This window comes from Bufo bufo, chromosome 7 (genome assembly GCF_905171765.1).
Source record: "Bufo bufo chromosome 7, aBufBuf1.1, whole genome shotgun sequence".
Lineage (NCBI taxonomy): Eukaryota > Metazoa > Chordata > Amphibia > Anura > Bufonidae > Bufo > Bufo bufo.
This window is the reverse complement of record NC_053395.1, coordinates 127,425,802-127,497,890: the sequence shown is the minus strand read 5'-3', so window position 1 is coordinate 127,497,890 and position 72,089 is coordinate 127,425,802. Positions and strand designations below refer to the sequence as shown.

The window sequence follows — 72,089 nt, the reverse complement described above, 5'->3', positions numbered from 1 at the left end:
CTACGGGATGAACGCCGTCATTCCACTAATTCATGTCCTAGAACAGATGTTGGTGAATATGGCTTGTCAGGGGACTGGAGATGTGGCGCCTAGATTTCACAACCACGTGAGCCCTGAAGAAGGAGCAGCAAGCTCCGAAACGCGTATGGGGTAATTTGAGGTAGCCATACTCATACCAAGCTAGCCAAAACCATAAGGATCCTAAAAACCTCAAGAGCTCCGGAGCATCCTTTACTCTACTTTTGAAAAGCCGCAGCCGTTCATTCCCGCCATCGGACACCACGTGCAACGCCGATGAGAATCGAGCGGGAGAGCCAGCGAGCGCAAGTGACGTCACCGGAAGTGACGAACAGCTACAGCACCAGACAGGCAGAGCATACAGCTCCGTAAGCGGGAACAGAGAGTTTGAGCGGGAACAACACACGTGGTCGCCACCCGCCCGCCAGGAGCCGCTCACCAGCCTACCTCTGATCTACAGGAGGGTAACGTACCTGCTAAAATAGCAGTACTTTATTATAATACTACTGTTGGATATCTGTGAAAACAAACTATTAATCGGAGGTGAATACTTTATCTATCTGAAACAAAGTGGGCATATTCAGATCGAACTGAACATTACCATCTCCCTCAAAAGGGGTGCCCCCACTTCTTACCTATATTTATTCTTCTTGTGACATCATTTGGACTTGATACCTGCACCTACCCCCAGTAGGTTTATCTGACTTTTATCATCACCACCTAATTGGATATTTTTAGCATTATTTTTCATTTTTACTTTTACTATTTATCTTTTATGCATTGATATTGTGTACATTTTATATTTCTAGGAGGACGCTAATTTAGACCTAGGATTTATATAAATATTACTGTATTTATGTTGTGTACATTTTATATTTCTAGGAGGACGCTATTTTAGACCTAGGATATATATCTGTATTACCACAATTATCAACTTATTTACTAATTTTATCTAGACAACTTTTATATTTGTATCCATTATAAGCAACCAGCTATTTATTAATAAAATACTCTTTTCCATGCACTACCTATGACCAGAGTGCCATCCCTATACTTCTTCTATAAATTCCCCACATACAAGCGTTGGGTACGCTTTGTTCGGATAGAGCACCTCATTCCATTTTTTGGGCTTTAGTGAGTCGCCCTATATTTATTCTTCTGTATAAGAAGACACTGGTATAATAGAAGGTGGGAGGGCTCTGTTATAGATTTTGCACTGGGGCCCAGAATCTTCAAGTTACACCTCTGGCTGGAGGGAAGGGGTTTGTTCAAGAATTTGGCATGGGGCGGGCCATTTCAGTTTTTGCCTCAGGCTGCAGGAGGGCTATGTGCTTCCCGGCCCCTGGCCACAAAGCACTGCGGAAACGGGAGCCCAAGCTGAACCCTTGCACCAGGGCCTATGAGCCTTTAGCTATGCCCCTGGGCATCCCCCAACATAGGCTGATATGTAACATTTCCACCCGTTGGAATTCCACCCCCCCATATGTTGGACTGACTGTACGAACAGAGAAAGGCCATCAACGATTTTTTGATGATCCAAGAGGATAGGAGTACTCCCTTTTGTAACTTCGATGTCAGCCAGTGGCAGCTCATGCGTGACACCTGCCGTTTGCTCAGGCCCTTTAAGGAGGCCACGTTATTTGTCACTCACCAGGACTACGGGATGAACGCCGTCATTCCACTAATTCATGTCCTGGAACAGATGCTGGTGAATATGGCTTGTCAGGGGACTGGAGATGTGGCGCCTAGATTTCACAACCACGTGAGCCCTGTGGGGGCTGAACTGGAAGAGGAGGAGCACATTGGAGCACAAGCAATATGTAGCCAATTGAGTGTTTTTTCTACTGCAGTGACAGGAGGGGAGGAGCAGGAGCAGCCGGAGGAGCAAGAGGGCGATCAGGAAGACGAGACAGAGGACCCAGACACACCGTGGCAGTATGCAGTGGAGATGGATGCAGAGAATCCCTCGGAGTCACTTGCACAAATGGCCCGCTGCATGCTCACCTGTTTGCGTTGCGACAGCAGAATTGTCACACTCGCTACCGTTCCAAAATGGGGCCTTTTTTAGACCAACTGAGAGGCAGGACAACCTGAAGTGCTACAGAGACATCCTATGTAGTCAGTTGGCCTCTGCTTATCTGCGCCATCGTCCATCCTCTTGCAGGTCTGACCTGTGGGGGCCCTCTGCGCTCACATTCCACTGCCATGGCTGCTGGGGAGGGGTGCGGTGGCAGGAACAGTAGCAGCTCCATCAGCAGCAGCCTGAGTCTAGAGTCCATGATGAGCAGCTTTCTTCACCCGTATAGTGAAGAAACTACTCACCAGCAGCAGGTAGACCTGAAGCAGGACCTGAACCAGCAGGTGGTGGCATACTTGGACAGCACCCTGCCACCCCACATTGAAGATCCGCTGGACTACTGGGCAGCCAAACTGGATTTGTGGCCGCAACTTGCAGAATTTGCCCTGGAAAAGCTGTTCTGCCCGGCCAGTAGTGTGGCATCAGAGCGAGTGTTTAGTGCGGCAGGGGCCATAGCTACCCCAAGAAGAACTAGCTTGTCCACCCAAAATGTGGAGAGACTTACTTTTGTCAAGATGAATCAGGCATGGACCGACAAGGATTTCCATGCACCGATGCCTGATGCAGCAGATTAGATCATCCATCTCAACACCATGTCTCAATGTCACTCTGTGTCCTCTTGATGCTTCCATCTCCACATGTCACCGTGCCACTCTGTGGCATCATGCTGCTGCTGTTGCTACCATCTCCACACTATGTCACCATACCACTATGTGGCCTCCTCATGCTGCCATCTCCACACATGTCACATTGCCACTAATTTTTATCATCATGCTGCTGCTGCAGCTGCTTATAAGGCCTTAGACGGATCACCCGCCCCAAAATCTTATTTAGGTTTTGGAACCGACAAACCCAACTTGCTTTTGAGGGCTGCATTAATCTGCAGGTTACCGTCATATAGCTCTACAGATAACTTTCCATCTGCATCTTTCTTAACAATCTGTGCCCTCAGTCTTTTATTCAGACTCTGTCATTGTGCCACTATGTGGCCTCCTCATACTGCCATCTCCACACTATGTCACCTTGCCACTAATTTTTATCATCATGCTGCTGCTGCTGCTTGAAGGTCTTGGACTAATCACCCGCCCCATGATCTAATTTAGGTTTTGGAACCGGCAAACCCAACTTGCTTTTGAGGGCTGCATTAATCTGCAGGTTACCGTCGTACAGCTCTACAGATAACTTTCCATCTGCATCATTCTCAACAATCTGTGCCCTCAGTCTTTTATCCAGACTCCGTCATTGTGTCACTATATGGCCTCCTCATGCTGTGGAGCACCAGATCACTGGTTCCTAGTAGAAGATCAAGGTAAAGGGACTACTAATGTAAATTAGTCCTCAACATAAACCCAAATTGATACCAGTAAATGTGCAAATGAATAAATTAAAAAATGTATATAAATATATAAAAATGCCACCCCGTGGGTGTATTAAATACAGTTCAAACAAGGATGGAACCAGTAATGCAGACCCAATTGGTAGTATGCGCCAATAAAATATGTACATAGGAATCAGAGCTTCGTCTCCATTCAATAATATAGGATTTAAATTAAAGATTAAGAGGATAAAAAGATTATGTACAGGCTCTATTGACTTACTTCACAAGGGGGGTGGTTACCTGGATAAACTCAAGACACCAAGGAACCACAACCCCCCCCAGCCTGGATCGCCTGTAGAGTATCAGAAGATGAAGGCAGACGATATCAATCTGGGCTTCTTTTCAAATTCTTTATTAGGGGTCAAACATCCGGCTCAACGCATTTCGGGACTATGCAGAGTCCCTTCCTCAGGAGCAGTACAAAAAAGTAGTATACAGACATAACATAAAGGTGTAACGGACCGTTTCAGCAGACAAGGGGTTAAAATCCGTTCAGGCGATAAGCCCCTTTCTGAGAGACAGGCACAGCTACTGCAGAACACCAAACTCCAGAACTGGATACAAAGTAGCACTCCAAACTGGAACCTCACGAATAGCTGCTAGCAGACGAACAGGAAAAGACTACAATCCTGGCAATCGGTCTTCTAACAGCATACAGTGAATCCCCCCAATAACGAGACAAGTCTCCGTGTTGAAGGTCAAGCAGTGGTCTGACTGTACTTGAAGTACAGCCTCTTTTATTCACAAAAAACAAACATAGTACTGCCCACAGGGGTTTGAAATACAACCAATCAGTAATTAACAACACATACAATGTAACTACAGCAACCAATCGTTCACGCCCCCAGAGGACCAGAATGAAGACTGGGACATAGGACAACATATCCCCACAATGCATCATGGTTTCCTCCTCTCTGTCCAGACAACCTGAAGAGCAATCCAATTATCTCTGAGGACAAAGGGAGATCGCCAATACACATGTGCAGACAACAGAACAGACATCACCCTTTAAACACACAATGGGACAATGGCACAATAGAAACACACCCAGCATATTCCCTCCCCTTATCCTGAGAGGAGACTCAATTATACATACAGTTAAGCATACTTTCTACCCAACTTTCATAACTCTAAAACCATACATCACATTCACATAAAAATTACATATTCGCAATCAATCCATTCAGGGGAACAACATATTAAAAAATGGCATGAATCAGACCAGGGGTTAAAAAGTTAGTATATGGCCCATAATCCAGGGGCAAGAGGCCAGCAGCCAGTCCTCTCCAAAGCCCAGTGGCGAGGTTGGTTTCGCCACAAAAGGTTTCTACCCGCCCGCCAGAAGGGGTGGGAGTGTGTTAGTCAGCATGCTAGGAACTCTGAACTACTGTGGTGCGCCTGTCCGACAATGCAGAGATCCAACAAGCGGAAGACCGATGCGTTCCACACTGGAGCGCATCGGAAGGAGCGCTTGTCTCTAATGTGCATGCAGATGTAATGCTCCCCTAGCGTGGAACGCACCAGAAGGCCCCCGCACCCCTGCGCATGTCCATGGAACAAGGGTGCGCTAATGGCTAGAGCGCATTCCTTGCTTACCAGCATCGCTGGTGGAGTGGTAACAGGGGGTTTGACTCTATTTGTCAGCTGGAAGTTTTTGCGGACAACTTTAGTTTTGGCTAGGTTGAATAATAGTTTTTGATCTAGGATATACAGTATATCTCTCTATTAGAGCCTAATAGACATAAGTCTATGTTGTCTATGTCGTCTGAAATCTAAGCTACGCACATATAAATATGTTTTACCATAAAAACATGTTTTACCATAAAAAAAATCAAAAAATCAGTTCATAATCATAACATGTATAAAAATATCTAAAAGATGATGAATGTTAATGGTGGGTGCTATAATAATTTTTTGGGGTAAAAAATACTGGTGGGTACAGATGCATAAGGGTTAGCAAAAAAAACTAAAACTAAAAGCAAAAGCAAATATGTGACCGTTACATCAGAATTAGTATTAAAATAATAATAATAGTAATAATACTACACACCCAATGGGAAGTTGGCTATACCATCTTTGAATACCATAAGTAATCCTCATATGAGTAATCCTCATTGATTAGCAATAAAAATGGGGAGATGAAACATAAGTGGTTATGCTGGGGTAACTTCCCGGGATAGTCAGGTGACGAAATGTGGGCGGTTGTACTGGGAGATATAGAATGTTCTGTGAGACGATAAAGTTGAAGCGCTTTTTGTCTCATTTTACTAATTATTTTGGAGTCACGGATTAACAGTAGTTTTACATACAAGGGAAAGGGGATAGTATATAGATCGTGTACAGCAGTATATCTGGACTTCAACGAGACAGGGCATGATATGGTTTTCTGGCAGGAGGTGTTAAACGATGATGGAATTTAATAATTAACATGTTCCAGTGTTTTATTAAGACCGTAGGGTGTCAGAGTGTTCATCTGATAGATCCAGAACATCTCTTTCCGACATAATTGCTGGAAGGAGAGTGAAATCTGTTCTAGGGGGACTACTTTGAGGCCTACCGGATTGCCATCATGTGTTAGAGTGAAGTGGCGTGACACGCTGTGGGTGATGACCTTTCTGTTAATGTTAGAGCGATGTTCGTTCATACGTTCCCTGAGCGTTTGTGTAGCGTGGCCCACATAGAAAAGATTGCAAGGGCATTGTAGTAGGTATACAAAATCGGTACTTCCACATGTCATATGGTGTTGGAACTGTATTTTGCCATTCGGATGCGGTAGTTGGACTTCTCCCTTAGCTGTGATAATCATTTCACAGCACTTGCACTTGCATGCTCCACATTTGAAGGAGCCCTTTATCTATGTTGTTTTTTTAGTGATTTGTTTTTGTGTTTGGAGATATTTTATCTTCGGACAAGATGGAGCTAACATATTTTTAAGAGTTTTGGCTTTACGAAAAGTAAGTTTGGGCTGTCTAGGTATATCTTTGCCTAAAATGGGGTCCTTCAACAGGACTGACCAGTGTTTAGTGAGAATGTGTCGAATCAGTTTGTGGTTACAGTTAAATCTCGTTATAAGGCCACGTCTATAAGGGTTTGGTAGAGTTTTTTTTGTTGGTTATCGGTTGGAGACTTTGTTTCTGACTTATTTGAAGAGTTCTGTTTTTTTATTCTTAGATGAGTTGTGGGGGATACCCTTTATCTCTAAACCTTGTACTAATGATATCTATCTGTTTTCTCATGGTATCATCATCTGTGCAATTGCGCCTGATCCTTTTCATTTGGCTGAATGGTACATTGGTTTTCCATTTGTGATAATGGCAACTTTTGAAATCCCAAAAACTGTTTGCGTCTACACTTTTGAAGTGTATGCTGGTGGAGATTGAATTGTTATTGCTATTAAGGTGAAGGTCTAAGAAAATCGCTTTCCTAGGGTGAGATTCTAGCGTAAAGTCCAATTATTGTTGTTAAATGTTTTGATGTACAATTCTAGTTCGTCAATACTCCCGTGCCAAATCAGAATTATTTCATCAATATACCTTTTATAAAAGACAATGTTTGGATGGGCGAGTAGACCAATGTATTTTTCAAATGCGGCCATTAGTAAATTTGCGTATGATGGAACAAATTTTGTGCCCATTGCTGTTCCCTTAGGGCTCTTTCACACTTGCGTTGTCCGGATCCGGCGTGTACTCCATTTGCCGGAATTACACGCCGGATCCGGAAATACGCAAGTGAACTGAAAGCATCTGAAAGCATTACTATGGCACCCAGGATGCTATTAAAGTCCTGGTTGCCATAGTAGTAGTGGGGAGCGGGGGAGCAGTATACTTACAGTCCGTGCGGCTCCCGGGGCGCTCCAGAATGACGTCAGAGCGCCCCATGCGCATGGATGACGTGTCCATGCGATCACGTCATCCATGCGTGTGGGGCACCCTGACGTCACTCTGGAGCGCCCGGGGAGCAGCACGGACGGTAAGTATACTGCTCCCCCGCTCCCCACTACACTTTACCATGGCTGCCAGGACTTTAGCGTCTTGGCAGCCATGGTAACCATTCAGAAAAAGCTAAACGTCGGATCCGGCAATGCGCTGAAACGACGTTTAGCTTAAGGCTGGATCCGGATTAATGCCTTTCAATGGGCATTAATTCCGGATCCGGCCTTGCGGCAAGTGTTCAGGATTTTTGGCCGGAGCAAAAAGCGCAGCATGCTGCGGTATTTTCTCCGGCCAAAAAACTTTCCGGTCCGGAACTGAAGACATCCTGATGCATCCTGAACGGATTTCTCTCCATTCAGAATGCATTAGGATAAAACTGATCAGGATTCTTCCGGCATAGAGCCCCGACGACGGAACTCTATGCCGGAAGAAAAGAACGCAAGTGTGAAAGAGCCCTTAACCTGGATATAAAATGTATCATTAAAAGAGAAATAATTATGTGTTAAAATGAAATCGATCGATGTCAGAAAAACATTAGCAGACATTCAGTGCGCACTGATAATCATAATGAGAGCTAGACATTAAAAACTGTGAGAAGTAAAATAGAAATTAAAAATACAAATATACTCACTTCACTAGGGAGGGATTCTGCAGGATAAAGCTCAAGATACCTACAGAACTACCTCCCCCGCCTGGGTCGCTTGTAGAATCTCAGGAAGAAACAGCAGCCTTAGAAAAGGTACTTCTAGTCAATTCCTTTATTGTAAACAACAGGTGTAGCTCAACGTGTTTCGGGGTCATCCAGAACCCCTTCCTCAGGAACAGTAGTAAGCAGTAATAAAACAACATTGATAAGCCAGGGTTTTTATACATAAGTCTTAATCAGGTGCCAGGGTTACCAAATAAGCGCCAGAGCTGGGATCCGTGGCATCACTTCCGGTACCGGAAGTGGTCCGTTCCACTGTGGAAAGCACTTGTTTTCCCTGAGATGGCCCCCACTGAGGTAGTGGCAAGTTTCCTAGATTACAAACTCTCCATACAAATACTCTTACATATCTCCAGACGTCGTAATGTTCAATGTAAAGGCAGGGAGGAAAGCGTCTATGTATAATCTTATGGCCGCAAACCGGAAGTCGGTCAACTTCCAGTCCATGGAGCGCTAGGTGGAACACACAAGGATTAGTGCGCATGCGCTTTGGATGGTGACAGAATGGGGGCATAATATGCAGATCAGGACCATCAGCCGGCATTCTCGTGCAGGTCTTCTCTTGTAGGTTTTAGCCCTACACTCATAGAGTGGGGGGCGGTGTCCGGCGGGTGGTGCACCACCCACCGGACCACCAGTGCAGGCTCTATACCAGTACAAGCGTGATTAATCTTTGATTGATGATAAGGCCCAGTAATCTACTCCTCCCCCTGGCCTATGTGCACCTTACACCACCCGCCGGACACCGCCCCCCACTCTATGAGTGTAGGGCTAAAACTAAAAAGACCCATGTATAAAAACCCTGGCTTATCAATATTGTTTTATTACTGCTTACTACTGCTCCTGAGGAAGGGGTTCTGGATGACCCCGAAATGCGTTGAGCTACACCTGTTGTTTGCAATAAAGAAATTGCTGCTGCTGTTTCTTCCTGAGATTCTACAAGCGACCCAGGCGGGGGAGGTAGTTCTGTAGGTGTCTTGAGCTTTTTCCTGCAGAACCCCTCCCTAGTGAAGTGAGTATATTTGTATTTTTAATTTCTATTTCACTTCTCACTGTTTTTAATTTTTAATGTCTAGCTCTCATTATGATAATCAGTGCGCACTGAATGTCTGCTAATGTTTTCCTAACACCCTAAAGGAAACCTTTTCATGGGTATATGCCTATGATTTTATTACTTTCTCTAATGTGGGACAATCCAGCTCCTACCAAGAATCTGTAGTATCCACCTGATACAATTTAACAGATTGGCACCAACCACTGGTTTACCATTTTAGGTATATGTGTATTTGTATATATATATACACTCACCTAAAGAATTATTAGGAGCACCATACTAATACGGTGTTGGACCCCCTTTTGCCTTCAGAACTGCCTTAATTCTACGTGGCATTGATTCAACAAGGTGCTGATAGCATTCTTTAGAAATGTTGGCCCATATTGATAGGATAGCATCTTGCAGGGATGCACATCCAGGGCACGAAGCTCCTGTTCCACCACATCCCAAAGATGCTCTATTGGGTTGAGATCTGGTGACTGTGGGGGCCATTTTAGTACAGTGAACTCATTATCATGTTCAAGAAACCAATTTGAAATGATTTGAGCTTTGTGACATGGTGCATTATCCTGCTGGAAGTAGCCATCAGAGGATGGGTACATGGTGGTCATGAAGGGATGGACATGGTCAGAAACAATGCTCAGGTAGCCCGTGGCATTTAAACGATGCCCAATTGGCACTAAGAGGCCTAAAGTGTGCCCAGAAAACATCCCCCACACCATTACACCACCACCACCAGCCTGCACAGTGGTAACAAGGCATGATGGATACATGTTTTCATTCTGTTTACGCCAAATTCGGACTCACCATTTCAATGTCTCAACAGAAATCGAGACTCATCAGACCAGGCAACATTTTTCCAGTCTTCAACAGTCCAATTTTGGTGAGCTCGTGCAAATTGTAGCCTCTTTTTCCTATTTGTAGTGGAGATGAGTGGTACCCGGTGGGGTCTTCTACTGTTGGAGCCCATCCGCCTCAAGGTTGTGTGTGTTGTGGCTTCACAAATGCTTTGCTGCATACCTCGGTTGTAACGAGTGGTTATTTCAGTCAACGTTGCTCTTCTATCAGCTTTAATCAGTCGGCCAATTCTCCTCTGACCTCTAGCATCCACAAGGCATTTTCGCCCACAGGACTGCCGCATACTGGATGTTTTTCTCTTTTCACACCATTCTTTGTAAACCCTAGAAATGGTTGCGCGTGAAAATCCCAGTAACTGAGCAGATTGTGAAATACTCAGACCGGCCCGTCTGGCACCAACAACCATGCCACGCTCAAAATTGCTTAAATCACCTTTCTTTCCCATTCTGACATTCAGTTTGGAGTTCAGGAGATTGTCTTGACCAGGACCACACCCCTAAATGCATTGAAGCAACTGCCATGTGATTGGTTGACTAGATAATTGCATTAATGAGAAATAGAACAGGTGTTCCTAATAATTCTTTAGGTGAGTATATATATACCGCACCTTTCTATTTCTCTTACCACGAATGTAGCGGGTCCCCCGCACATAGGTGACCACCACTGGCAGCCTCTCTGCACCCTAACACCATACTTTACTCCATTTTTTACAACAATTTTTTCTTCATTTTGTATTTAAACTTTTTCAAGATCCACCCTTTGGTGCCCCGCCAGTTACTCTCTGACTCCACCTGAATCCTATAACTCTTTGTGCAAACGGCATTGTTGTATCAGTGTCTAAAAATTATTGGGCGGCTTTCATACCCAGTGCATGTACTATGTTACTATATAATGATGTAACGTCCAAAGTTGCCCAGACGTAGTTATCTTGCCAAACTACATCCTCCAAATTTTGGATCAGATGTGCCGAGTCTCTTAGGTATGATGGTAATGTATTGACTTATCTCTGGAGAATACCATCGATGTATTCGGACAGATTTGAAGTCAGTGAGTCTATCCCTGAAATTATAGGTCGTCCAGGTGGGTTGACTAGGAACTTGTGTATTTTGGGGAGGAAAAAAAATCGTGCAATTGTGGGGTGTGGTACTTTGAGATAGTTTTTTTCTTTTTTGTCTAAGACCCCTGTAAGGGACCCATATTCTTTTAGTTCATGGAGTTGTTTCTTAAAAACCATGGTGAGGTCGTTGGTAAGTAGTCTGTAATAGTCAGTGTCAGAAAGGATTCTTAAAGCTTCAGTTTCATAATAACTGGCATCCATTATAACTATGCCACCTCCTTTGTCTGCATTTTTTATAACTATGCTTTTGTTTTGTTTGAGATTCTTTAATGCTTTTGTTAAGTTTAAATTAAGGTTATTGGGTTCAGGTTTGTATATTGTGGGTCTTTTGTTATTTGAGGAGGGGTTATCTTGATTTAGAGTGGAAAAGGCTTCTTCGAGGTCCCCCATTACCATAATATAGTAGATTTCTATATGGGGGGCCCCTACTTTCGAGTGGGTAGAAGGATGATTTATTTTTGATTGGAGGCTTTATGATACTAGATGTGTCTGTGATTTTTGGGTTGCTGGACATTTGTGTAGATGCGGTAAAGTTGGTGGGGACATCTGGTGAAAGGTTTTCGGATTGGGGGTTCTTGTTAGCCAGAAAATTCTTAATACTAAAATGGCGTTGTAGTGTAAGTCTTCTCATAAACTGGTTTAGATCTACAAAGAGCTCAAACAAATCTGGTTTATTGGTGGGGCAAAAGGATAGGCTCTTACTCAGTAGTTCTATCTCATTTTGCTTCAAGATATAGCTGGATAGATTGAATATGCCTTTCTCTCTTAATTTGTCAGTCTCAATTTCTGAAGTGGTGAAATCCTTGATTTGTGTTTTTTGTTTATTGGAGTTTCGTTTACGGCCTCCTCTACATCCTCAGTAGTGGGGTTTGCTCTTTTTTTCTTGTTTAGGATCGGACTGTAGAAATTGGTAATTTTTAGTGGTTGTATTGATTTTGGGGTGGTCAAGTGGATGGGTTCTGGTGTTGAGATTAATGTGTTGAGGATTTGTGTGCTAGAGAGATTTAAACAAGGTGGGGGTTGTGGATGTAAGGGTGAGATCCCCCGGTGTCCTAACTTGTTGAACGAGGAGATGTGTTCTAGAAGAGGACTTTCTGTTAGATTGAGGACACCGAATGTGTAGTAATATTTGATAGGGAGAATTCTTTGGGTGTGCCCTCTTTAGGGTTGGGTTCAGGGGATTCAATGATGTTGATTTGTTGTTCCTGCGGGGGTTTTGATGATGTAGGGACAACAATTGAGTAGGTTTACTCGCAGCTACAGTGATTCTCAGTTTGTTCGATGATACGGGTGTAGTGTAAATGGAAATGTCGGTCAAATTTGTCTTGCAATTTGAGTTTGGTTGGTACGAAGGGGATATGAGGGCCGGAATTGGGGGGTGTTTAGGTTGATAAGCATTTCGTTCAGGGGAACCTGTGGTCTTTTGTGTGTTGATGTAGGGAGTCCTCTTGGTTAGAGCGTGATTTACATTATATATACTGGTGGGCTTTTTGACAGTATAAAAGGTAGAAAACTTTATGTTATGTCTGTATACCATCTTTTTGTACTGCTCCTTAGGAAGGGACTCTAGTAGTCCCAAAACGCGTTGAGATGGATGTTTGACCCCTAATAAAGAATTTGAAAAGAAGCCCAGATTAATGTCGGCTGCCTTCATCTTCTGATACTCTACAGGCGATCCAGGCTTGGGGGTTTATGGTTCCCTGGTGTCTTGAATTTATCCAGGTTACCACCCCCCTTGTGAAGTAAGTCAATAGAGCCTGTACATAATCTTTTTATCCTCTTAATCTTTAATTTAAATCCTATATTATTGAATGGAGACGAAGCTCTGATTCCTATATACAAATTTTATTGGCGCATACTACCAATTGGGTCTGCCTTACTGGTTCCATCTTTGTTTGACCTGTATTTAATAAACCCACATTTTTATATATTTATATACATTTTTTCATTTATTCATTTGCACATTTACTGGTATCTATTTGGGTTTATGTTGAGGACTAATTTACATTAGTAGTCCCTTTACCGTGATCTTCTACTAGGAACCAGTGATCTGGCGCGCCACAGTGGGTTTGAACAAGTTGTACTCAGCGGGTTAAATCCCTAAGCCTGCTGGACCCAACCATTTTGTTCTTGTTCCTTTTCCAATACTTGCAGTAAATGCTGATTGACATCTGCTTGGTGTCAACCCACTAGCAGCCTGTTCACTCTTGCACCATATCTTATACTATCCTTCACACTAGCTTCTTATCCATTGGCACCTCTAGTTTGTTCTGATCCTCTGGATCTCTTTCTAGAAGATCCGACTAACCCTCATTCTCTTTCTTTTTTATTTATGCCTCCTCATGCTGCCATCTCCACACTATATCATGCAGGGCCGGCGCTATAATAAGGCAGACCAAGCGGCTGCCTTAGGGCGCAGAGACGGGGGGGGGGGGGGGGAGGGAATTTAACTTTGGGTCTTATGGGGCGAATACTAATGAAGCGCAGCCTTCACAGCTGACAACCGAGAACCAGGAAGAAGAGAGAGAGCGCTGGTGGTGAGGAGAGGTGGCGTCCAGGAGCAGGAGAGTTTAGTTATTTTATTTGTGCTAATGGCTGACATGGGGGCTTATGGCTGACATGGGGGGTTGGGAGGGGGTGCCAAAATGTAGCTTCGCTTGTGTTGACAAAAATCCTTGCACCGGCCCTGGTATCATGCTGCTGCTGCTTGAAGGTCTTGGACTGATCACCCGCCCCACAATCTAATTTAGGTTTTGGAACCGACAAACCCAACTTGCTTTTTAGGGCTGTATTAATCTGCAGGTTACCGTCATACAGCTCTAAAGATAACTTTCCATCTGCATCTTTCTCAACAATCTGTGCCCTCAGTCTTTTATCCAGACTCTGTCATTGTGCCACTCTGAGGCCTCCTCATGCTGCCGCCACCTCTTGAATCTCTGTCATTGAGCCACTCAGTAGCCTCCTGATGCTGTCACCAACTCCAGACTCTGTCATTGTGCCACTCTGGGGCCTTCTCATACTGCTGCAAACTTCACACTGTGTCATTGTGGTACTCTGTGGCCTCCTCATGCTGCCACCACTTCCAGACTCTGTCATTGTGCCACTCTGTATCCTTCTTGATGCTAAGACTGAGTTAATACTTGAGTTATTTGGTCAGTTTTGGACCTGTGACTGACCAAATAAGTGAAGTGTGCAGTGATTCTAATAGTGACGCCTGTCATCTGCATGTCATCCTCACTGACAGCATTATTTCACTAACCCAGCAGACTCCCTATGCGTGTTACTGCAAGGCACAGTGTTTTACATCCATATAAAGGCTCTCTGCAGCTTGGAAATAGCAATTTTTTAACGCGATTCGGCGCAAATAAATTCAGATCAAAGCAAATTTTTTCGGAGAATTTGGCGAACCACCCGAATCGAATATTTGAGAAATTCGCTCATCTTTAGATGCTGGGCCTGACTGATGCATTATTGAAGGCGAGCAGGTAAACAGTGAAGAGAATGCAGTGCTCACAGGATCACTGTGTTTTCTTCATACAGCTGATTGGGGGTGGTGCTGGGAGTCGGACCCCTGACGATCTGATATTGATAACCTGTCTTGAAGATGGGTCATCATTTTTGGAAACTGAACAGTCCCCTTAATTCAACAAAAAATATCATGGTTATAAGTTGAATAAGGGAAAAACCCCTTTGCAGAACAACTACCTAACCTTCACTTGTATACTGTTATGTTGCTGTGTTAGCAGCAACGTGTAAGGGTACTTTCACACTTGCGGCAGAGTGATCCGACAAGCAGTTCTGTCGCCGGCAATCTGCATGCAAACGAACAGCATTTGTAGACTGATCTGGATACAGATCCGTCTTACAAATGCATTGCAAGAATGGATCCATCTCTCCAGATGTTATCCGGAAAAACTGATCCGTTATATATTCTTTTCACATTTTTACCGGTCTACGCATGCACAGAGCGGAAGGACTGATCCAGCATTGCAGTATTTTTAATGCCGGATTCGTCACTTATACATTTCAATGTAAATTAATGCCGGATCCGGCATTCCGGCAACTGATCCAGAATTTTGGACGGAGATAATACCACAGCATGCCGCGTTATTTCCTCTGTCCAAAACACCATTCAGTGACTGAACTGAAGATATCCTGATGCATCCTGAACGGATTTCTCTCCATTCAGAAAGCATGGGGATAAAACTGATCAGTTCTTTTCCGGCATGAAGCCCTTTTGACGGAACTCAGTGCCGGAAAAGAAAAACTCTAGTGTGAAAGTAGCCTAAGAGACACTGCTGTAGAGAGAGCGCAAGTGTGGCACCTTGATGTTAAAAGGGATTCTGTCAGCATGAAGCTAAACTGACCTGTTGCATGTGCACGTGGCAGCTCAAGGCATCTGTGTTGGTGCCATGTTCATATGTGCCTGCATTGCTGAGAATTTTTTTTATTTTATTTATGGAAATGAGCCCCTAGGAGCAATGGGGCATTGCCATGACACCTAGAGGCTCTGCTCTCTCTGCAACTGCTGCGCCCTCTCCATTTCGATTGACAGGGCCAGGCATGATGACGTATTCACTGCCTTGTCAATTTTTTGTGACTGTGCAAAACGGGGACTGTAACTGTGCTTGCATTGTTGAGGAGATCCCGGAAAAGACTGTATCCGTTATCAGCTTGTTTTGGTTCCTTTATATATCTCATCTGTGCAAAGAGACTTTACTAAGTCATTTTACTGAACATAATTGCTGAGATAAGTTCTCCAGTAAAGACATCTGTTCTTCTGTACTCTGGTGTAGCCCAGATCTCTCTCTCCACATTTCATCACAGTGTCCCCTGGGTGGACAATATGGGGAGTACCACTGCACCCGAACAGGCCCAACACTGGACTATATACTTACCGTCCTGCTGCACTGGGTCCTGTGCTTGGAGCTAAACAAGAGTTGGGAGCAATGGAAGTAAGTGCTCATTTTGACGAGCAGTGTTCACATCTATTGCTGTCCGAGTGTAGAACAGCCAGCACACAGATTGAAAACTGACCCAACATAGTCAATAGGTGAATTCACATGTGCGATTTTCTGAATGGATCATTGGTTAGTGCAGCATGGATTATTGGTCAAATATTTGAGAAAGACTCCCCAATTCAAGTCAATGGGAATGTGAAAAGACATGACATCCATATGTGATTTGTTAAAAAAGTGGCTAGTACATGGATGAATTGAAATTTTTTCACTGTAACAGTTCTACATATACAGGTCATTTAATATTGGATTACATGAGCATGATCATTTTCTTCAGTTTGATATGTAAGGCATAATCTATACTGAACACCAGATCTTAACTAAAATGGAGTAACACCACCATCTAGTGGTAAAAATCAAGAATGTTTAAGCACTTGTGTCTACAGTATATCAAGTACAAAGCAACTTGTGTATTTTTATTCTCTAATTTCTTTTAAATAAAAAAAAATCTAAATCCTATTTTTGGAAGATACTCAAGACAGTCTCCCTGTTGATGAGTTGTTTGAGAACAATCAGCATTTGGACTGCCTTGAAGAGGAGTTTCAGGGAGAAGTGGGGCATCCCATACATCGCTGTGTTGGTGGTAGTGATAGTAGAAATGGCACTTGTAGCCACAGTGGTGGTAGTGGTAGGGGCGGAGGTATCCCAGGAGACAGTGGCATTTGGGGCAAATACAGAGCAGAGAATCGGGAAGGGGCCAAGTAGCCCATGATGACATATCACAGTATGATAAAAGTGGTGTGGAGGGTGAGAACGTGATGATGACTGTTTGTTGGACAGGACCTGGAAGCCAAATTGAGGTGATGAATAGTGATGAGCGGCAGGGGCAATATTCTAATTCGCGACATTTTGTGAATATTTGGGCAAATATTCGTCATAAATTCACAAATTTCTTGATTGCGAAAATCGTCAGTGTAATATGCGCGTATTGCGCGCACAATACAGGCGTGGGTCACTGTTGCTACATTTTTCAAGCTGCTAGAAGTTTCCTGAGAGTGGAGAAAATGGTTGGCACGGCAGAACATTACAATAGCTTTATATGCAGATAGAGTGCTCCAATATATTCGCGATTGCGCAAATCGGCAATTAATGATGCACATGCAACTTCACATTTTAGCAGGTCTGACTACATATTACTGAATGTTACACTAAGTATTGTTGTGAACTTGTGACATCACAGCACTATGCTGTAGCATGTATGTATGGAAAGCAGAACCTATCACACTGCCTAACACCCTGCACTGGAACCAGCTACACTATATCAGGATATAACCTACACGGACTATCTCCCACTATCTGTATTATATATATAAGCTAACTAACTAACTAATGTAATGACACAGAAAAGCACAGAGCACAGCAATGTCACTGCTGTCTCTCTCAGAGCTGCAAAATACTGCATACAAGGGATGCTGGGGAGGTTCTTATATAGTAAGGGGTAGGCAACTTTCCTATTGGTTGTTAGGGATGTTGCTAAGCTCAGACAAAGACATTGCAGCCTTCTCATTGGCCCACAAGCAAGAAGAAAGGAGGTTACTGATGAAAAAAAAAATAGAGAATATTAGCGAATACAAATATATAGCACTATATTATAAATCTTCGCAAATTCTCGAAGTACCGATATTCGCAATTAAAATTTGCAATTCGAATATTCACGCCCAACACTAGTGCTGAAGAGGAGGTGAAATCTGAGAAGATGGGTGGTGTTCATGGCAGCAATAAAGAAGCAAATTTTGGCTAGCATCTCTGCATCTGTTATGGTCAGCTTGAGAGCTGGTGATGCCACTGATACTGTGGGTGCAGGCTCAAAATGTGCCAGCCTTAAGCTTGGCTGCCTTTAGCTCTGTGCGAGTGCCTCCTATCTGGCATTATTTATCCAAAGCATTGGAGGACAATAGCATTTCTGTGTGCAAGATCTGCAGGATTAAAATATGCTGTGGGCGTTCAAACAGAAACATACAGATGTAGCCGAGCTAAACTTCATGGTTAATGCGTTAAGTAAAAATAGGCACAGAAAGGTTAACTAACTCTTTCAATGTATTTCAATGGCTTTTATCACAAGATGGCTTGAGATAACACTCAATTTAAGCTTGGCTACATCTGGTACCAGGGCTCTATTGCAGCATATGAGGCAGTATAACCAAATTCTGTGTAAAGATAGATCTGGCCAGTATTCCAGATCGGAACAAGCCTGATCTTCTCCCGGTCTTCTTTCTGGCAGCCAACCTACATCCTCCTCCTCCTTGTCTTCCGCTCCATTGTGAGACGTCCATATTGGAATGTGTGGCTATGAGAAATCTATTCGGAACCAGCAATTAGCTTGTGTGCACGCAAGACTCCCACCTGGCCAAGTTGCTGTGCAGTCTCTTTTGTACCACTTAGGCTACTTTCTCACTAGCGTTTAAGTTTTCCGGTATTGAGTTCCGTCATAGGGGCTCAATACCAGAAAAAACACTTCAGTTTTTTCTCCATTCATTATCAATGGGGAGAAAACTGAACTGAACAGAACGAAATGCTCCAAAATGCATTCCGTTCCGTTTAGTTGCGTTCCCACACCGGAGAGGACACCGCAATATGCTGCGGTTTGCTTTCCGTCCTGGGATGCGGAGCAAAACGAATCCGGCATGACCCAAGTCAATGGGGACGGATCCTTTTCTCTGTCACAATCTGACACAATAGAAAACGGATCCGTCACCCTTTGACTTTCAATGGAGTTCATGATGGATCCGTCTTGGCTATGTTAAAGATAATACAGCCGGATCCGTTCATAATGGATGCAGATGGTTGTATTCACAGTATACAGTGGGATGTGAAAGTTTGGGCAACCTTGTTAATCGTCATGATTTTCCTGTATAAATCGTTGGTTGTTACGATAAAAAATGTCAGTTAAATATATCATATAGGAGACACACACAGTGATATTTGAGAAGTGAAATAAAGTTTATTGGATTTACAGAAAGTGTGCTATAATTGTTTAAACAAAATTAGGCAGGTGCATAAATTTGGGCACCACAAAAAAGAAATTAAATAAATATTTAGTAGATCCTCCTTTTGCAGAAATTACAGCCTCTAAACGCTTCCTGTAGGTTCCAATGAGAGTCTGGATTCTGGTTGTAGGTATTTTGGACCATAGTTCATTCAGGTTTGATGGCTTCTGAGCATGGACAGCTCTCTTTAAGTCACACCACAGATTTTCAATTATATTCTGGTCTGGAGACTGAGATGGCCATTCCAGAACGTTGTACTTGTTCCTCTGCATAAATGCCTTAGTCGATTTTGAGCAGCGTTTAGGGTCGTTGTCTTGTTGAAAGATCCAGCCCCGGCGCAGCTTCAGCTTTGTCACTGATTCCTGGACATTGGTCTCCAGAATCTGCTGATACTGAGTGGAATCCATGCGTCCCTCAACTTTGACAAGATTCCCAGTTCCTGCACTGGCCACACAGCCCCACAGCATGATGGAACCACTACCATATTTTACTGTAGGTAGCAGGTGTTTTTCTTGGAATGCTGTGTTCTTTTTCCTCCATGCATAACGCCCCTTGTTATTGCCAAATAACTCAATTTTAGTTTCATTAGTCCACAGCACCTTATTCCAAAATGAAGCTGGCTTGTCCAAATGTGCTTTAGCCCACCTCAAGCGGCACTTTTTGTGCTGTGGGCGGAGAAAAGGCTTCCTCTGCATCACTCTCACATACAGCATCTCCTTGTGTAAAGTGCGCCAAATGGTTGAACGATGCACAGTGACTCCATCTGCAGCAAGATGATGTTGTAGGTCTTTGGTGCTGGTCTGTGGGTTGACTCTGACTGTTATCACCATTCGTCGCTTCTGTCTATCCGAGATTTTTCTTGGTCTGCCACTTCGAGCCTTAACTTGAACTGAGCCTGTGGTCTTCCATTTCCTCAATATGTTCCGGACTGTGAAAACAGACAGCTGAAATCTCTGAGACAGCTTTCTGTATCCTTCCCCTAAACCATGATGGTGAACAATCTTTGTCTTCAGGTCATTTGAGAGTTGTTTTGAGACCCCCATGTTGCTACTCTTCAGAGAAAATTAAAAGAGGAGGGAAACTTACAATTGACCCCCTTAAATACTCTCTCATAATTGGATTCACCTGTGTATGTAGGTCAGGGGGCACTGAGCTTACCAAGACAATTTGAGTTCCAATAATTAGTTCTAAAGGTTTTGGAATCAATAAAATGACAACAGTGCCCAAATTTATGCACCTGCCTAATTTTGTTTAAACAATTATAGCACACTCTGTAAATCCAATAAACTTCATTTCACTTCTCAAATATCACTGTGTGTGTCTCCTATATGATATATTTAACTGACATTTTTTATTGTAACAACCAACGATTTATACAGGAAAATCATGACGATTAACAAGGTTGCCCAAACTTTCGCATCCCACTGTATATATAAAGAAGGACGAATATATGTATGTATGTTCCGCAATTAGTGAGGATCGAGCATGATCAGCCGAACACCTGTTCGGCTCGAGCATCTCGATGCTCGGCACATGGTGGTACTCGGCCGAGTACCGCATGTGCTCGAGCACCATGCTCGAGTCTCCTACCCGCACGTTTTTTGCCTGCTACGCAGCCAATAAATGTGCAGGTAAGTACTGCCCTCACTGTAATGCCAGTAGCCATGTTGGCTACTGTCATTGCAGTGATTGGCTGGCCGGAACGTGTCATCGGGTGCTATATAGCACCCGATGACGCATGTTCGGCTCATTTGTAGTCATGGAGAGCTGAGCATAGGAAGGGACAGAGAGTGTAGGGAGTGTAATTGAATTGTTTTTGTACAAAAACGTTTCAGAGACCCCAAAGTCCTTGTAAGGACTATTGTGTATGACAGCAGCAATATATGTTTGTAGCGCAACCTGCGCTAAATTGCTCAGTGTTAGGGAGAGCTGTGCATAGGAAAGGACAACAGTGTAGGGAGTGTAATAGGAAGATTTTTATACCAAAAACTTTTCAGAGACCCAAAAGTCCTTTTAAGGACTATTGTGTGTTACAGCAGCAATATATATTTTTAGCGCATACTGCGCTAAATACCGTGTAATAGGCCGCTGCAGACATTTAAATTATCCGCGCCAGATTTCCTGTTTAAAGTGTGCGCATCCCTAAAATATCAGTGACATCCAGTGCACTTTTTCCGTAGACGTGTCCGCTGCGGACAGTTAAATTATCCACGCCACATCTCCTGTCTAAAGTGTGCGCATCCCTAAAATATCAGTGATATCCAGTGTACCTTTTTCTGTAGACACTGCGAACAGTGACATTTCCTGTGGTACCTGTCCTGTATAACATTTCCTAACCACAAATACCTTTGTAAATTTTTTTGCGCATACACTTCCAAATCCTATGCAACTGTACGTGTGACATACTTTCAAGCATATATCACATTGAAATGAAGAAGGTGAGCAGTAAGGGACAGGGAAGTGGCCGAGATGCTGATGGTGCATGCAGAGGCCATGGCCCTGGGAGCGGAGAAACTGTGCCTGCTGCCAGAGCACAAGAAAAACAATTATTCACGATACCTAGCTTCATGTCCCAGCTTGCAGGGTGGCACAGGACACCACTCTTGAAGTCAGACCAGTGCGACCAGTTGGTTGGTTGGATTGCAGCAGATAATGCTTCCAGTCGGTTAAGCACCACCCTGTCTTCCACCAAGTCCAGTCTCAGTAGCCAGGAGTCTGGTCAACACAATCCTCACCCTGATTCTCCTTCCTCCCACCATGTACAGTCTGGCCAAACAAGTGATCCCACACTCTGATATTCCAAGGACCTCTTTTTATGGCCATTACTTGATTTGGTCCTCTCGCCAAGCACGCTTGAAGAGAGACATGAGATCTTGTGCCCTGATTTCCAACCTCTTTAGCATCTACAGTCATAAGAACATGACAGTGGGGAACGGCAATTAGTGTTTAATGAGGTGGATGATGATGAGACACAGTTGCCAATCAGTCAACCACAATTACTGTCTCAAGAGGTTGATGAAGAGGATAAGACAGAGTTGTCAATCACTGAGGTTGTAGTTAGGTCAACAAATCAGGAGGATGATCAGAGTGAGGAAGTGGAAGAGGAGGTGGTGGACGATGAGGTCACTGACCCAACCTGGGAAGGTGGAAAGCCGAGCGAGGACAGCAGTACAGAGGGGGGAGGGATCTGCAGCACCGCAACAGGCTGGAAGAGGCAGTGGGGTGCCAAAAGGGAGAAGACGGGCCACACCAAACAGGCCCGCAACTGTTCCACGGAGCACCCCCTTGCCGAAATCTCACTTGCCAAAGATTAGATGTTTCGCAGTATGGCACTTTTTTGAGGAAAGTGCGGACTACAAAAGAATAGTAGTTTGCAACCTATGCCATACTAAAATGATCCGCCATATGGCATCCACGCACCGTAATAAGTGGAACGAACGCCTGGGTCCACAATCTGTGTCTGCGGGTCACATCACTGCCTCCTCTTCCCCTATGTTACATGCTCGCCAATCCCCTGTCGAAGGCACAGGCCCGGATGCCTCCCACCATGCACCTGGACCTTCGCAAGCACCATCAGCAACCACATCCACTTCCGTGTCCCAGCGCAGCATACAAATGTCCTTATCCCAGGGCTTTGAACTCAAGCGCAAATACCTAGCCACCTATCCACAGTCCATAGCACTAAATGCGTAGCTTTCCAAATTACTGGCCCTGGAAATGTTGCTATTTAGGCTTGTGGACACTGAGGCCTTCCGCAGCCTGATGTTGGCCGCCAATCCCGCATTACGCAGTTCCCAGCCGCCACAATTTTTCAAGGTGTGCCGTGCCCGCCTTACACCAACATGTGTCCCGTCACATCACACGTGCCCTGACCAACCCAGTTACTGGGAAGTTCCACTTAAGCACGGACACATGGACAAGTGCATTCGGCCAGGGTCGCTACATTTCCCTGATGGCACACTGGGTAAATGTTGTGGAGGCCGGGAGTGAGTCATACCCTGGGATGGCACAGGTGCTACCAACGCCAAGAATTGCGGGCCCTGCGTCGATCAGGGTTTCTGCCAGCACCTACGTTAGTGGCTCCAACCCCCACTTCTCCTCCTCCGCCTCCTCCTCCACTTCCATCTCAGATTTATCCAGTCAGTCATCAGTTGGTAGCTGAAAGCAATGTAGCACTGCAGTGGGGAAGCGGCAACAGGCCGTGCTGAAGCTGTTATGCTTAGGGGACAAACAGCACACCGCCGCAGAGCTGTGGCAGGGGATAAGATACAAGACTGAGATGTGGCTCTTGCCACTCAACCTACAACCAAGCATGGTTGTGTCTGATAATGGCCGTAACTTGGTGGCGGCTTTGGAGCTCAGCAAGCTCAGAAACATCGCATGCCTAGCCCACGTGTTCAACCTTGTGGTTCAATGGTTTCTCAAAACCTACCCCAATTTGCCTGAGCTACTGGTGAAGATGCTTCGCTTGTGTGCACATTTCCGCAAGTCATCAACAGCTTCAGCCGGTCTTTCAACGCTGCAGCAGTGCTTGAAATTGCCAGCTCATCAGCTGTTGTGCAACGTGAGCACATGCTGGAACTCCACGTTCCACATGTTGGCCATGCTTTGTGAGCAGCAGAGGGCAGTAGTGGAATACCAGCTGCAACATGGTAGTCGCCTTTCCAGTCAGCTTTCGCTATTCACAAGCGAGGAGTGGGCATAGATGTATGACCTCTGTGAGGTTTTAAGAAACTTTGAGGAATCAATACAGATGGTGAGCGGTGATAACGCTATTCTAAGCGTAACCATCCCACTTCTGTGTCTACTCAAATGCTCACTGCCCGCAATTAAGGATGACGCTTTGCATGTGGAAGAGGTGGAAATGGGGGAAGACATTACACAGGGTGGTAGCCAGACCACCCTCAGTTTGTTTTCTCAGCGTAAATTGGACAATGAGGAGGAGGAGGAGCAGGAGATGGCTGCCTCCGCTACAGAGGGTAGTACCCATGGAAGTTTAATTCCATCTGTTCAGCGAGGGTGGGCAGAAGAGGAGGAAGAGGATGAGGAAATTGAGAGTCATCCTGCTGATGATGACAGCGGAGTCTTGCCTGTTGGTACTCTGGCACACATGGCTGACTTCATGTTAGGCTGCCTTTCCCATGACCCGCGCGTTATACGCATTTTAGGCAACACGGATTACTGGTTGTTCACTCTTCTCGACCTCTGCTACAAAGAGAACTTCTCATCTCTCATTCCTCTGGTGAAGAGAACGAGTAAAATGGTGCAATACCAGAAGATCCTTGTTGAAAAATTGCTCCAAAACCTTCCATCTGACAACGCTGGCGGCAGAGTCCGTAGTTCCTTGGCCAGCTGAGGAGGGGAGACAAGGGGAACACACAGCAGTTCCAACAGAGGCAGGGCAACAGTCTCCAAAGCCTGGGACAGTTTCATGACACCCTGACAGCACCCTCACCCTGATGCGTGGCCTAGTGTCACAAGGAGGGACATTTTTTTGAAGATGGTGAAGGAGTACACAGCAGACCGTGTCAGGGTCCTCAATGATTCCTCAGTGCCTTACAACTACTGGGTGTCCAAGCTGGACACGTGGCACGAACTGGCACTGTACGCCTTGGATGTGCTGGACTGCCCTGCTGCCAGCGTTTTGTCTGAGTGGGTATTTAGTGCTGCTGGTGGCATTATAACAGATAAGCGTATCCACCTGTCAACTGAAAATGCTGACAGGTTGACTCTTATAAAAATGAACAATGCCTGGATTGACCATGACTTCTCGACTCCACCAGAAGAAAGCTGATGAACATAAAGGCACTTTAAATGTGTTGTTCATAATGTACTGAATACACTGTATTCCCATGCACCCCTTCCACCCCAAACAAGGGTATATGGTTGACTCTTCCTTTTCTCATCCTCCTTCTCCTCTTCCATCATATCAACACATGCTTATTCGTCGCATATAACGCCCTCGTATATATGCCCTTCGCATATAATGTTTTACAGGTTCAGCTCACCAGCAGGCCCTCGCATATAATTTTTAGAGGGTGAGCTCACCAGCAGGCCCTCGCATATAATTTGTTAGAGGGTCAGCTCACCTGAAGGCCCTCGCATATAATGTTTTACAGGGTCAGCTCACCAGCAGGCCTTCACCTACAATCTTTTACAGGATCAGCTCACCTGAAGGCTCTTGCATATAATGTTTTAGAGGGTCAGCTCACCAGTAGGCCCTCGCATATAATGTTTTAGAGGGTCTGCTCACCAGCAGCCTCTCGCATATAATTTTTTACAGGGTCATCTTACCAGCAGGCCTTCACCTGCAATCTTTTACATGGTCAGTTCACCTGCAGGCCCTCACCTACAACCTTTTAGAGGGTCAGCTCACCAGCAGGCCCGCACCTAAAATCTTTTACAGGGTCAGGTAACCAACAGGCCCTCGCATATAATGTTTTAGAGGGTCAGCTCACCTGCAGGCCCGCACCTAAAATCTTATACAGGGTTAGCTCACCTGCAGGCCCTCACCTACAACCTTTTAGAGGGTCAGCTCACCAGGAGGCCCGCACCTAAAATCTTATACAGGGTCAGCTCACCAGCAGGCCCTCGCATATAATTTTTTACAGGGTCAGCTCACCAGCAGGCCTTCACCTACAATCTTTTACAGGGTCAGCTCACCAGCAGGCCTTCACCTACAATCTTTTACAGGGTCAGCTCACCTGCAGGCCCTCACCTAATTATACCTAATAGGTAATTTGCGCGCATGCTGCCTTGCTTGGATGTGGTAGCCATAGCTGTTTCTCAGGCTCCCTCTCCGAAATCAAACCATGATTCCCCTGTTACCCATGGTCTATATGGTTTGGACTGAAAATAACATCGAAAGTTAATAGGGCAGACAACCGAATGAATCATCGCCGTTGATGAATATAAGGGCTCATGCAGACGACCGTATGACCTCTGAGACTTACGGTCTGTGAGCAGGCCATATGTCCCAGAGCGGCATACATCGTGCGCACGGGAGCGCACAGCATCATAGGTTAGTACCGCACTCATAATGTCATAATAATGAGTCCCGCGGGCGGCCCGATGCGCACAGCATCATAGTAACCTATGATGCTGTGTGCTCCCGTGTGCACGATGTATGCCGCTTCGGGACATATGGCCCTCTCACGGACCGTATGTCTCGTAGGGCATACGGTCGTGTGGATGAGCCCTTACTGGGATCACTGACTTTGGATTAGTATTTCATATATGGACATCACCCCCATCAACGCGCTCTGGATTTGCAAATTGGCCATGGAATATACAGTAATTGTGGGGATTTGCTCTGGTAGACAGGCTAGTGGACGCAGTATAGAGGCAACCACAAAGTCTTTAACTTATACAGTTCAGTGTTTTATTCACACATAAGGAAAAACAAAAAGTGACATTTTGCAGTCTAGGTGTTTGTTCACACCATGAAAAGTGCACAGAACAAAAACCTTCACCTGGTTTGCATTTTCTAAACCTGTAGTACACAGCAGGCTTTAGGGGGCCTGTTTCTCAGCATGCGGCTCCCAGCCCTTTTGCACGGCACAAGTTTTCAGATCCCAAAACACACAGGGACTGACAGCGCTCCACTGTCATCGGGCCGCCCACGGGGCTATTGTCCCGCACTCATAATGTCATATAGTAACCTATGATGCTGTGCGCTCCAGTGTGCACGATGTATGCCACTCCGGGACATATAGCCAGCTCACAGACCGTATGTCTCGGAGGGCATACGGTCGTGTGCATGAGCCCTTACTGGGATACTGGGATCACTGACTCTGGATCAGTAATTCATATATGGATATCACCCCCATCAACTCGCTGTGGGTTTGCAAATTGGCCATGGAATATACAGTATTAAGAGTACTGACGAGTGCAAGCACGTAATGAAGAAGTCTTCTCAATGTATTCCATAGCTGGTTAACAGGCACACATCAGGGAACAGGGATGAGTATCTACATGCAAAATTACTGATCAATGGTCAGCGGCAGCAGTACTATTCATGTACCGTAGTACTGTACCTAACGGAGATTGTGGCAGATGACAGATTAAGTTTAATGATTCTAGAAAAACCATTGTGTAAAAAACAAAGATAGCAAAGAGTTAAACAAGGCCTCACTACCAGAGAAAGAAAAAATAATCAAGAAATATTCTTCAATTACAAAATAAAACATTAAAGAGGTTGTCTCACTTCAGCAAATTACATTTATCATGTAGTGAAAGTAAATACAAGGCACTTAATTTATTGTGATTGTCCATGCTGCCTCCTTTGCTGGCTGGATTCATTTTTTCATCACATTATATACTGCCTTTATCCAGAGGTTAGTCACTGCTACAATCTATGCACACTATAGGAAAAGGCACCAGCCTCTTTGGTGGCCGAAACCGTGGGAGTGCACATAGGCATACATGCAGCAGCTCCAGTCCCGGCCATCTCATCTGCACAGCAGTGGTGTATTGTGATTGTCCATATTGCCTCCTTTGCTGGCTACATTCACTTTTCCATCACAATTTTAACGAGTTGTAACCCCTGGAAACGAGCAGTGTATATTGTGATAGAAAAATTAATCCAGCCAGCAAAGGAAGCAATATGGACATCACATTACACTAGTAAGTGCCTTGTATTAACTTTCTCTACATAATACATGTCATTTGCTAAAGTGAGACAACCCATTTAAGATGGAAAGTATTGGTCTTCTCAAAAATAATCTCAATGTAAAGCAAGACATACAACATGCAATTTCTCCCAACTTCCTCCCAACTCCCCCATACACACACGTTCAGTTTGGCAGATCAAGTATGTGTATTCAATAGAGAGAGACGAGAAAGCGGCTGCCAGGCACCTTTGTCAGTGACTCACCTTCTTCTGGGCAAAAACTCGACCTTTCTCTCCCCGAACATTATCTGTCAGGAGCTCCCTATACACGTTATGTTATTAGCAGAATCCGTCATTCTAAGTGGGTTTGACTGACAGTATAGTAATATGCATGGGACCCTTAAAGGGGTATTCCGGTTGGTCATCTCTATAGGTGGCTATCTCAGGAACTCCCATAGAAATTAATATAGTGGCCACGTGCATGTGCAATCAGCTGCATCGTTCTTTTAAAGGGAGCCTCAGGGGGTATGGGGCCCTCTTTCTCATGATCGGTGGGGTCCCAGTGGTTGTCGGGGATATTAAGCAAAAGGCTTTATATAAAAGAAAGGATCAAAGAAAAAATTTCAAATGATTATTGATCCGCGAGGTAGACATATATAACACCTCAAAAAGAGTTTGATCAGTTATTTAATTATATTGTGCAATCAGTAAAACAAAGTATAAGCGTCTATGCATAAATATAAATGATTTATTATGCAATAATTTAAAATACAATCAAAGATTAATCAATGTGAAACTCAATAATCTGCAATAATACACAGTGATATGCAGTACCCAAAATTCACCACTAGATGGCACCAACACAAATACTAGCGTATTCACAGTACTTCCCAGACAGAAGAAAATAATACAATCCATCTCGACCACAATTTTTAGATGTAAAAAACTCAATAATGTTAATAAAAGATACGAATCCTTGCTCTGCACAAACTATGTCAAATCTCAGATAATGGGGTAGCAATATAAATAATCAAGCCTCGTATTGACTATAGAATTAAATAATTCCAACCAGGAAATTACCTCTTAAATCAATATTTAGGTCTTTTATTCAGTAATATGCATCCTTACTGAATAGTGACAATATTGATGTAGCACTTTTAACAACTACACATCCGCCAACAGTGGGGCGTTTGCTAAATATCAGGCTGATTAATTTATATCAATACTACACAAAATAAAGTTATACATTACCAAAGAATGCAGATGATGTGCAGAGACTAAGGGAAGTCAGCTCTAAGGTACGATTTGGTCATTAGGATCTTTCTCCTGGGTTTTCTTTGTTTCTCTGTGTTTTCCTGGTTCCCCTTTGTTGGTGTCCCTTTCCTCCTGTGTGTGTGGTTTATGATCACAAACTTATCAGTTAGACCAGGCATCCTCAAACTGCGGCCCTCCAGCTGTTGCAAAACTACAACTCCCAGCATGCCCGAACATCCTACAGGTATCAGCCTACAGCAGGGCATTGTGGGAGTTGTAGTTTTACAACAGCTGGAGGGCCGCAGTTTGAGGATGCCTGAGTTAGACAGACCTTCCTAGCTTGGAGTTTTCCAATCATTGTCGGCTAGGCGTGTACATAAGATAAGGACTGTGATGTCATAGTATTACCCAAAATGCATTTCTGCTGTTGGTGCTATGTTGCTCATTTACCCCTAGGCGAGACTATTCCCTAAGCTATTTGTATTATCCTAGTAAGGGTTAAATATCCAAGTATGACTTTATCTCACATTCCATACACATAACCTAAGGAACCTAAATCAAAGCTGAGGGATTAATTTTGTCACAAAACTAACTAAAACACAGACCTTTGGGCACCTTTTGAATGTTTCCTATACTCCTAAATTTATGTTATAGATAATAATGATGAGCCTTGCTTTCTCACAGAGGAATCTGTGCCTTCTCACAGCTACACCAACGGGTGATTGATGGTTAGCTAAAATAACACATCTTACTAACAGAGTTTACACTTAAACTGTTTTCATTATATAATAGGAATATATGCGTTCCTATTGAGAAATATATATGATAACAAATACATAAGCGTCCTTAATAATACGTAACAATTGTGGGGATTTGCACTGGAAGACAGGCTAGCAGACGCAGTTTAGAGGCAACCACAAAGTCTTTAACTTATACAGTTCATTGTTTTAGTCACACATAAGGAAAAACAAAAAGTGACATTTTGCAGTCTAGGTGTTTGTTCACACCATGAAAAGTCCACAGAACAAAAACCTTCACCTGGTTTGCAGTTTCTCCTCCTGTGGTCCACAGCAGGCTTTAGGGGTCTGTTTCTCAGCATGCGGCTCCCAGCCCTTTTGCACGGCACAAGTTTTCAGATCCCAAAACACACAGGGACTGACAGCGCTCCACTGTCAGAGAGGAGTAATCCACACCCAGCTGAGACTGCTGGCCGGGTTTGATATAGGCCAGTAAAGACCCATCCTGGAGCGTGGGGAGAAGCCACCCACCAAGCACTTTGGCTACTCCCAGTAAGATCCAGCCCGGATCAGCTTACAGCCATACTAAAATAGCGACGTGTCAACCAGCACTAGCTGCCGCTGACACTTGACAATACCGGTTCTTACTTCACCGAGGCCAGGAACCTCGGTGATACATACCTTCTGTCAACGAGGGACCCTTGTACCTTCCTACATACCTCTCCGCTTTGTTCAACCCTAAGGGGGTGAAGACTTGCCAGACAGTGTACCCGGGACAGGGCATCTGTGTTTCCCAGTAAGCAGCCTGCCCTGTGCTCCACTGAGAACTTGAAGTTCTGTAACGACAAGAACCCTCTGGTGACCCGAGCATTCCTCTCTTTGGCTTGGATCATCCACTTGAGAGGGGAGTGGTCGGTCACCAGACGGAACTTTCTCCCCAACAGATAATAGCAGAGAGACTCGAGTGCCCACTTGATGGCCAGGCACTCTCTCTCTCCACTATACTGTACCTAGTCTCGGCTGGGGTAAGTTTGCGGCTCAGGAAAACAACGGGATTTTCCTCCCCATTGATTTCCTGAGAGAGTACTGCTCCGAGGCCTACTTCAGAGGCATCGGTCTGTATCACAAACTCCCTCTTGAAGTCGGGCGTCACCAAAAACAGTGACCAGCACAGGACTGACTTCAATGTGGAAAAAGCCTCTTCCGCCTGGTCATTCCAGCGGACCATCACGGACTTCCGTCCCTTCAGGAGCCCTGTCAACAGAGCCGCTAAAGTAGCAAAATGGGGAATGAACCTCATATAATAGCCCACCTGTCACGGTGGGGAGTGGGGGAAACTCCCCTCTGTACAATGTCACCATGTACTAAGCCATAGGCAGGGAAAAGGGAGCTGGTCACCTCCTAAAGCTTCCCTAAAATAGCCCTAGTCTCCTGGCTGTATGAGCCGCCTTCAATGGTAAGGGTGCTGTCATGGTCTTACCTGCTTGCTGCTCTCCTTCGTTTGACATGTGCTGGCGGCCATCTTGGTTTCTGGGTTTCTTGTAGCCTTCCACCCTGCGGCTCCTCCTTCCCCTGGGAGGAGCTGGATGCCTAGCTCATATATATAGGAGGTCTGTGGCTTCAGTTCCTTGCTTGGTCCTCTTGTGTTCACATGCTTCTAAGACTGCTGCTGCTTCTGGTTCCTGATCCTGGCTTCGTCTGACTACCCTTCTGGCTCCTGATCCTGGCTTCGTCTGACTACCCTGCTGGATCCTGATCCTGGCTTCGTCTGACTACCCTGCTGGATCCTGATCCTGGCTTCGTCTGACTACCCTGCTGGTTCCTGATCCTGGCTTCGTCTGACTACCCTTCTGGTTCCTGACCTCTGGCTTCGCAAAGACTCTGCTCGGTTTCACCATCCGTTTGGACTTTTGCTTTACAGCTTTATTTTCAATAAAGCCTTCTTATTTTCACTTATCTCTTGTTGTACGTCTGGTTCATGGTTCCGTGACAGGTGCTCATACCCACAAACCTAGAAGTCTAGGAATCCCTGCATCGCCCTCAACATCGTGACAGGGCAGAGACCTCCTGTTTATCCATCACCACAGATGAAAGGCATCTCCCGCGGCCCAGTAGCTGACAGGGAGAAAGACAATGCAACAACTGCACGGCAGGTAAGAACACAATGTAACAACGGAACATCAAACACTTACCTGCCGCAGCAAAGATGGAATAACCACACCAAAACAACCTGGACCCCCATGCGGACAACGAAGCAAGGTGGCTCCAGGCAAGGCAGCTAATGTCTTTAGGTTCACCCCTCCGGGAAACCAATGGGACCCCCTTTTGAAGGTAACACACACAAGGGAGACGTCTTGCACACATGCAGGGTCAAACACCAACAACATCCCAGACATGCAACCACAAACAAGACGTACACCAAATCTCCAACTTAAACCCACACCATAAATGACACACCAGGAGGGGATGAAGACAAGGAGGAAACACTAAGGATGACATCGCTAATAAACTTGGATGGCCCTCAGATCTCATCCAAATACAGATCAAGCATCTCACATGCAAGGAAGACAAACCAAACTGATCTCAGTCTCCAAGCCAGAGTATATAAGGAGACTTGAGACCACACCCAACTCACCACTTTGCTCCAGCCAGAGTATTAACCCCACACACACCACACAGCAGGGAGACACTACTTAAAGGGGTATTGCACACACAGGCAAAAGGCAACAGGTTGCCACAGACAACAGCATGCGTGGCCAGCAATTCCCGGCGCACACAGCAAAACCTGTGACACTGCCACAACATGTCAAAACAGAAACATGTTGCCACCGGCAACAGCAAGCGTGGCAACAGTGTCACGGCGTACATCATAAGCCGTGACACCACCATTCCCAGGAACGACTTTATTTGCCTAGTGGTGACAGGTCAGGGCCAATTCCAAATCGCCTCTATTTTATTTACTTGGGGTTTGATGACTCCGCGTCCAATGACATACCCCAGGTACTTAGTTTCCTCTAACCCTATCGCGCATTTTTTTGGGTTAGCGGTCAGTCTAGCCTTCCTAAGGGAGTCCACTACAGCCTGCACTTTTGGTAGATCACTTTCCCAGTCAGTACTATGAATGACAAAATCGTCCAGGTAGGCCGTAGCATACTGACGATGTGGACGAAGTACAATGTCCATGAGCCGTTGAACAGTGGCAGGGGCGCCATGCAGACCAAAGAGTAACACCTTATATTGGTATAGCCCTTCTGGTGTGATGAAGGCAGTTTTCTCTTTGGCAGCCTCCGTCAAGGGTACCTGCCAGTACCCTTTGGTGAGTTCCAAAACAGAAAAATACAGAGCTTTGCCTAACCTCTCAATAAGCTCATCCACATTTCGTTTAGTTTGCGAAAATTGTTACAGAACCGTAATGTCCCGTCTGGCTTGGGTATTAAGACTATCAGACTGGCCCATTCACTTTTGGACTCCTCAATGATGTCTAGCTGCAGCATTAGCTGCACTTCCTCCACAATGGCTTGTCGCCAAGCCTCGGGTACCCAGTATGGTTTTAACCAGACTTTTGCCAGAGGCTCAGTGATAATGTTATGCCGGATTATGGAAATACCTCCAGGGAGGTCCGAGAATACATCCGTGTTCTGACTAATGAACTCCCTGGCTTCCTGAGTCTGTTTAGAGGAAAGGCTGTCTGCAATTTTCACTGTGGCAGCCACTTCCCTTGCTTCAGACAGAGGGGCTAAAACCGCTTTCCCTAGAAACCCTGGTCGCGGGCTGTCTTCAGTACAGGTTTCCCTATCTTTCCATGGTTTGAGCAGATTCACATGGTACACCTGCTCCGGCTTTCGCCTCCCTGGCTGCTGTACCTTTTAATCTACCTCTCTAATTTTTTCAAGTACCTCATAGGGCCCCTGCCACCTAGCTAGGAACTTACTGTCTACGGTTGGTACCAGAACCAATACCCGATCACCCGGGTTAAAATTCCGGACCCGAGCCTGCCGATTATAGACCCTACTCTTCGCTCGCTGCGATGCCTCCATATGCTCCCTAACCAGAGGTAACACTGTTTCCATCCGTCCTTGCATCTGGGTGACGTAAACAACAACACTTTTATGCTGTGTGGGTTGTTGTTCCCACGACTCTTTGGCCACGTCCAACAGACTGCCGTATAGCAGTGTCTCTGCCGTATAGCAGTTCGAAGGGCGAGAACCCAGTAGAGGCCTGGGGCACCTCTAGCACTGCGAACATGAGATAGGGCAGAAGAAAGTCCCAGTCCCTCCTATCCTTAGACACCACTCTTTTTAGCATATTTTTTAATGTTTGATTAAACCTCTCTACCAGGCCATCTGTTTGCAGATGATACACAGACTTCCGTAGCTGTTTTATGTGGAGCAACTTACAGAGTTCCCTCATGACCTTGGACATAAATGGGGTCCCTTGGTCAGTCAGAACCTCCTTAGGCATACCCACTCGAGAAAACATCTCCATTAACTCCTTAGCCATAAGTTTGGCTGATGTATGATGCAGTGGCACTGCCTCCGGGTACCGAGTGGCGTAGTTGAGGATGACCAAGATGTGTTGGTGCCCTCTAGCGGACTTCAGTAACGGGCCTAGGAGATCCATTGCGATTTGCTCGCACGGGAGGGGTACCAGGGGACTACGGAAATGTGGCTGGGGGCTCGTTATCTGGCAGGTTGGGCCAGACTTACAATATTCTTCTACCTATCTGAACACACTGGGCCAGTAAAACCGTTGTAGTATCCGGTCCTATGTTTTTTGCATTCCCAGATGACCCCCGAGAACATGCTGGTGAGCTAACTCTAACACGAGTTTGCGATAAGCCTGGGGCACCACCAACTGTTCCATGGATTCACCTTGCAGCTGGTTTAACCGGTACTACATATCTTGATGAACCACAAAAAGGGGAAACACTGACTGTGCCCCCGGTTGTTGTGGTTCCCCATCTATTATTAATACATTTTCCCAGGCTCGGGATAGGGTTGGGTCCCGGTGTTGTGCAGAACCAAAATAATCCCCGGAGACATTGAGCTCTGCCAGCTAAGGACCCGGCGGCAAGTGCTCCATGTCTCCCACCAGTGGCGGTCACGCCTACCGTTGGCCCTTCGGACTCAGGTTCCCAGGGTTCTGGTCTCCCCCCTGAGCCGGGCCGCTCTGCTAGGGTTACATCTGTCTCACGGTTATCGGTAACTTTCGTATCTGGCTATAGTGCCGGGAAACCAGGGAAGTCTCTCCCAATTATTAGTTCATACTGTAATTTTGTGGCGACGGCCACCTCATGAGTCCAACTGCCGGCCACCGTTGACAGAGAGACCAGGGCGGTGGGATAGTCCTTTAAGTCTCCATGAATGCACACCACGCCGAATTTGCGGCCAGTATACTCAGCGGGCCGCACCAGGGCAGCTATTACCAGGGACACCAAGCTCCCTGAATCCAGCAGTGCCACTGCCAGCGTGTCCCCCACTTCCACCTGGCACAGGTGGCTATTGTCAATAGTCTCGGAGGTACCTGTGGCACACAGCTTCCTGGCATACAATGAATGGCAGTAGCCATAGTTGGTATCCATAGGGTTTACCCCGATGGGGAAAGTCGGCCCTTATGTGTCCAGGCTCCTGACATTGCCAGCAGACCACTGGGGCTGGGTCAGCAGGGGGTACGTCCCGAGTGGGTTTCGCTGGCACCAGCTGCCGGGTCTGGGGTGAAGATTTTCGGGGTTTGACGGGCCACCTTCCAAAAGAACCCCCCCGTGGTTTTCTGGTGGCCTTATAGCACTCCACCAGGTCGTCCATCTCTAACGCATTACCAGGAGACACCTGGCCAATCCAGTGCTGGGGAGGGTACGGCAAAGCCCTCCAGAACACATCCGCCAACAGACGGTCCAGCATAGCAGTGGGAGTAAATACGTCAGGCTGCAGCCATTTTTGCAACCGGTCTTGCGGTCCATAATATTTTGGTCTGGCGGGTTCAGCCGGGTTAAATTCCCACTGATGCACCAGCTGGGCCCAGACCTATACATTCACCTCCAGTCTTGCCAGGATCTCACCTCTTACGGTCGGGAAGTCGGCCGCTTGATCATCGGGTAGATCGAAAAACACTTGCTGGGGTCCAGACGCCAGGAATGGAGCGACGACCTCAGCCCACTGGTCTCGGGGTACCCTCTCCCTCACGGCCACCTTTTCGAACACTGCCAGATAGGTCTCTACGTCATCCGAGGGGGTCATCTTAGGGATCGCAACACACGGACAGCTTTCCAGGCATCGTGGATGTTCTGGGACGCTCTTGCCGCTTGCAACGCCATCACATGTTGTAATAGCAGCTGGTTAGTTTCCTGCTGCTGCTTGTTAGCCTCCACAAGGGCTTTCACGACCGCCTCTATTTTGTCAGGGGACACGGATTGTAACCTTGCCGGCTTAACATAGGACATGTTGGCCTGCCTCACTGCGTTTGCCCGCATCTAACACCAATTGTGGGGATTTGCTCTGGTAGACAGGCTAGTGGACGCAGTATAGAGGCAACCACAAAGTCTTTAACTTAAACAGTTCAGTGTTTTATTCACACATAAGGAAAAACAAAAAGTTAAATTTTGCAGTCTAGGTGTTTGTTCACACCATGAAAAGTCCACAGAACAAAAACCTTCACCTGGTTTGCAGTTTCTCCACCTGTGGTCCACATCAGGCTTTAGGGGCCTGTTTCTCAGCATGCGGCTCCCAGCCCTTTTGCACGGCACAAGTTTTCAGATCCCAAAACACACAGGGACTGACAGTGCTCCACTGTCAGAGAGGAGTAATCCACACCCAGCTAAGACTGCTGGCTGGGTTTGATATAGGCCAGTAAAGACCCATCCTGGAGCGTGGGGAGAAGCCACCCACCCAGCACTTTGGCTACTCCCAGTAAGAGCCGGCCCGGATCAGCTTGCAGCCATACTAAAATAGCAACGTGTGAACCAGCACTAGCTGCTTGTCACCGCCAGCTCTCTGAGAAGCTCTGGCAGACGTTCTTCTGTACCTCTTGCATGATGTTCTTTGTTTTGGTTTCACTTTGTCATCTCTTTTCCTTCTCCCAGCTGTCATCTATTTACACTGATTGCCTCCCTTTATATTCCCTCCCATACTGCTTCACTTTGCGGTTTATACTACTTCCTGGATTGTGTTCACTGCTAGAGGCTGCAACTGCTGGTTCCTCAGATAAGTCTTTTTCCTTTATTTGTGTTTCCGTGCTGGCTTGATTCTAGGTGAACAAACTAAGAAGACAGGTTGGCATTAGCAGGAGGTGCTCAAACCCACATGCAGTTGTGCATATATATAGGGGAGCAAATCCTGCACTTGTGGCCCGTTGCTAATGGCAATCCCCAGCAAAATGCATACAATGGAGGATGCCCGCGGCGAACCACAAGTACCACAATAGACATCCTACACAAGGTAACAAGTGCGGATGTCATAATTATTATAACAATATAACAAAACAATAACAAACACAGGTGCACTCTGCAGTCTTACTAAATCCTCAAACTGATTTTAAAATTGAGAGATTAGTCAACATGTCCTACGGTGTAGAACATGTCTAAGCCCGGACACCACGACAAGGTTTCTCAAGTAGCGTGTGTAGGGTCCCGGGCTACTTGAGAAACCTTGATTCTAGGTGACCCTGACTCCCTCCGTATTAAGTGCAGGGAGCCGGTGGTCATGTCCCCTCACTATTATAGGGTTTTCAGGTGTCACACAGTCTAGGTACGAGGGCATGCAATCGTCTATCATAAAGATCTTTGCATGGGCATAGCAGTCAGGGAGAGCTCTAGGGGTTTTATAGGGCTCACCCATATGTTCCTTAGTTTGGGATCAAGTCAGTCGGATGTTTATTTATAACTTCCAGTTTTCTGCAACACCATCTGTTACACTGCCACTGACACTTCAAAATACCGACTCTTACTTCACCGAGGCCAGGAACCTTGGTGACACATACCTTCCATCAACGACGGACCCTTGCGCCTTCCTACACAATATAAAACGATACATGTGTCTTATTGATTTTCTAACTAAGGTTGATTATACGGGTATATAGCATTACAGCTTTTCTGCCTCATTAATAAATACCAAATTGTAGAGGTAATTAGCACCAGCTGCGTCTGGCTTTAAAATACATACATATAGCAATATGGCCTCTTATAGGTCTAATGAAATCCACTATAATTATGATATTTAGATAAATGTTTAATACACTTATGAAAAAGCACAACAAATCCCCCTTTATTACAATCAAATCCATTGAAATAGAATTGGATTATATTGGAATGTCAAAAGAGCTTTTCATACGGGTTCCTTTATGAATGTAAGTTCTTGTTTAAAATGTTTGTTACACCCATGAAGATTTATTGAGTGGTTTCAATAGCTTTGAATGTAAGTTGGCGGTGACGATAGTGTCCTTCGCAACGGAATATAAGTCCGATAAATGTTGTTTTTGATTTTCCATTTCTGCATGAATAGTCATTAGGTTCCTTTTTAGCGAACTGATCTCAAGTTCCAATGTCTTAATAGAGATGGAATTAGCAGCTGATACACCGGTGGCAACGACAGCAACTACTACGCCAAAGATTATGGCGGCTGCAATCACAGAAATGAAACGCTTTGGTTGTTGACTCGTGGAAAACTGTTCCCTGGTCAGAGTTTTTCTTGTCTGCTCCAGGATCTGTGTAATCTGTTCTTGGGAATAACCAACGTGTATTTGATGCCACATCTTTATCTCTGGAGACTGAATCGCGGAAACGTTGAACTGTCTTTCAACTGAGATGCGTGGATCCAAACGGACATAGATCTTCTGGGATAGAATCCTCTTATTCGTCAATATGAATCCCGTGGTATTCTGCAGCATGATCCCAGAAGAAGGGCCTGGTACAGCGATTGGTTCAGCATGAAACTCCTTCCCCAAGACTAGGACGATGTAGATAACAGCAAGAATCTTTGATGCCATCTTGCGCCTATAATATATTTTATGACAAATATAAGCACATACATCTTTCCACTTTTCTTTTTATCAACCCTACGATAAAAGAAGTGATACTACCATACATCTTCAATTTGGTATAGTTTTCTTTCTTGAACAGAGCAAGTTCTTGGTTCAGAAGTGAGTTAAGAGATGATTAGTTACAGAGGAAAATACATGAGGATAGGTTAGTACACTCTTTTGTTTATACTATACCAATCCTGGGTTTCCGCCTTCAGCTGGAACCTTGATACCTCTTTACTTCTCACCACCCGGTAATCCTTCCATTCAGTGAAGTTGTGACCTGCAAAGCGTCTCCGCCTACACTTATCAAAGAGCCATCAAGCGATTTCAATTTCGGCCTCTTTGCTGTCACATCCATAACCTGTTGGAAATAACTTTATGACAATATAGTGGCTTGTGGTCCCGTGTCAAGTAAACCCCTAATCGGGCCGATGAGTTCATCTTGGAGATAAGAATCAACAAAATATCGGCCTTCAACCTGAAACAAATCACATAAGAAATTAGGATTTACACTCATCTGACGCTTTTTGAGGATTTGATCCTTTTGCAGCGATGAGACTCCTGGAGAAACCTGGACATTCCTACTGCACGCGGCATTAGCCCCCACCTTTGGTAAAAACTGGATTATATCACAGTTTACAGACGGCGGCTCACAGATTGACGCTGAAATGATGGGATCACTCACTGGAGAAGACACATTAGTGCACGAATCTACATGGTTAGGCTGCAAGATAGACAACACTTTAAACACCTCCTTTTTGGCCTCAATTTTAGGGTCAGGAATACTTCAAGGCAATATAGGATTAGAAATCATATTAGATTCTTCTACAACCAGCTCGGTAGCCTTGCGTTGGCCTGAGCTCTGACCCCGCCTTTCCTGCTTTATAGGGCTGATCTGGGCCCTGCAGCCGCCCCTAAAAAAGGCTCAGGTTGTTTTTCCATGGACACCTGGGACATCTTATTTACTATTTCAGTTAATTTAGCCACTTGATCTGCTAACTGATCAAACCGATAATTTGATTTGCACACAGTATGGTTTTGTGGTGTACCCTTACTAGAAGTGGGAGATCGACTTCTAGGTGAAGTAGAGGGTTCAGGCCTACCTTCCTTCTGTTGTCTGGGCCTGTTATTCCAGTGCCTGTATCCCGGGGGACCCCTATTGTAATATTTGGGGACGGTAGTTAGACCTGTAGACGGAGGGTACCTGCTTGGCTGCTTTTCAAACACCCAGGTTGGGGTTTATTTTAACTTCTGCTACGTTTTGCTCTGGGGACCTTTTGTATCTCCTCTCACCCGTAGCATGGCACTCACTGATGTTATACAGGGAAGTTGCAGCCGTCACCAATCTGTGCAAACAAACAATAGAAAACTCCAGCAATATGCGGTGCAAAAAGGAATGATTTTTTTAATTGGAATTGCGGCAATTTTACACGTGACGTTTCGGCCATAAACATAGGCCTTCATCAGACTATAATATACAGAGAAACAAAGAACAAAAAACAAAGTTACAAATTATATCTAGGTGAATAGATTACATGATAAGTGGTTTCACACAGAACTTAATAATGCATAGTTGTAATTTCATGACCAAGATTGCTTCGGGTGTATTCCATCCCGGAATTCTGTGATTAGAGGCATTCAGACTTATCTCTACACTCAAAAAGTCAAGGCAAAGACATATCTCATAATGTAAATGTCAAAATAAAGTCAAAAGTAAAGTCAAAAGTAAAGTAAATCTGTATCTGTGATGTCACACAGGGGAATATAAGACTGAAACTATATGACAAAACATATATATTTCTATAATTATCTAAAGAGAGTCATCAAAAGAACAAGAACAAGAAGATCAAACTTGTTTGAATGAAAGACCGTATAATATAGGTTGTCTGGCATATCAGAAATGAATTATCAGAAATTATACACACAATTACACCCACAGTAACCTACGTCAAATGGTGTAACATAGATTCCTGGAGCCATTGAGTATATGTGAAGTAGAGTGCATCCAAATAAACAGCAAAATTCACTGGACAATCAGGCCAATAACATCACACATAAATTAATAGGTCACACTATGCCCACCTATGTATATACTATTATCGATATCTTTGAAGGACCCCCCTGATGGATTTTATTAATGGATTTACCTAGAGCCACTTTCTGGTGCTGTCTTGGCTGTATTTTTGATCCGGATAGTGCGCAGAGATTGTCTGCTGCTTTGGAGAATCAGCCGCTGCTACTGGATGTCTGCTGGTCGGCTTCAAATGCGCGCGTGCCGGAAGTCTTCCGGACACCGCGCATGCGCAGAACCACTGTTCCGCGCTCCAAGCCTCTCTTTGGAGCTAGAGCTGGGTACACGCCTCGTTCTGAGTGTAGGATCGGCAGCATCACATACGTAGGTGACATGATTAGCATATTAATAAGGGAGTTGGCACAATCTGAAATACTGCTATAATTTTTGTATATACTGTGATGTAATTATGCCTGACATAGAATTTACTTTCACCTATAGTGGCGCAAATTGTACATATACAGACGTGACATGACATTGAATAATATAGGATATCAGGAATAAGGTAGCGATATGGAGCCTCAGGATAAATTAACAAAATCTGGTATTAGGAGAGACAGAAATTCACTAAAACTAAGATAGTTAATGGAGGGAACAAGTAGTAATTCAGACAGTTAGTAATTCAAAGGGGATAAATAGTCAATATGGACCCGTTAGTATACATGAAGATATATGGTAATATTACTAATTTTATGATTACAATTATACCCACCCAGTAAACCGAATTTTCTATATACGTACCAAGGTGAAAAAGGGTGACATATACTATGGAATCTGTGAAAAAAGAAGATAATCATTGAGATGTGTTTATGGAAAAAGTATAATCTGGATAGTAAAATGTATAACGGTTCTACCATATGATTTACAATTATCAATTTCAGACAGACTCCTATAGGGACCCAGAGATCACTATATGTATCTGGTTGTAGTAAGATCTAGACAGATAGCTGAATAATGTTCATGTGAAACCCAGAATCTCATATTCCCTATTGAGACCTTTTGGTTCTAGGGTATCCAACGTATGAATCCAGAAGGCCTCCCTTTTTCTGAGTAGTTTTACCCTGTCTCCTCCCCTCCTATGTGGTGTCACCTGTTCTATGACTTGGTATTTCAACTGGGAAAAATTGTGTCCTGCGGCTGCGAATTGGGCTGGTAATGGGAGTAAGGGCTCATGCACACGACAGTATTTTGCGTTCAGTATACTGGACGTTTTTTGCGTTCAGTATGCGGAACATATACTGAACCATTCATTTCAATGGTTCAGCAAAAAATACTGAAGTGTCTCCGTGTGCATTCCGTTTCAGTATTTCCGTACCGTGAAAAGATAGAACATGTCCTATTCTTGTCCGCAAATCACGGTGCTTGGCTCCATTCAAGTCAATGGGTCCGCAAAAAAAACGGAACACATACGGAAATGCATCCGTATGTCTTCCGTATCCATTCCGTTTTTGCTGAACCATCTATTGAAAATGTTATGCCCAGCCCAATTTTTTCTATGTAATTACTGTATACTGTATATGGCATACAGAAAAACGGAACGGAAAAACGGAAAGGAAACGGAAACACAACGGAAACAAAAAACAGAACAACGGATCCGTAAAAACTGGACCGCAAAACACTGAAAAAGCCATACGGTCGTGTGCATGAGCCCTAACAGATTACCTCGTCTGATGTTAGACTTGTGTTGACACACTCTATCACAGATTTTTTGGGTAGTTTCCCCCACATACATTTTTCCACATGGACAGTGGCTCTGCGCATGCGCGGCGTCCGGAAGACTTCCAGCACGCACGCATTTAAAGCCGACCAGCAGCCATCTAGTAGCAGCGGCTGATTCTCCAAAGCAGCAGACAATCTCTGCGCACTATCCGGATCAAAAATACCGCCAAGACAGCACCAGAAAGTGGCTCTAGGTCAATCCATTAATAAAATCCATCAGGGGGGTCCTTCACAGATATCGATAATAGTATATACATAGGTGGGCATAGTGTGACCTATTAATTTATGCTATGTGTGATGTTATTGGCCTGATTGTCCAGTGAATTTTGCTGTTTATTTGGATGCACTCTACTTCACATATACTCAATGGCTCCAGGAATCTATGTTACGCCATTTGGCGTAGGTTACTGTGGGTGTAATTGTGTGTATAATTTCTGATAATTCATTTCTGATATGCCAGACAACCTATATTATACGGTCTTTCATTCAAACAAGTTTGATCTTCTTGTCCTTGTTCTTTTGATGACTCTCTTTAATCTTATGCAAATTAATGTTAGGCCAAGTTTATAATAAGAAAATGTAGTGTCCCACTACGTAAAGGTGGGCACTACTCAAGGGTCAATTGGGTCACGATGTTCTCCACCTCCTGTGAAACATGGTTATGGTATTTTATATTGCATTGTAATGTATAATTTCATGTTATTTCCTGTGTACCAGGCCTGTTAGGGGTGTAGTTCCTCCTCCTAGGCAGTAGACGTAGCTAGGGAACCCCCTAGTATATATAGACAGGTCTAGTCCAGAGAGGGGGTGTGTTTTAGAAGCCAAGATTCACTTCAGCCAGGCAGGAGCTGAGGTCCAGCTTCTAACATGCAGCTAGATAGCCCATGCTCCTAGCTTGCCCCCAAGAGAAGAGGTTCCCTCCTGAAGTTATCCTGCATCTTACAAAGTACAGAGCAGTGCTAATTTTAACCAGCAAAGTAGAAAGCTGATAGGCAGAAGGTTATTTGCAGCAAGTGGATCCATACCAGAGGAAGGTTCCCTCCCAAGGATAAAGCCAGCTATTAGGCATCCGGGCCTTGGAGAAAGCCAGACAGGATTCTGCAGAAAGTACAGCCTGATCTGTGAGTTTATTCCCTCTGAGTTATCTTGCTAGGATTTTACCTGCCATTTATGTCAAGCCTGCCTGATACCATTATCCTGCATATGGAACTTTATCTGAAGCCTGTAAATAGTTGAACTGTTCAGTAAAAAAGGAGTTCTGGTTCACTACAACTGTGTGTACCTCAATTATTCCTACAACAAATCGGTGTGCCGTAACCGGCACTGGCATCACGAACTATAAGGGATCTTGCCACCGACACACTAAACTTCCAACACCCAGGGCACCTCACCTACCACCCGGCCTGGTCCCTATATACAGAGAGTGCCCCAGAGGATCCATGTGCCAGCCTCTCCATCACTGCTGTACGCCTGCCCAGGGTCTTCTACAAATTGTGAGTCCCAAGAGTAACCCTCGGTCTGCTAACTGACCCCCGTGACCTCACATTCGCTCACCCTGCAGGACTGGCGTACTGCATATTTTGGCGTCACGAACAGGATACGAATATTCCTTTGCCATAATGGAATCTGAACTGTGTGCCATAATTGCCTATTAAGTGATAAATGCCCTATCTGTTTATTTGAAAATTTTGGGGCCAAAGAACTGTGGACAATCGCGGTGTGAAAATGGTATATTGTGGACTGTTTGCTGCTTTTTGGAGCCACCGCTTTCTGTCAGTGAATTGACAGCCTTATGCTTAAAGATGGCCTCCTAAGCTGACTGGAATTATTGCTGCGCCATCGCTGTGTTTTGTTGGCGGGAAGAATTTGGCGCCTTCTACTGAAAGAGTGGGAAGGACTGTATCTTCGCGCCACCGCCTCAGAATTTTATTTGCATATATGCCAATATGGACTCCGCCTCCCCCATGTTGGAGTACCTAGGGGGCGGCCTACCGGAGCAGTGGGAGGTCCTGTGCAAAGTCCTATGTGCCGCCCAGATGTGTGCAGTAGAAGGATCGGGCATGTTGCAGAGTGGAGAGTCTCCTGCCGGAATGGCCTTACCTGCGAACAAGACCCCAGAGCCTGAAATGATTGGAGAGGGAGAAGCACCACCCGCCTATACTCCGGGACCGGAGAGGCCACCTTGCTTCCCACCGCGGTCGCAGCCCGAGCCGTGCCTTGGCTCGCGTGGTGGATTTGTCAAGCCTACTGTGCAATGGACTTTGCTGATGGCCGAGAAACGCGCCGCTGCAATACGTAAGACTACCGCCAAGAAGATCTACTTTGAGGAACTCGCGAAGACGGTATACGAGCACCAATGCGTCTCCACCAGTTCGGCGACCCCCACGACCGCGCCAGCGGAGAAACTTTGTTATGCCAGGAGTCGGGTCCGTCGCGAAAAGCCGGCGACACCCAGACCTATGGAGCCATCTACATCATTCACCCCCAGGCTTGCGGAGCCTGTGCAATTGACAGGCCCATTTGTTCTTCAGTTGCCTGTTAATACTATTTTGTGGGCCCAGCCAAGTGCCAGCCTATGTCCCAAGCCAAAACTCAGAGCGGAACCAGGTTGCACCACTTCTGATGATCGGGACGAACTGGACACATACCTGTGCGTAGGTCTGCTAGGCCATGATTGCTGAGGGACCCTTACAGTGAATATTAAGTGTTTCAGGACAGGAGTCCTATGTTTTGGCACAATGAGCTGCTGCCAGTTTACCCACGACCCAGTGATAGTTGAAAGGCCACTGAAAATACCAATTGCTCTTCTGCCATGTTGTTTTTCAGGACATCCTGCCTGCTTTAAGTGCCATTCCAAGTTGTGCCTGCTGTTTTGCACCTTACCCTTTTAACCTCCTTTTCAGGTTGAGCGGGGATATTACAGCACTACCTTTAACTACCAGGACTTGCCAGGGGAAAGTATCCCTGAAATGTAGAGTTCTGTGCTGTGACTTTTATGTGCAATCTTAATTCAAGAACTGTGCCCAGAGATGACCACAATCCATGTGGGCCTCTGAGATGCTATTTTATGGGACTATTGTATTTTATTATTATGGACTATCCTGGTTATTCCTGATACGCTGTACCAGGTCAGCGCCCCTGTTCCCTGTATTATCCTGTGAAGAGAACGACGCCCCTTTTCACCGCACTTGTTCCTTTGCCAGCGGAGCTCCCTGACATTTTCCTTGCAAATGTATTGATTGTTGTATATGCCTGCTTTGCATTTTTGTCTTTCAGGTCACAGTGTCCAGCTGGGCGGGCCCCCTATGTTGTGCCGAGGTCGGGCAACCTCAAAGTAGCGGGGTATGTAGTGTCCCACTACGTAAAGGTGGGCACTACTCAAGGGTCAATTGGGTCACGTTATTCTCCACCTCCTGTGGAACATGGTTATGGTATTTTATATTGCATTGTAATGTATAATTTCATGTTATTTCCTGTGTACCAGGCCTGTTAGGGGTGTAGTTCCTCCTCCTGGGCAGTAGAGGGAGCTAGGGAACCCCCTAGTATATATAGACAGGTCTAGTCCAGAGAGGGTGTGTGTTTTAGAAGCCAAGATTCACTTCAGCCAGGCAGGAGCTGAGGTCCAGCTTCTAACATGCAGCTAGATAGCCCAGGCTCCTAGCTTGCCCCCAGGAGAAGAGGTTCCCTCCTGAAGTTATCCTGCATCTTACAAAGTACAGAGCAGTGCTAATTTTAACCAGCAAAGTAGAAAGCTGAAAGGCAGAAGGTTATTTGCAGCAAGTGGATTCATTCCAGAGGAAGGTTCCCTCCCAAGGATAAAGCCAGCTATTAGGCATCCGGGCCTTGGAGAAAGCCAGACAGGATCCTGCAGAAAGTAAAGCCTGATCTTTGAGTTTATTCCCTCTGAGTTATCTTGCTAGGATTTTACGTGCCATTTATGTCAAGCCTGCCTGATACCATTATCCTGCATATGGAACTTTATCTGAAGCCTGTAAATAGTTGAACTGTTCAGTAAAAAAGGAGAACTGTGTGTACCTCAATTATTCCTACAACAAATCGGTGTGCCACCGTTACCGGCACTGGCGTCACGAACTATAAGGGATCTTGCCACCGGCACACTAAACTTCTAACACCCAGGGCACCTAACCTACCACCCGGCCTGGTCCCTATATACAGAGAGTGCCCCAGATGATCCATGTGCCAGCCTCTCCATCACTGCTGTACGCCTGCCCAGGGTCTTCTACAAATTGTGAGTACCAAGAGTAACCCTCAGTCTGCTAACTGACCCCCGTGACCTCACATTCGCTCACCTTGCAGGACTGGTGTAGTGCAAAAATACCTGTGATTGTAAGAGCATTGATAGCACGCCATTTCGGAATGCATATGCATTCCACCAGACCGAAGTGACGCAAAGTGTCGGCGTCCCAGGGCGGATGTGATGTAAATTACCCCAGTAAACTTACAATCACAGGTATTTTCTTATTATAAAACTTGGCCTAACATTAATTTGCACAAGATTAACTGCGGGTAGGCAGTATTATTAAGTGGAGTAGTGGAAGGTGAAATGTTTGAGGAGTAGATAGTGTGGGTGTGAAAGTGGGAGGGGCTAGATATGGGAGGACAGTTTTTAAGGCGCCAGTTTTTGAACTGGCATTGAGACACCTGACATCTTAAGCCTGCATCCTGGCTTTTTTTCTCCTAGAGGGTCTCGATTGAGGGGCATTGAATGATAGTCTCCACTGGGAGACTGATGGTTGAGTATCATCTTTCCCCTGACGAACTGGTCATGATCTATACCGACTGGGGAAATGCAGCGTCGGGAATTTATGTTGTTTGTCATTCTGTTTGTCTGCTTTTTGTATGCTTAATGTACTCAGCTTTTGTCATTCATTATAGGATAGGGGATTATAGGGGATATTAGATTAGGTACGAGGACAGGGAACCCCTACCTTCAAGGGGTGTCACTGGGCTTAGATAAGTAAGGGACATACAGGGAAATTTTAGGTTTTTCATCCATCGATGTACTAAAGATATTAATCGTGTATTATCACTGATTGTTCTACCTACAAGTTCCTGTTCAACACCCAAGTTCCTGCTCAACATCTGTGGATTAATCCCCATCCTACCTGTTATGAAAGGATATTGTGTTATTTCAGCTAACCGTGAGAAACCATTTAGTATCTTTGGTTCTGAGATAAAAAGCATACCTGGTGTATATTGTATATGTATTTGTTGTCCTGATCCTTGAGATCTGAGCCCGGTTTGAGGATATTTTTAAATGATTATTAAAAGGTATATTTTAGATTTATAGCAAGGTGTTTTGGATTATTATTAAATAACTAATAAATTAACACGATCTCAAATGATTATTAATCCGCGAGGTGGACATTTATAACACCTCAAAAAGAGTTTGATCGGTTATTTAATAATATTGTGCAATCAGTAAAACAAGGTACAAGCGTTTATGCAAAAATATAAATGATTTATTATACAATACAGGGAGTGCAGAATTATTAGGCAAGTTGTATTTTTGAGGATTAATTTTATTATTGAACAACAACCATGTTCTCAATGAACCCAAAAAACTCATTAATATCAAAGCTGAATATTTTTGGAAGTAGTTTTTAGTTTGTTTTTAGTTTTAGCTATTTTAGGGGAATATCTGTGTGTGCAGGTGACTATTACTGTGCATAATTATTAGGCAACTTAACAAAAAACAAATATATACCCATTTCAATTATTTATTTTTACCAGTGAAACCAATATAACATCTCAACATTCACAAATATACATTTCTGCCATTCAAAAACAAAACAAAAACAAATCAGTGACCAATATAGCCACCTTTCTTTGCAAGGACACTCAAAAGCCTGCCATCCATGGATTCTGTCAGTGTTTTGATCTGTTCACCATCAACAACCAGCCCAAACCAGTACTCCACCTCCACCTTGCTGGCGTCTGAGTCGGACTGGAGCTCTCTGCCCTTTACTAATCCAGCCACGGGCCCATCCATCTGGCCCATCAAGACTCACTCTCATTTCATCAGTCCATGATCACGCTTCAGAAGCTTTGCAATTTTAAGAGTGCTGCATCCCTCTGCAAGATATCTCACTATTTTTGACTTTTCTGAGCCTGTCAAGTCCTTCTTTTGACCCATTTTGCCAAAGGAAAGGAAGTTGCCTAATAATTATGCACACCTAATATAGGGTGTTGATGTCATTAGACCACACCCCTTCTCATTACAGAGATGCACATCACCTAATATGCTTAATTGGTAGTAGGCTTTCGAGCCTATACAGCTTGGAGTAAGACAACATGCATAAAGAGGATGATGTGGTCAAAATACTCATTTGCCTAATAATTCTGCACGCAGTGTAATTTTAAATACAATCAAAGATTAATCAATGTGAAACTCAATAATCTGCAATGATACAAAGTGATATGCAGTACCCAAACTTCACCACTAGATGGCACCAACACAAATACCAGCATATTCACAGTACCTCTCAGACAGAAGAAAATAATACAATCCATCTCGACCACAATTTTTAGATATAAAAACTCAATAACGTTAATAAAAGAAGCGAATCCCCTATAATCCCCTATCCCATAGTTTGTGCTCTGCACAAACTATAACAAATCTCGGATAATGGGGTAGCAATATAATTGATCAAGTCTGGTATTCACTATGGAATGAAATTATTAATCTTTTCAGACTGGTACATCCATGAGAAGAAATCTTATTAACAGTGACCTTTCCATGAACTTCTTTCGGCCATCTTTAAAATACATACATATAGCAATATGGCCTCTTATAGGTCTAATCAAATCCACTATAATTATGATATTGTAAGGGGTTACACTCTCAGGCAGGGTGGCGATGACAGATTCTCTTGCAGACCACAGGGTTAAAGTCCAAACGTTGCTTTATTTATCACACTCCGGCAATACAGGCAACCACAGTTATAATTCACTGGGTAAGGTGAAGGTCCAGCACCACAAAACATAAACCAAACCAAAAATAAACACCTGCCCGTCTGGGCTCTGGCTAATGCAGTGAAGATCCTAGCTCACCTATTGAACACAGGTCACACAGAGAATTCGGCTTCTCTAGCCAGCAGGGCAGCCAGTTTCCCAGACTTTCTCCAGGCATTACTCTCCCCAGACTGACAGCCTGGACTGTGCTTTATTTCCCCTTAACGATCCCAGCTGGCTTCAGCTGGGGATCCCTCAAGCTAGGGGAAAACCTGCCCCAGAATTGGGTGGACTGGGGAGGTCCCTCTACCAAGCCTACCTTCTCCCAGTCCAATTAAATCCAGCCCATAAACTTAACCAAACTGTCTCAGCAACCTACACGTTGCTGAGACCATTTTAACCTTCTGGATTTTATTTACCTCACCCAGTTGAGGAAGCTGGGTGGGATATACACCCCTTTCAGGACTTTACCATACACTTTTCTGTTCACCTTACCACATATCCCCCCCCCCTCTACTCCAGATCTGAGGTCTGGATATTTTTAGCAAACAGTGTATCCTGGACAAAGCATCTGCGTTCCCCTATAATTTCCCCGTCCTATGTCCAACCTTAATATTAAAATTTTGCAGGGAGAGAAACCACCTGGTCACTCTTGCGTTTTTCTCCCTGTTTTGTTTCATCCAAGTTAAAGGAGCGTGATCTGTTACCAACAGAAATTTCCTACCCAGCAGGTAATATTTAAGTGACTCCAGAGCCCATTTAATGGCCAGACACTCTTGTTCCACTATGGAATAATCTTTCTCTGCCGGGGTCAAATTCCTACTTAGGTACATCACTAGGTGCTCCTCCCCATTTATCACCTGTGACAGGACCGCTCCTAAGCCTGTCTCAGATGCATCAGTCTGGACCAGAAACTCTTTTCCGAAATCCGGGGAAATGAGCACTGGCTGTTGACAGAAAGTGGACTTTAGGCTTTGAAAGGCCTTTTCTGCCTCTGGGGTCCACTTCACCATTACTGACTTAGGGTCTTTCGTTAAGTCAGTCAATGGTGCTGCCATCGAGGCAAAATTCGGTATGAACCGGCGGTAGTACCCTGGTATGCCAAGGAAGGCCCTGACTTGTTTTTTTGTTAAAGGCCTAGGCCAGTCTTGTATCGCCTCTACTTTATTGATCTGGGGTTTAACCAACCCTTTACCAATAATGTAGCCCAGATATTTTGCTTCCTCTAGACCCACTGCACATTTCTCAGGGTTTATGGTTAGGCCAGCATCACTAATGGACTCTATAACGACCTGTACCTTCTAGAGGTGACTTCTCCAATCAGATAAAAAAATGACCACGTCATCCATGTAATCGGCAGCATAGTCACGATGTGGCTTCAAGATTAGGTCCATTGTAAAGGGGGAATATTAATTACCAATATTTATGCAAATATCAATAATTAATATTCTCAAATAGGAGGAATTGTCTAGTGATGACTCCGCCTATTTATACCTTAAATAAGGAATAATACAATAACCTTGCCTTACACTAATCACTAAGCTAGCTGCAAGCGCCTAACTGAGCTAGCTACCGCTAATAACAACACATTACACAGTAGGTACAAATAACACACAGTATTTATTAACCTACAGTACACAACGCACGCAATGCACTAACAATACAGTACTAACAATACAGCACTAAATATACAGTACTAAACTACACTACACAATCCCAAATTCCACCCACAAACCAACTACAGTACACTTACATACACACACATTAGCAGCCCACCTAACCTGGACTAAAAACTATCCCTAAGAATGAGGGTTTACAGTGGCGCTGCAAGGGTAAATGCAAGCCACAGACACAGGGTTGCAGGGATTAACCCAGAATAGGGAGCGGAGATGCTCCTATAGTGTTAGGGTGGGGGATTGGTGGTCCAGGGCTTAAGGGTAGGGGTGCAGAACAGGGGTACAGGTGACAGGGATAAGGGTATATCAGGGAACAGGGGTGATTGGGGTAGGTAGGGGCCACAGGTAAGGGTTGGTATAGAGTTAAATCGTTGGTGGTATAGGGAATAGGGGTATATATGTTCGTGGGGGCTACAGGTATAGGGTAGGTATTCGTTGGTGGGATAGGGTAGTTAGGGTTTAATGATACTTAGCCAGTGCTAGTCTCTAGGGAGTTACGCTCATCCCAGGAGAGATCCTCGCTTGCTCATTTTCCTGGGAATGGCTCTCCCTCATCCATGAGGCTGCATGCACTCCACTTCTGTCCCCTCTACCAAGTGTCCCTCTCTTTATGCTCCAATCCCAAGAGTCCTCCCCCCTAGTCCCAAAATGCTGGAAGTAGGGGATGGAGTTTAGCCATGGGACAGAGCTGTGGAAACTGGTTCATGATGTCTCTGGTTAGAAAGCCCCCTGACAAACGGTACCAGAGAGTCTGCAATCTCTTTGTTCTGAGGTAACCAGCAAATTAGACCATCCTACTGTTTAGGGCCTGAACAAAAGAGGACTAGATACTAATCAGCTGTTATCCTACAGGCTATTAGCACAAATCTTTCTCTAAACATGGGGGATGAACTGTTGATAAGAGTTGATAGGGAATTGAATCTAGGGAATATTCAATACACTTCCCTCTACATATATACATATATAAATATATATATATATATATATATATATATATATATATATATATCTCCACAGATGCTAGGGGCACATCTATAAACATATACACATACATACATGCAAAACCGGGGGCATGAATGGGCAGCAATAAGCCCACATACATACTGTCATGCTGACATAAGTGTATATACATAGACATGCGTGCAAATACATACACACATATCTATATATACACACACACACTCGAATATACCTGGGGCATCACATACAGGGGACATACATATGTCCCCACTTGCCATACAGGGCCAATATATACACGGCCATACAGGAAATATATATCCCTATTGGCCATATAAAGGGGCCCATATACATACATATATACACATATCAAAGAAGGGGCAGATACATATATATATCCATAAACATACGCCCACCTGACTTCCCTCTACATCCATCAACCTCTGAAATGTAGCAGGGGCTCCATGTAACCCGAACGGCATCACTGTGTACTGAAACAGCCCCTCTGGAGTGGAGAATGCCGTCTTTTCTTTTGCATCATCTGATAATGCTATCTGTCAATACCCTTTTGTAAGGTCCAGGGTCGTGATATACCTTGCTTTCCCAAGCCTCTCAATTAGTTCATCTACTCTGGGCATGTGGTACGCATAAAATTTTGACACCTCATTTAGCTTCCAAAATTTCCAAGTCCCATTGGGCTTTGGGATTAAGACAATAGGGCTTGACCACTCACTGGTAGACTCCTCAATGACCCCTAACTCAAGCATGCGCCTGACCTTAGAGGACACCGCTTTTCTGTGTGCTTCTGATATCCTGTAGGGCTTTAGACAGGGGCGGACTGAGCTGTCGGGCACTTCGGACGTGGTCCGAGGGCCCGGCCACATCCAGGCCCCACAGTCGTCACTGTGTTCCTTCTGCACCGCACTGACATCACACACACACCGCCAGTGGCGTAACTACAAGGGGCCCGGCAGCGTGTGTGACAGTTTATTTTCAAGTTAGTTAAATATGATCGATTCTTGTCTTAATGTTCACAGCCCCCTCGCTAATGTGATCTTAATCTTACTGTCTCCTGAAGTCTCCCGATGTGTCTGGGATTCGAACCCACAACCTTCATGTATCAGAGGCAAAGCATTTACCCACACAGCCATAAAGACTGCCTTGCCAATGACAGCTGCCCCAACACACCCAGCACTGCTATATCTCTATATGACAGCTGTCCCAGCACACTCAGCTCTGCTATATCTCTATATATGATAGCTTCCCCAGCACACCCAGCTCTGCTACATCTAATACACATGACAGCTGCACCAGCACACTCAGCTCTACTATATCTCTATATATGACAGCTGCCCCAGCAAACCCAGCTCTGCTACATCTATACACATGACAGCTGCCCAAACACACCCAGCTCTGCTACATCTATACACATGACAGCTGCCCCAGCACACTCAGCTTTGCTAAATCTCTATATATCTATCTTCTGTATAGCAATACTTAGAGATATATAGATGTAGCAGAGCTGGGTGTGCTGGGGCAGCTGTCATATATAGAGATATAGTAGAGCTGAGTGTGCTGGTGCAGCTGTCATGTGTATTAGATGTAGCAGAGCTGGTTGTGCTGGGGCAGCTATCATATATAGAGATATAGCAGAGCTGAGTGTGCTGGGACATCTGTCATATAGAGATATAGCAGTGCTGGGTGTGTTGGGGCAGCTGTCATGTGAATAGATGTACACTTGTCTCATATTTTTTCAGTCATTGGCAAGGCTGCTCTTATGGCTGTATGGTTAAGTGCTTTGCCTCTGATACAGAAGGTCGTAGGTTCGAATTCCAGCAGAAACTTTTCTGAAATACAAGCACTGACTCCATATATGGACATACAGGGCGGGACACAGGAAGAGGCTGCATCGCATCGCTGACATGGAGGTAAGTATAAGTGTTTATATTATTTTTTTAATACCCGACTGTTACTGCCATGGGGGGAGCGGGAGGCACTTGATACTAGCACATGGGGGGAGGGGGTTGGCACCTGATACTGGCACATGGGGGGAGGGGGGTTGGCACCTGATACTGGCACATGGGGGGGGGAGAGGGGTTGGCACCTGATACTGGCACATGGGGGGGGAGAGAGGCACTTGATACTGGCATTTTTTTTTTTGGGGGGGAGATGGCACTATGATACTGGGACATGGGGGGGGGAGGAGAGAGGCACTTGATACTGGCACGTGGGAGGGGGGGTTTGTCACTTGATACTGGCACATTGGGGGGGGGGGGGAGATGGCACTATGATACTGGGACATGTGGGGGGGGGAAGAGAGAGGCACTTGATACTGGCACATTATTGGGGGGCATTATGGGGGACACTAGGCCAGCAGCCTATCAGAGGCCGGACACTGAGCATCTACTGGGGCACTATATATGGGGCATTTTATACTGGTACATTATGGGGGCACTAGCAGGAAGGGGGGAGATGAGCACTATGGGGGAATTTACTGGGGGCACTATATAGGGGTATTTTATACTGGGACATTATGGGGGCACTATGGGGACATTAGCTCAACTGGGGGCATTACAAGGGGGTATTTTTGCACTGTCACATTATAAGGAGAATTATTTCTACTGGGGGCATTATGGTGGGCTTTATTACTCTCCCATGGTATGACCCCCTAGTAGCAGCACCAGCCTCTCCCTGCTCTGCTATCCCTCTGCCCCTTCTCCAAATCCTTATTATGAAATCTTTCTCATTAGGATAAAGCACAACATCAGCTCCACCGAGCCCCCGGGCAAAGTGTTGAAGTGGCGTCCGAGATCCCCAAGGGCCAAGCCAAGTAATTGTAAGTTTTCATATGAAATATGTTTATGTTATACACATATAGCATACACTGTGCCACACAATATACAGTATACCGCTACACTGTGCCCACAATATACAATATACCGCTACACTGTGCCAAAGGAGTGGGGTTTACACAGGAGGAGGGAGGTGCGAAGTGCGCTGGGGGGGCCCTTACAAATATTTGCTGTGGGGCCCAGTCACTTCTAGTTACACCCCTGCACACCGCAGCGCTGTTCGTGTACTCATTGGCGCTGTGGGATTCGCGGGAGAAGGAAGGGAACTCTGAGGAGCGTGGGCACAGAGTTCGCTGAGGTAGTGGTTTTTGGTTAAGTGGTAGCCTAGGCAGCTTTACGTCTCAGCCATGTCTGGTCTGAAAGAAATTGAAAGACTGTGCTGGGCTGGCGGCGCTGCTGTTGCTGTGGGCTGTGGCAGGGCCGGGGTGAAAAGGGGAGAAAAATAAGTTATAAAAAAGTCTGATAAATACCAGTGTGAATGAAGGACTGTTAAAAGGGGTTAATAACTACTGAAGGCCCTTCACAGTAGTTATTAACCCGTTTCAGCAGTCCCCCATTCACAGTATTTATTAACCCCTTTCACTAGTCCTCTCTTCAGTGAAGGGGGAACTGCTGAAGGGGTTAATAAATACTGTGAACGGGGGACTGCTGAAGTGGTTAATAAATACTGTGAATGGGGGACTGCTGAAAGGGGTTAATAAATACTGTGAATGGGGGACTGCTGAAAGGGGTTAATAAATACTGTGAATGGGGGACTGCTGAAAGGGGTTAATAAATACTGTGAATGGGGGACTGCTGAAAGGGGTTAATAAATACTGTGAATGGGGGACTGCTGAAAGGGGTTAATAAATACTGTGAATGGGGGACTGCTGAAAGGGGTTAATAAATATTGAAGGCCCTTCACAGTAATTACACTGCGTACAGAATTATTAGGCAAATGAGTATTTTGACCACATCATCCTCTTTATGCATGTTGTCTTACTCCAAGCTGTATAGGCTCGAAAGCCTACTACCAATTAAGCATATTAGGTGATGTGCATTTCTGTAATGAGAAGGGGTGTGGTCTAATGACATCAACACCCTATATTAGGTGTGCATAATTATTAGGCAACTTCCTTTCCTTTGGCAAAATGGGTCAAAAGAAGGACTTGACAGGCTCAGAAAAGTCAAAAATAGTGAGATATCTTGCAGAGGGATGCAGCACTCTTAAAATTGCAAAGCTTCTGAAGCGTGATCATCGAACAATCAAGCGTTTTATTCAAAATAGTCAACAGGGTCGCAAGAAGCGTGTGGAAAAACCAAGGAGCAAAATAACTGCCCATGAACTGAGAAAAGTCAAGCGTGCAGCTGCCAAGATGCCACTTGCCACCAGTTTGGCCATATTTCAGAGCTGCAACATCACTGGAGTGCCCAAAAGCACAAGGTGTGTAATACTCAGAGACATGGCCAAGGTAAGAAAGGCTGAAAGACAACCACCACTGAACAAGACACACAAGCTGAAACGTCAAGACTGGGCCAAGAAATATCTCAAGACTGATTTTTTTTTCTTTTGATGGACACTTACTGGGAGAGGGGCATCGTTTATCAGGTTGAGGATGTGGCCTAGAATGTCCTCCTTTTTGGGGTGAAGCAAGTGGCCACCCTAGTCGCGAATCGTAATACTTACCTGTATAGGATAGGACTCAGGAGGGGCCTGGTCCTGTACATGTGGGTGGGGCTTGCAGCAGAACATGGGTGGAGCCTGTAAGAGGGCCCTTGATTTATTTTGCCCGGGGGCCCTGAGGCTTCTCAGTCCGCCCCTGGCTTTAGATTCACCTTACTGTGGGGCTCAGTTCTCAATGTTTTATCAGGCCTGCTAGGTCAGAAAACCTTCCTCTATTTTTTAGTAGAAACTCCTTTACTTCTTGTTTATGGGGTACTGACAGTGCCTCACTAATTTTTACCGGAGGAATTGGTGGTGACACCTTCTTAATCATGGTCTGTGCGGCCACCAATGACTGCCGATCTTTCCATGGCTTGATCAGATTTACGTGGTAAATCTGGTATGGTCTTCTTCCTGGTTGGTGCACCTTATAGTTTATTGTGGTACTTGTGGTCCTCTGCGGGCATCCTCCACTGTATGCATTTTTGCTGGGGATTGCCATTAGCAACGGGCCACTGCATATGGGTTTGAGCACTTCCTGCCTGTTTAACACCACGCTATTCTTGTTAGTTTGCTTGTATATGGAGGTGTATAAACTCCAATTTAAATGTGCCTGTTTTCCATCCACAGGCTACATTTTGGTGCACCTGTGAAACCTGGGCAATACCAGCCAGTCTTGAGTGGGACTCGCAGACACCTCCCTCCTCCCATTGCTAGCATGGTAGATGCTGGAGTTAACTGGTGAGTTGTCTGTGAGTTGGTCCTCACACTCCTGTAATTCACCCACTGGCCCCTGGTATTGCCCATACGGCTCAGGTAGGTGAGTGTTAGGACCCGAGCTACTTGAGAAACCTTGGCGCGGTGCTCGGGCTCAGACATGTCCTCCTGATAGGACATGTTTGCTAACCTCTCAATGTTAACATCAGTTTGAGGGCTTAGGAAGATCGCAGAGTGCACCTGTCCTTGTTGGTATTAGATCACCTTATAGTTCACCTCGCCCACTATTTCCACAACCTCGTAGGGACCCTGCCACTTTGCTAGAAACTTACTTTCTACAGTGGGAACTAGAATCAGGAGCCTGTCCCCGGGATTAAAGCCCCATACCTTGGCAGACCTGTTATAGATTCTGCTTTGAGCCTCCTCAGCTCTTTGCAGATGTTCTTTAACAATGGGTATCACAGTCGCTATCCTGTCTTGCATGTCAGCCACATGTTCGATGACGCTCTTATAGGGAGAAGCCTCAGCCTCCCAGGTTTCTTTAGCTACATTGAGTAAACCCCTCGGGTGACGCCATATAGTAACTTAACTTAAACTCTCGACCAATCCATCTGTCTGTGGGTGATACACCGAAGTATGTATCTGTGTGATTTTGAACAACTTGCACAACTCTTTCATGACCTTCGACATAAAGGGGGTACCCTGGTCCGTGAGAATTTCTTTAGTGATCCCCGTGCGGGAGAACATGAGAAATAATTCACGGGCAATATTTTTGGATGCCATATTTCGTAAGGGTACCGCTTCCGGGTATCATGTGGCATAGTCCGAAACAACCAAGACATACTGGTGTCTCCTAGCTGACTTACCAATGGGACCCACCAAGTCCGTGTCAATTTTTTCAAAAGGTACCTCAATGATGGGAAGAGGCACCAAGGGACTACGGAAATGTGAGGTCGGGGCACTTATCTGGCAGGTGGGGCAGGACTCGCAGTATAATTCCACTTCCTTGTACACTCCAGGCCAGAAAAACCTTTGTAGTACCCTCTTCTGTGTTTTGCTAACACCCAAATGACCCCCCAAGTATGTGGTTATGTGCGAGATCTAGTACCATACGTCTATAGGGTTTTGGCACCAGAAGCTGCTCCACAATTTCATTGTTGCATTTATTAACTCGATGAAGGAGGTTTCCATTCATGGCAAAATCTATCATGGTAACATTTCCGTGAGCACTCATGAGAGTGGGGTTGTCACGGATGATCCGCGAGAATATTGAACTGTCCTCCCAATATTATCAATATTACTATCCCTTATTGATCAATGGGTCTATTAAACAGTATTTATTTCCATAGGGCCCTGAAGCTACAGGCCCCAGAACCTTTTGTTCAAGTCAGTCAATAGATGCCCAGCAGATAACGCAATTACAGCTGGTTTCCTTAGGTTGACCCTACACAAAAGAACTTCCCTTTCTGCAGAGATATCACAGCTAGGTGTGAAGACTACACCTGGGGGGAGCCATTTGGTGTCGCTGCCATAAGGGGCTTGTAAGCTAGCTTGGAGTCAGACAGGCCGGCACCAAGGTTCCCAGATTGAAACATGAATCTGAGATAGGATTTTTACCCTTTTTAAGAGAGACCATGCATCTTACGAACGTAAAAATTACGTCATCGTGTCACCCAGAATTCACTGGACATTTACATATGACAAACATAACTCTAGGAGATGCCCAGGTAAAGTTATGGTGTTACCCCATCATAGAACCAGTTATAATAGTCATATTTGGTATCCCTAAACTCTATATTTTGTGGGGAATGTGAATCTGTGCTTGCTAATTATGTACAGTGGAGACATCCCGAGATATGGCACATACCATATTTCAGAACTGGCATTCATCTCAGAAATACAGCCTGCCCCAGCAGGCGGACTCTCCATTCCCCGCCTTGATTCTGGGATCCTTATAACAAGGGCCTAGAATCTGCTAAAGGAGTTCTCCACTTTTAACAACACCTGAAGAGGGCCTCAGCCAGAGAACCCGTGGGCTGTAGGCATATTCGGATTATTACATTCTGGACAAAGTTTTCTTGGACTTTATCCCTGCAACGGACTATTTCACCAACGGACATCTTTTCTGCCTTTTTGTTTATTGGACTATACTTTCCTTAATCACTGCACATATTGAGAAGTTGTATTGTATATATATATAATAAATGACCTCCAAGTCATTTCTCTAGCCATATGCCTGCTTTCAAACACTGCAAAAACTTACCCTAGCCTCTCCGAAGAAAAAAGCTACTCGGTTCTGTTATCCAGATAGTGGGTTCCTTGCTCCCATAAATTGCAAGGTGGTGGCAGTTAAACTACCCTGTGTGTGGTTCCGGTCCGGTCACTCACACGCTTACTTGCGGTCAATCGGCGGTCCAATCCCTGCGCTTTCAGCCTATCGACTGTACGGACTCAAGTTAGACTGTCGGTGTGCTGAAAGTGGCTGGGAGGCCTGTTTGCGGATTGACCACTAGGGGATCTGTGACGGTTTTGTGACGTTTTGTGGCCGCGGCGGTCGCAGTTCGTCACAGGGGTCTCTCAATTGCTCTGTACCAAAGTTACCCCGAGACACCCCTAAGTCCAACACATTTTCCCCAGCTGGGGAAGCTTTATCTTCGCCAGCAAAACACGTGCAATGGAAAAGTGTCATTATCAGGTACGTCAGATAACCCCATATTTTCACCAGACATTTCAGTTAACATGACATCTTCATTTTGCACCTTATCGGGACCATAGTTTTCAATGGTCTTTTCCTTTAAACCATTGGATTCAATGGGCCACTCATAGCAATGATTATTTAAAGGAGAAGGCAAAGATTCTGCAGGAGTGTTTTTCTTCTCCCACAACTTCCAAAACAAGGGGAAGTCCCGGCACAATATCATATCATGCATAAGTCTTTTTTCGACCCCAACTTCGTATGATACAGTCCCAGCTGGAGTCTCCAGCTTAACGCAAGCCACCGGGTATGATTTCACATCCCCATGGATGCACAGCACATTTACTCTTTTGCCCGGCACATAATTCCCAGCCACGAAACTGGCATGCACTAAGGTGACCAGACTACCGGAGTCCAACAGAGCCCTGACGGAGCAGTCATTTATCACCAGGGTACACATGTGCGGCTCAATCTCTAGTCCTGGTGAGTCCGCACACACTGGCACAGAATACAGCGACTGTCTCCGGCTACCTGCACACTCCATGGGCTCTGAGGTCAGAGGGCAATAGGCAGCAATGTGTTCCCACTCACAGCACCTCCAGCATTGGGGCACCCCGGGTCTCCTAGGTGAGAAGACCTTCCCGGGTCCAAACTGGCCGGGAGACTCAGCCTTAGGCCCACGCCCAACCTCCAGAGCCTTATTCCCTCTTGCACCCTTCCACACACCCCCAACAGCTGGAACTCTCTTACCCACAGATGACACACCCAAACGAGCCAGGATCTCCATTTTTTATTTGACATAGTCCTGGACATCCTGCCCACTCAGCTACTGACAGCCTTTCACTTTCTGCTACCCTCTGAAATACGGTCAGGTAGGCCTCGATATCATCAAGTGTCAGTTTTTGCAAGGCCCGCTGCACAGCCCTCCTCACATTCACAGTCTCTGGGGAGCTTTCCTCCACACTCGGGGTTGAAGCTACAACAGTCTCTCTCAATACCGCAATCTGCTCTAGCAGTAAACGATTTGTTTCCTGCTGCTGTGCCAGGGCCTGTTGTTGTTGCGCATTAGCCTTCAAAAACATCTTCATCATTTCACCCATAGTATCCGATGAACTTAATAACGCTGCAGCAGCTTTCACCCAGGACATTAAATCATCAACTGTCACGTCGTTGCCCTTAGCAACCTGCTATTGCACGCATCCTCCACCAATTGTAAGGGGTTACACTCTCAGGCAGGGCGGCAATGACAGATTCTCTTGCAGACCACAGGGTTAAAGTTTAAATGTTGCTTTATTTATAACACTGCGGCAATACAGGCAACCACAGTTATAATTCACTGGGTAAGGTGAAGGTCCAGCACCACAAAACATAAACCAAACCAAAAATAAACACCTGCCCGTCTGGGCTCTGGCTAATACAGTTAAGATCCTAGCTCACCTATTGAACACAGGTCACACAGAGAATTCGGCTTCTCTAGCCAGCAGGGCAGCCAGTTTTCCAGACTTTCTCCAGGCATTACCCTCCCCAGACTGACAGCCTGGACTGTGCTTTATTTCCCCTTAACGATACCAGCTGGCTTCAGCTGGGGATCCCTCAGGCTAGGGGAAAAATCTGCCCAGGAATGGGGTGGACTGGGGAGGTCCCTCTACCAAGCCTACCTTCTCCCAGTCCAATAAAATCCAGCCCATAAACTTAACCAAACTGTCTCAGCAACCTACACGTTGCTGAGACCATTTTAACCTTCTGGATTTTATTTACCTCACCCAGTTGAGGAAGCTGGGTGGGATATACACCTCTTCCAGGACTTTACCATACACTTTTCTGTTCACCTTACCACAATATTTATATAAATGTTTTATACACCTATGAAAAAGCACAACACGGTGGATAGAGGATAACTTTAACAAACCGGAATACTCCTTTAATGTGGAGTAGGATGAGGAAAAGGTCAGTCTATAAAATACCTTCTTTTCTACTTTTTTTTTTACACAGCTCCTCCTCCCAGTCCCTCCCCCGGCCCCCGCTTCGTACATCGCGTCCAGCGCCTGCGCCGGCCTCTGATCAGACGGGAGATGAGCGCTTCCACAATGGAAGCGCTCATCTCCCTGCCGCATATTACACTGCGAGCTGTCGGCCGCCCGGCGCCCCTGTTGCTATGGCGCCCTGTGCGGCCGCACAGCCCGCACACCCCAAAGGCCGGCCCTGAACGAGCCCCCCTTTACGGAGCCTGGCGCCCCCCCTGGGGGGTGCGCCCCACTATTTGAGAAGCACTGCTGTACAGTAATATGTTTGGGAACCTTAAAGGGGCAATCTAACAGAGCTGGCCGTGCTTGCACACTATATGAGAAAGAGCTGGCCTATGCATGGTCCCACGGTGTCAGACGTTCTTTCCTATAGTGTGCAAGCACGGCCACTGCTATTGGATTGCAGGATGACTTTAATCATGGAAACAAGCAGTGTATAATGTGATGGAAATCCAGCCAGCAAAGGAAGCAATATGGATCATTACAACACATTAGTAAGTGGCTTGAATTAACTTTCTGTACATGATACACTGCCTGTCCCAAAAAAAAGTCGCCACCAAAAAAAAAAGCCTTAAGCTTCTGCAATGTCACAAGATTGATTTCCATCCAGTGTTGCAAAATTTTTGACCAAGATCTTGCATTGATGATGTTAGAGTCTGACTGCTGCGCAAAGCCTCCTCCAGCACATACCAAAGATTCTCAATGGGGTTAAGGTCTGGACTCTGTGGTGGCCAATCCATGTGTGAAAATGATGTCTCATGCTCCCTAAACCACTCATTCACAATTTGAGCCTGATGAAACCTGGCATTGTCATCTTGTAATATGCCCATGCCATTAGGGAAGAAAAAAATCCATTGATGGAATAACCTGGTCATTCTGTATGTTCAGGTAGTCAGCTGACTTCAATCTTGGAGCACATACTGTTGCTGAACCTAGACCTGACCAACTGTAGCAACCCCAGATCATAGCACTGCCCCCACAGGCTTGTACAGTAGGCACTAGGCATAATGGGTGCATCACTTCATTTGCCTCTCTTCTTACCTTGATGCGCCCATCACTCTGGAACAGGGTAAATCTGGACTTATCAGATCACAAGACCTTCTTCCATTGCTCCAGAGTCCAATCTTTATGTTCTCTAGAAAATTGAAGCCTTTTTTTCTGGTTTGCCTCACTGATTAGTGGTTTTCTTATGGCTACACAGCTGTTCAGTCCCAATCCCTTGAGTTCCCTTCGCATTGTGCGTGTGGAAATGCTCTTACTTTCACTATTAAACATAGCCTTGAGTTCTACTGTTGTTTTTGTTCGATTTTATTTCACCAAACATTTAAGTGATGGCCGATCACGATCATTCAGGATTTTTTTCCCGCCACTTTATTGTAGGAACAGTAACTGGAACCGGTTTGTAAGGCTGAAAAAATACACTGCTCAAAAAAATAAAGGGAACACTTAAACAACACAATGTAACTCCAAGTCAATCACACTTCTGTGAAATCAAACTGTCCACTTAGGAAGCAACACTGAGTGACAATCAATTTCACATGCTGTTGTGCAAATGGGATAGACAACAGGTGGAAATTATAGGCAATTAGCAAGACACCCCCAATAAAGGAGTGGTTCTGCAGGTGGTGATCACAGACCACTTCTCAGTTCCTATGCTTCCTGGCTGATGTTATGGTCACTTTTGAATGCTGGCGATGCTTTCACTCTAGTGGTAGCATGAGACGGAGTCTACAACCCACACAAGTGGCTCAGGTAGTGCAGCTTATCCAGGATGGCACATCAATGCGAGCTGTGGCAAGAAGGTTTGCTGTGTCTGTCAGCGTAGTGTCCAGAGCATGGAGGCGCTACCAGGAGACAGGCCAGTACATCGGGAGACGTGGAGGAGGCCGTAGGAGGGCAACAACCCAGCAGCAGGACCGCTACCTCCGCCTTTGTGCAAGGAGGAACAGGAGGAGCACTGCCAGAGCCCTGCAAAATGACCTCCAGCAGGCCACAAATGTGCATGTGTCTGCTCAAACGGTCAGAAACAGACTCCATGAGGGTGATATGAGGGCCCTCCACAGGTGGGGGTTGTGCTTACAGCCCAACACCGTGCAGGACGTTTGGCATTTGCCAGAGAACACCAAGATTGGCAAATTCACCACTGGCGCCCTGTGCTCTTCACAGATGAAAGCAGGTTCACACTGAGCACATGTGACAGACGTGACAGAGTCTTGAGACGCCGTGGAGAACGTTCTGCTGCCTGCAATATCCTCCAGCATGACCGGTTTGGCATTGGGTCAGTAATGGTGTGGGGTGGCATTTCTTTGGAGGGCCGCACAGCCCTCCATGTGCTCGCCAGAGGTAGCCTGACTGCCATTAGGTAATGAGATGAGATTCTCAGACCCCTTGTGAGACCATATGCTGGTGCTGTTGGCCCTGGGTTCCTCCTAATGCAAGACAGTGCTAGACCTCATGTGGCTGGAGTGTGTCAGCAGTTCTTGCAAGACGAAGGCATTGATGCTATGGACTGGCCCGCCCATTCCCCAGACCTGAATCCAATTGAGCACATCTGGGACATCATGTCTCGCTCTATCCACCAATGTCACGTTGCACCACAGACTGTCCAGGAGTTGGCAGATGCTTTAGTCCAGGTCTGGGAGGAGATCCCTCAGGAGACCGTCCACCACCTCATCAGGAGCATGCACAGGCGTTGTAGGGAGGTCATACAAGCACGTGGAGGCCGCACACACTACTGAGCCTCATTTTGACTTGTTTTAAGGACATTACATCAAAGTTGGATCAGCCTGTAGTTTGTTTTTCCACTTTAATTTTGAGGGTGACTCCAAATCCAGACCTCCATAGGTTGAAAATTTGATTTCCATTTTTTTTATTTTTGTGTGATTTTGTTGTCAGCACATTCAACTATGTAAAGAACAAAGTATTTCAGAAGAATATTTAATTAATTCAGATATAGGATGTGTTATTTTTGTGTTCCCTTTATTTTTTTGAGCAGTGTGCATATGTCCTTCCTTTAGAGGAAGGCAAAAATAACCCATGAGGTACAGTAGAAGGCAATTTTCCTCATGTTAAGGGGAAAATCCTTCCTGACTCCAATCAGGCCATCAGAATAACTCCCTGGATCAACAACTGTTCTCCAGAAATCTAATAACCATAACCTGTAATATTACACTCCAGAAATACATACAGACCTGTCTTGAACTCTTTTAGTAAGTTCACCATCACCGCCTCCTCTGGCAGAGAGTTCCATAGTCTCACTGCTCTTACTGTAAAGAATCCCCTTCTATGTTTATGTGGAAGGCTTCTTTCTTCTAGTGGTGGAGGATGTCCCCTCGTCACAGTACTGGGTATAAATACATCATTGGAGAGACCTCTGTACTGACCCTTGATAATTTTGGACATGGTTATTAGATCTCCTTCAGTTGTCTTTTTGTCAACTAAATAATCCTAATTTTGATAATCTTTCTGGGCACTGTAATCCACCCATACAATTTATTACTTTAACTGTCCTCCTCTGAACCCCCGATAGCTGCACTATGTCTTTCTTGTGTACAGGAGCCCAGAATAATACACAATACACCATTTGCGGTCTGACTAGTGATTTGTAAAGTGGCAAGTCAATGTCCTTATCACGTGCATCTATGCCCTTTTTGATGCACCGCATAATCTTATAGGCCTTGGCAGCAGCTGTCTGACATTGGTTTCTACAGTTAAGTTTGCATCTATTAAAATTACTTTAGTATGCCAACATGTACTGTTACATACGGAAGCAGAGCATGATCCTCTCCCTTCAGAAACTGGGATGCAGGGCAGTATTCCAACATGATAATGATCCAAAACACACCTTCAAGACGACCACTGCCTTGCTAAAGAAACTGAGGGTAAAGTGTTGGACTGGCCAAGTGTTTCCAGACCTAAACTCTATTGAGCATCTGTGGGGCATCCTCAAACGGAAGGTGGAGAAGCGTTAGGTCTCTAGCATCCACCAGCTCCGTGATGTCATCATGGATGAGTGGAAGACGATTCCAGTGGCAACCTGTGAAGCTCTAGCGAACTCCGTGCCCAAGAGAGTTAAGACAGTGCTGGAAAATAATGGTGGCCATACAAAATATTGACACTTTGGGTACAATTTGGTCATTTTCACTTAGGGGTGTACTCACTTTTGTTGCCAGGGGTTTAAACATTAATAGCTGTGTGTTGAGTTATATTGAGGACACACCAAATTTAGCCACTTCAGATCTGCCTGTTGACTATAAACGTCCGGGTAGTGGTTGTTTATCTCTGAATGGATGTTCTGAAATGTCCATTCAGAGATCGCAGCTGCACGCTAATCGTGCAGGTGCTGTGTCAGGGGCGCGCTGTCAGTGACAGCAGGGCACCCCAGGGAGAAGGCAGGGACAGTTCCCAGGTGTCCCTGCCTTTTAGATCACTGTATACACAGTGCTCAACGGGCGCTGTGTATACAGATCAGGAAGCGCTATGCGCTTCCTCTCCCGACCCAGGGATCATTTGACCGCCGGAGCTGTGAGAGTGCAGGAGCTGTCAGTTCTTTCACAGACCTCGATCAGCCCTGCACTGAGGATGTACAGCATAATATTCTACTACGCTACTATGTCACCCCAGTTACAGGAGAAATCAAAAGTGGAAAAAAAAATTGACGTTAAATGTCCCCCACAGGTCTTGTATGACCTTATGGGGGACGCAAAGTGTAAAAAAATATAAAGTGTTTTTATAAAAAAAAAAATTCATATGTAGAAAAAAAAAATTCCCCAATTAAGTGATTTTAAAATTTTTAAAAATTAAATAAAATTAAATAAAATAGACATATTTGGTATTGCCACGTCCTTGACGGCCGGCTCTATAAATATATCACATGATCCACCCTGTCCGATAAACCCCATGAAAAAAATAAAATAAAAACTGTGTACAAAAAAAGCCATTTTTGTCACTTTAAATCACAGAAAGTGCAATACCAAGTGATTAAAAAGGCGTATGTCCCACAAAATAGTTCCAATAAAACCGTCACCTCATCCCGCAAAAAATGAGCCCCTACATAAGAAAATCGCTTAAAAAAAAAAAAAAACTATAGCTCTTAGAACATGGAGACATTAAAACATCATTTTTTTGTTTAAAAAATGCTATTATTGTGTTAAAGTGAAATAAATAAAAAAAGTATACATATTAGGTATCACCGCGTCCGTAACAACCAGCTCTATAAAAATATCACATGACCTAATCCATCAGGTGAACACCATAATTTTCCAGGTCCGGAGTTCGGATCACACGGGACGCCACGTGGGACACCGTGTGATAGACCACGTGAGACGCCGGCGTCTCTCACATCGCCTCGCATATCCGAACTAGGAGGGATTGTACATCCAGGCACCGCTCCACATACCGAAGCAGATACGGGCACCCCAACATAAAGGAGGGGTAATGCAAATTAAACCGCCGGCTTACAATACTATATTTGGTGATTTTTATTACTTTTTAAAGAAATTTTTAAAGGAAATATTACGTGGCCACTTCTATTATTTTAAGTCGTACTATGAACATGATCTATTGACCAATTACTGTTGTTCTTTCCATCTACGCATTACGACTATATAAAAAACTTTTTTTGCTACAAAAACTTTTATACAAAACCTTCTGCTCTAATTCCATAACCGGCCACAAGCACATTTTCTTGGAGAGATATTGGCGGTATATGCGATCATATGACCATATCACAAGCATTCACCTACTTAACGGGATTCCTAATTTCTATGCAGGTGCTATTTGTCAAGAAGTGTTATATGTTATATGTTATTAACTATGTGTTACTAATTAATGGCATATGACCAATATTGTGATTATATGATCATATCACAAACAATAACGGGATCCCCAATTTTTATACAGGTGTAATTTTTATACAGGTGTTATTTGTATGCAAGTGTTATATGTTATATATATAATTATGTGTCACTAAATTATGGGTTATCAATTTTAAATTTTATGTAATTTAATAAATCTGTTAGCCTTTTGTATACTAAAGCTTTGTTATACATACTCTATCCAGATATTTTGAGTGCCCTTTCAAACTCTAGTTTTCACTTCAAACTGGCAACACCAAGCTATCAAAAACGTGTATGCCACCCAAAATAGTACCAATCAAACTGTCACCTACCTCATCCCACATAAAACGAGAACCTACCTAAGACAATCAGTCAAAAAATAAAAAAGCTATGGCTCTCAGACTCTGACTAAAGCATCATTATTTTGGTTTAAAAAATGCTTAAAACTTAAATAAATGAGAAAAAGTTTACATATTAGGTATTGCCACATCCGTAACGATCTGCTCTATAAAAATGTCACATGACCTAACCCCTCAGGTGAACGCTGTAAAAATAAATAAATAAAAACTGTGCTAAAACAACAAATTTTTTGGTCACCTTGCCCCATAAAGTGTTATAATGAATGATCAAAAAATCATATGTACCCAAAAATGGTACCAATAAAAACGTCAACTCTTCCTGCAAAAAACAAGCCCTTGCACAAGACAATCAGCAGAAAAATAAAAAAAAAATGGCATTAAGAAAATGCTTTATTATGTAAAACTGAAACAAACAAACAAAGAAAGTAAACATATTTGATATAATTGCGTCCATAACAACCTGCTCTATAAAAATAGCACTTGATCTACCCTGTCAGATGAATGTTGTAAAAAATAAAAAATAAAAATGGGTGCCAAAACAGCCATGTTTTGGTCACCATGCAAAATCTGCCTTCCAAAAACCATATGGTGCTCCTTTTCTTCTGCGCCCTGCCGTGTGCCCTTACATCAGTTTACGACCACATGTGGGGTGTTTATGTAAACTGCAGAACCAGGGTAATAAATATTTAGTTTAGTTTGGCTGTGAACCCTCGATGTGTTAAAGAAAAAAATGGATTAAAATGGAAAATCTGCCAAAAAAGTGAAATTTTGAAATTTAATCTCCATTTTCCTTTAATTATTGTGGTACACCTAAAGGGTTAACAAAGTTTGTAAAATCTGTTTTGAGTAACTTGAGGGGTGTAGTTTCTACAATGGGGTCATTTATGGGGGGTTTCCACTATGTAAGCCCCACAAAGTGACTTCAGACCTGAACTGGTCCTTAAAAAGTGAGTTTTGGAAATTTTCTTAACCCTTTCATGACCAAGGGTCATTGATGCCCCAGTGTCCAGGTCAAAATTTACAAATCTGACATGCGTCACTTTATGTTGTAATAGTTTTGGAACACTTTTATTTATCCAAGCCATTCTGAGATTGTTTTCTCATGACATATTGTACTTCATGATAGTCAAAAATTTGAGTCAATATATTTAACCTTTATTTATGACAAAATCCCAAATTTACCAAAAATTTTGAAAAATTCACAATTTTCTAAATTTACATTTCTCTGCTTCTAAAACAGAAAGTCATACTTAATAAAATATGTATTACTTAACATTTCCCATATGTCTACTTTATTTTGGCATCATTTTGGAAATGTCATTTTATTTTTTTAGGACGTTAGAAGGCTTAGAAGTTTAGAAGCAGTTCTTAAAATTTTTAAGAAAATTTCCAAAACCCACTTTTTATGGACCAGTTCAGGTCTAAAGTCACTTTGTGGGGCTTACAAAGTGGAAACCCCCCATAAATGACCCCATTGTAGAAACTACACCCCTCAAGTAACTTAAAACTGATTTTACAAACTTTGTTAACCCTTTAGGTGTTCCACAAGAATTAAAGGAAAATGGAGATGAAATTTCTAAATTTCACTTTTTTGGCAGATTTTCCATTTTATTACATTTTTTTCTTCAACACATTGAGGGTTAACAGCCAAACAAAACTCAATATTTATTACCCTGATTCTGCGGTTTACAGAAACACCCCACATGTGGTCGTAAACTGATGTAAGGGCGCACGGCAGGGCGCAGAAGGAAAGGAACGCCGTATGGTTTTTGGAAGGCAGATTTTGCTGGACTGGTTTTAGATGCCTTGTCCCATATAAAGCCACCCTGATGCACCCATACAGTAGAAACTCCCAAAAAGTGACCATATTTTGGAAACTAGGGGATAAGGTGCCAGTTTTATTGGTACTATTTTGGGGATTTTTAATTGCTCTATATTAAGTTTTTGTGAGGCAAGGTAACCGAAAAATGGCTGTTTTGGCACAGTTTTTTTTATTTTTTACAAGATTCATCTGTCAGGGTAGATCATGTGCTATTTTTATAGAGCAGGTTGTTACGGACGCAATGATATCAAATATGTCTACTTTCTGTGTTGGTTTGTTGGTTTGTTTCAGTTTTACATAATGAAGAATTTTTCAAAAAGAAATTATGTTTTTGTGTGTCCATATGTTTTTTATTTTTCTGCCGTTTGTCTTGTGCAGGGGTTAGTTTTTTGAAGAAAGAGTTGAGGTTTTTATTGGTACCATTTTTGGGTACATAGGATTTTTTGATCATTCATTATTACACTTTATGGGGCAAGGTGACCAAAAAATTGGCTGTTTTGGAACAGTTTTTATTTATTTATTTTTACAGCGTTTATCTGAGGGGTTGGTTCATGTGACAGTTTTATAGAGCAGATCGTTACGGACGTGGCAATACCTAATATGTATACTTTTTTATTTTTTATTTAAGTTTTACACAATAATAGCATTTCTGAAACCCAAAAAATTATGTTTTAGTGTCTCCATAGTCTAAGAGCCATAGCTTTTTTATTTTTTGGGCGATTGTCTTAAATAGGGTATCATTTTTTGCGGGATGAGGTGATGGTTTGATTGGTACTATTTTGGGGGTCATAAGCCTTTTTTATTGCTTGCTGTTGCACTTTTTGTGATGTAAGGTGACAAAAATGGCTTTTTTTACACTTTTTTTTATTTTTTTTATGGTGTTTATCGGACGGGGTCTATCATGTGATATATTTATAGAGACGGTCAGTATGGACGCGGTGATACCTAATATGTGTTTTGTTTTTTCATTTTTTTATAGGAAAAGGCAATTAATTTTTTTAATTTTACATTTTTAGTTATTTATTTATTTTTACTTTTATTATTTTCACAATTTTTTTTAGCAACTCCCTCTTGGATCTTGAAGATCCAGTGGGGCTGATGGCTGTACTATACTTTGCAATGCTCTTGCATTGCAAAGTATAATACAATCAGATGCCCTGTAGGTGGCAACAGCGGACGCCATGGCTGCCGCGGCATCTATGGGGTTACAGGTTACAGCAGAGTGTCAGTATAGAGCTGACACTCTCTGCTGATGGCGGCGGCTCAGGAATGGAGCAGGGGGACCGGGGGCAGCACTGGAAAGGGGGGGGGGAATTCGGCCGCCAACATTCATTGAGGGAGACTGGGGCAGGTCGCAGGACTAATGTATGGGGCGGGGAGGGGGCGGACCGCATCAGGGCAGGAGATGAGCGCAGGAGGCAGGAGAGGGGCACAGATCTGGGGGGCACAGATCGGGGGGGCACAGAGGGGCACAGATCGGGGGGCATGAGGAACACTACCTGATTTCAGGCTCTGATCTGCATGTGCAGCTATCACATACACTGCGTGCAGAATTATTAGGCAAATGAGTATTTTGACCACATTATCCTCTTTATGCATGTTGTCTTACTCCAAGCTGTATAGGCTCGAAAGCCTACTACCAATTAAGCATATTAGGTAATGTGCATCTCTGTAATGAGAAGGGGTGTGGTCTAATGACATCAACACCCTATATTAGGTGTGCATAATTATTAGGCAACTTCCTTTCCTTTGGCAAAATGGGTCAAAAGAAGGACTTGACAGGCTCAGAAAAGTCAAAAATAGTGAGATATCTTGCAGAGGGATGCAGCACTCTTAAAATTGCAAAGCTTCTGAAGCGTGATCATCGAACAATCAAGCGTTTCATTCAAAATAGTCAACAGGGTTGCAAGAAGCGTGTGGAAAAACCAAGGCGCAAAATAACTGCCCATGAACTGAGAAAAGTCAAGCGTGCAGCTGCCAA

The 72,089-nt window shown here is 44.6% G+C and overlaps 1 long non-coding RNA gene across 1 annotated transcript; it reads right to left on the bottom strand.

Moving 5' to 3' along the window:
- Nucleotides 1–41,730: 41,730 nt before the first annotated feature.
- On the bottom strand, nt 41,731–58,917 carry LOC121008609. Its single transcript, XR_005780607.1, has 4 exons — nt 58,747–58,917; nt 55,596–55,600; nt 52,382–52,384; nt 41,731–41,742 (listed from the first exon to the last, which is right to left on the bottom strand). It is a non-coding gene; the product is annotated as an uncharacterized LOC121008609 (long non-coding RNA).
- Nucleotides 58,918–72,089: the final 13,172 nt, after the last annotated feature.